The 69,577-nt window shown below is 35.5% G+C and overlaps 11 protein-coding genes across 14 annotated transcripts; 7 read left to right on the top strand and 4 right to left on the bottom strand.

Annotated features, from left to right (window-relative positions):
- Positions 1-3,256: 3,256 nt before the first annotated feature.
- LOC125593410 (endoglucanase 6-like) lies at positions 3,257-5,383 on the top strand. Its single transcript, XM_048770001.1, has 5 exons — positions 3,257-3,432; positions 3,520-3,684; positions 3,786-4,419; positions 4,519-4,590; positions 4,659-5,383. Exons 2-5 carry the CDS (start codon positions 3,607-3,609, stop codon positions 4,949-4,951), a joined length of 1,077 nt encoding a protein of 358 aa, XP_048625958.1. The 5' UTR covers positions 3,257-3,432; positions 3,520-3,606; the 3' UTR covers positions 4,952-5,383.
- Positions 5,384-17,916: 12,533 nt separating this feature from the next.
- On the top strand, positions 17,917-18,574 carry LOC106366472. The gene has a single exon (XM_013806071.3). The coding sequence runs from the start codon at positions 17,994-17,996 to the stop codon at positions 18,381-18,383; it is 390 nt and encodes a 129-aa protein (XP_013661525.2). The 5' UTR covers positions 17,917-17,993; the 3' UTR covers positions 18,384-18,574.
- Positions 18,575-18,841: 267 nt separating this feature from the next.
- BNAA09G12260D lies at positions 18,842-22,184 on the top strand. 4 transcript variants are annotated; one of them, XM_013806068.3, is made up of 13 exons: positions 18,843-19,370; positions 19,435-19,586; positions 19,690-19,767; positions 19,866-19,945; positions 20,104-20,188; positions 20,274-20,690; positions 20,782-20,889; positions 20,986-21,053; positions 21,151-21,238; positions 21,320-21,391; positions 21,477-21,530; positions 21,684-21,774; positions 22,044-22,184. In XM_013806068.3, exons 1-12 carry the CDS (start codon positions 18,947-18,949, stop codon positions 21,744-21,746), a joined length of 1,689 nt encoding a protein of 562 aa, XP_013661522.2. In that variant the 5' UTR covers positions 18,843-18,946; the 3' UTR covers positions 21,747-21,774; positions 22,044-22,184. The 4 variants fall into 4 exon arrangements, 3 of the variants coding, with proteins under 3 accessions (XP_048625955.1, XP_013661522.2, XP_048625956.1); XR_007329321.1 differs by having other exon boundaries at positions 18,842-19,370; positions 21,320-21,530; XM_048769999.1 differs by having other exon boundaries at positions 21,684-22,184.
- Positions 22,185-22,373: 189 nt separating this feature from the next.
- Positions 22,374-24,905, top strand: LOC106366470 (UDP-glucose 4-epimerase 4). The gene is made up of 9 exons (XM_013806070.3): positions 22,374-22,638; positions 22,787-22,836; positions 23,005-23,140; positions 23,226-23,327; positions 23,401-23,628; positions 23,916-23,994; positions 24,093-24,175; positions 24,295-24,386; positions 24,474-24,905. Exons 1-9 carry the CDS (start codon positions 22,456-22,458, stop codon positions 24,556-24,558), a joined length of 1,038 nt encoding a protein of 345 aa, XP_013661524.2. The 5' UTR covers positions 22,374-22,455; the 3' UTR covers positions 24,559-24,905.
- A 616-nt stretch (positions 24,906-25,521) lies between these two features.
- LOC125593409 (collagen alpha-5(IV) chain-like) lies at positions 25,522-26,944 on the bottom strand. The gene has a single exon (XM_048770000.1). The coding sequence runs from the start codon at positions 26,709-26,711 to the stop codon at positions 25,668-25,670; it is 1,044 nt and encodes a 347-aa protein (XP_048625957.1). The 5' UTR covers positions 26,712-26,944; the 3' UTR covers positions 25,522-25,667.
- A 343-nt stretch (positions 26,945-27,287) lies between these two features.
- Positions 27,288-29,419, bottom strand: LOC106366466 (phosphatidylinositol 4-kinase gamma 2-like). The gene is made up of 2 exons (XM_013806065.3): positions 27,921-29,419; positions 27,288-27,843 (listed from the first exon to the last, which is right to left on the bottom strand). The coding sequence occupies exons 1-2, from the start codon at positions 29,133-29,135 to the stop codon at positions 27,466-27,468; spliced, it is 1,593 nt and encodes a 530-aa protein (XP_013661519.2). The 5' UTR covers positions 29,136-29,419; the 3' UTR covers positions 27,288-27,465.
- A 27,109-nt stretch (positions 29,420-56,528) lies between these two features.
- LOC106349377 (lysine-rich arabinogalactan protein 19-like) lies at positions 56,529-57,799 on the bottom strand. Its single transcript, XM_048769997.1, has one exon. It carries the CDS (start codon positions 57,509-57,511, stop codon positions 57,026-57,028), a length of 486 nt encoding a protein of 161 aa, XP_048625954.1. The 5' UTR covers positions 57,512-57,799; the 3' UTR covers positions 56,529-57,025.
- A 1,547-nt stretch (positions 57,800-59,346) lies between these two features.
- On the top strand, positions 59,347-60,312 carry LOC106349374 (mediator-associated protein 3). The gene has a single exon (XM_013789328.3). The coding sequence runs from the start codon at positions 59,815-59,817 to the stop codon at positions 60,160-60,162; it is 348 nt and encodes a 115-aa protein (XP_013644782.1). The 5' UTR covers positions 59,347-59,814; the 3' UTR covers positions 60,163-60,312.
- Positions 60,313-60,541: 229 nt separating this feature from the next.
- Positions 60,542-61,829, top strand: LOC106349376 (uncharacterized protein At3g28850-like). Its single transcript, XM_048769996.1, has one exon. It carries the CDS (start codon positions 60,697-60,699, stop codon positions 61,777-61,779), a length of 1,083 nt encoding a protein of 360 aa, XP_048625953.1. The 5' UTR covers positions 60,542-60,696; the 3' UTR covers positions 61,780-61,829.
- A 1,123-nt stretch (positions 61,830-62,952) lies between these two features.
- LOC106349373 (30S ribosomal protein S6 alpha, chloroplastic) lies at positions 62,953-64,090 on the bottom strand. Its single transcript, XM_013789327.3, has 2 exons — positions 63,604-64,090; positions 62,953-63,318 (listed from the first exon to the last, which is right to left on the bottom strand). Exons 1-2 carry the CDS (start codon positions 63,988-63,990, stop codon positions 63,076-63,078), a joined length of 630 nt encoding a protein of 209 aa, XP_013644781.1. The 5' UTR covers positions 63,991-64,090; the 3' UTR covers positions 62,953-63,075.
- An 86-nt stretch (positions 64,091-64,176) lies between these two features.
- Positions 64,177-65,959, top strand: LOC106349372 (26S proteasome non-ATPase regulatory subunit 8 homolog A). The gene is made up of 5 exons (XM_013789326.3): positions 64,177-64,372; positions 64,598-64,676; positions 65,035-65,401; positions 65,481-65,592; positions 65,673-65,959. The coding sequence occupies exons 1-5, from the start codon at positions 64,268-64,270 to the stop codon at positions 65,811-65,813; spliced, it is 804 nt and encodes a 267-aa protein (XP_013644780.1). The 5' UTR covers positions 64,177-64,267; the 3' UTR covers positions 65,814-65,959.
- Positions 65,960-69,577: the final 3,618 nt, after the last annotated feature.

Below are 69,577 nucleotides of genomic sequence, written 5' to 3'. Positions count from 1 at the left end.
CGGATAAATAGAGAGAAAAAGACGAAAATAGCACTAAATCAAGTTTATGTTTCCAAACTAGCATTTAAGGTCAAAAGTCACAAAAATAGCACTTAATGTTTTATCAAAAGTCACAAACTTAGGTTTTAGAGTTAAAAGGTGGGGTTTAGGGTTTAGGGTTTAGGGTTTAGGATTTAGAGTTTAGGGTTTAGGGTTTAGATTTTAGGATTTAGGGTTTAGGGTTTAGGGTTTAGGGTTTAGGGTTTAGGGTTTAGAGTTGAGAAATAAAGTTTTGGGGATAAGATTTCAAATTTTGAAAAATAAAAAAATTAAAATTTTCAAAGGATAAACTTAGAAATGTGCTATTTTGGTCATTTCAGTTTTTGAGTGCTATTTTTGTGATATAAACTTAGAAATGTGCTATTTTGGAGATTTGCCCATAAATAGACAAAATAAATCAATATAGGTTATGTAATTGTTTTTTTTTCTTTCTCTAGGCCGGAAAATATCATGTGATGAAGTAGTGAACGTTGCCAGCGATTAATTCAACCTGAAACTACGGTATGCTGCCAAATTAATCAGAACCAGCTAGTACTGTGATAATATGAATAGCATTATGAATTATCATTGACAAGATTATTGATCCTTGTCCCGTGATCCATCGTCCATGTTATGATCAACTGTAGCTTATTATCGTTGTCTGATTTAGACTGCAAAATGAAAGGGATTAGCATGCAAAATTAGTCTACCATTCTACTAATTATGTCACACGTTGTCCAAGCTTTGTAGGTCAACGTATGATCAAAATTTACTGGTGCGGTTACCTGAGATTAACCAAAGTCAAACCATACATATTATATACTCCCTCCCGGTTTTTTTTAATGATGATTTAGAAGATATTTTTGTTTCAATTTGTATAATGATTTGAAACTTTCTATATAAAAACTATTAAATCAATTGATTAAAATATTAAAAGCTAATGTTTATTTTTGTCTTATTTGTTCAGAATAACAGTGATTAACTATTTTTAATTACTTTTTATTGTAATTAAATATTTTTAATAAAAATATAGTTTTTTTTAATTAGTGTGTTTATACTAAATATTATAAAAACGGAGGGGTATTACACAACAAAGTCAACCAAATACTCCTGTTAAAACCAAAAGCCAACAAAATACTACATGGCTAACATCAGTGCAATTACTATTTGGTATTTATTGTGTCAAAAGCTAATAAAGAGCAGTTTTTTCTTTAAATTACTTTATTATGGCACTGGCTACGAAATTCGATACGATTTTTATGTAATCTATGTAGTCCCCACATTTAGGCCTAAGACGGATCGAATATCCGGGCAATTTTAAAGTATCCGGATCCGAATCCTTATCCGGCGGATCCATAATTTTACTATTTTTATCCGGATTCAGGGTTCTCGGATATCTGGGTGTCGGATATCGTTCTAAAAATTGTAATATGTGACGGATATTCGGATCCGGATTTGGATCCTTAAAAAAAATTAAGAAAATATTAATATATAAAAAAATATTAACAATATTTAAAAATAAAAATATATATAATGTTTTTAATTATTTTATGTATAATATTACAAAATTTACATGAAATATATATATACTATTATAAAAATGAAAATACATGAAATAAAATTAATTTTTATATATAGATATTACTATTTTTGAAATAGATATTTATAAAACTTACGGATCCGGATATCCGGACTAAAAAAATCAAGATATCCGGATCCGGATCCGGCTTTGACGGATCCAACATTTTACTATCCGGATCCGGATTCGACCCCTCCGAATATCCGGATTTTCGGATCGGATCCGGATCGACTCTCGGATCGAATCCGGATCTCGGATAAAAGTCCCAGGCCTACCTACTTTGGATCCTGATTTGATATAATTTTAGGCCAAAGCATTTGTGGATGTCTTTATCACAAATACCAAAATGAATTATTTTTCAATTTTTAGTTGTTCAAAACCGTCAATGAAATCTTATACTCCATTCTATATCATTTTTTTTTTGTGCACTCCATTCCATATCATTCAATTTGGAAACTGTGGCATATCGGTTGCCGTAGATCTATAAATAGAGTTAATTAGCAATTTTTTGCCCATCCATTGACATTTCACTCTCATCCTATGCATAGAAGTGGCATTTACGCACGTATTATATATAATATATAATATTTGTTAACCAATTTAAATAGAATCGATTCATATTAATAGAATGCCAACAACCAATCACCAATGTATGAAAGAGAAAAAGTGACGGCCATGAAACAATCAGTAACGAAAGAAAGGATATGATGAGAAGAAGACATTATAGGAAGAAGAGGAGAGAAGTTTGCTATTGGTGGTACAAAAGGTTTTAGAGAAGAAACGACTGAAAAAAGGTGAAGAGGAAGAGAATGAGAATGAGAATGAAAAGAAAGAAATATTATTATTGGTGTACAAGGTGAAAAAGAAAAAAATACAATGGAAACAAGTAAGGAGACAACGGATGGCAACGAAAGTTGAGAATAATACGGTGAAGTTATAATAAGTTACTATGAAGCTATATTTATATTCTACGATCTTTTAATATGGTGAAGTTATAGATTCTGTTATTGTGAAATTACATTATGGAAAAGAAGAGATAGTTGGAAGAGGTGAGGAAGAGGAGAGGATGTTGTTGTTGGTAGGAGAGGTGGAAGAGAAGAAGCGATGGTAGGAAGAGGGAATGTTGTTGTTGCTACAAGGGGTGGAGGAAAAAAACAATGGGAGGAGGTAAAGACATTAAGACATATCCGCAAATGCTTTGGCCTACGATTATATCAAATTACATTTTCATTTTATGATTCTTTAATAGAATATAACACAACAAATTAACACATAATGTTTATTGTTCATGTTCTTCGATTGTTTTAGTAACTGCGCCTTTTTATGTTTAAGTAGAAGTGATATATATATAGTTTTTTTAACACCAAGTAATATATATAGTTAGATTGGTGAATTTAAACTTAAATAAAACACGTTTAGAAATCTTGGTAAGATAGAGTATGCTGGCATACTTTCAAGTTGTGACTGACTGACTGACTACAAATCTTTCCATTCTCTAAACGATCTCAGCCGTTTATCTAAAGTTTATATTTTTCTCTTTCTTTTTTTTTCTTCTAAAAAGAACAAAAATAGTTCGCACGTGTCTTGGGGCTGTCGGTGCCCCATGCTGTGTAACAACCTTTCACACTAAAACATTTACTCTCCAACGAACCTGCCACTCCCAACTGAAACTTCTAAACTAACCCTGTTTTATCTGTTTTATTACGGATTTTTGCCATCCTAACTCAATTTAATTTAATTTTCAGCTGTTTGATTTCGCGGACAAATACAGAGGAAAATACGACAGCAGCATCACCGTCGCTAGTAAATACTACGGATCCGTCAGTGGTTACAATGTAAGCCTACGGATAATTGAAAATCTGATAGATTAACGGTGGCTTTACACTGTTGTCTGAAATTGACCCCTTAATTTCAATGATCAGGACGAGTTACTTTGGGCTGCCGCGTGGCTATACCAAGCATCCAACAACCAGTTCTACTTGGACTACTTGGGTCGTAACGGTGACTCCATGGGTGGTACCGGTTGGTCCATGACCGAATTTGGCTGGGACGTTAAGTACGCTGGTGTTCAAACCCTTGTTGCCAAGGTTAGTTAATACTTGATAGTGCAGCACCAATTTTTGTTAACCGGTTTGATAATCTTGGTTTGTTTTTAAACCGGTTTATTTCTTCTTTTGTGGTGGGACAGTTTTTGATGCAAGGGAAAGCAGGACGTCACACGGCTGTGTTTCAGAAGTTTCAACAGAAAGCTGATTTCTTTATGTGTTCCTTGCTAGGTAAAGGCTCCCGAAACATTCAGAAGACACCCGGTGGTTTGATTTTCCGACAGCGTTGGAACAACATGCAGTTTGTCACCAGCGCTTCTTTCTTGACCACCGTTTACTCTGATTACTTAACTTCCTCTCGAAGCTACTTGAGATGCTCTGCTGGCAACGTCGCTCCTTCGCAACTTCTCTCCTTTGCTAAATCACAGGTTGATTATATTCTTGGAGATAACCCGAGAGCTACTAGCTATATGGTTGGTTACGGTAACAACTTCCCTCAGAGAGTTCACCACCGTGGCTCCTCCATCGTCTCTTACAAGGTTGACCGCTCTTTTGTCACTTGCCGTGGTGGTTACGCCACATGGTTCAGCCGTAAAGGCAGTGATCCCAACCTCCTCACTGGTGCTATCGTCGGCGGTCCTGATGCTTACGACAATTTCGCTGACAGGAGAGATAACTATGAGCAGACCGAGCCTGCTACTTACAACAATGCACCGCTCCTTGGTGTTCTTGCTCGTCTCAGCAGTGGTCATTCCGGTTACAGCCAGCTTCTTCCAGGTTTGTGTCTGAGATTCAACACATTCCAATTCCAATGTACCTTGGGAAGAGGTTTGGAACTCAAAGTTGTTTGCTTTGTTTTTTGTTATCTCTCTGCAGTGGTTCCTGCTCCTGTTGTAGTCCGAAGACCAATGCCTATTCGTAAACCGAGAGTGACTTCCCCGGTCCGAGGTATGCTCTTGTGTTCTTTTGTATATCTGTTGAACAGAGAGTTGACTGTGTGTTGATTAATTGTGCAGCTTCTGGTCCAGTGGCTATAGTTCAGAAGATGACAGGTTCATGGGTCTCAAAGGGAAGGACTTACTACAGATACTCAACAACTGTAACAAACAAATCACCAAGAGCTCTGAAAAGTCTTAACCTTTCGATCAAGAATCTCTACGGACCAATCTGGGGACTCTCTAGATCAGTAAACTCATTCGGTCTACCTTCCTGGATGCACTCATTGCAATCCGGAAAATCCCTAGAGTTCGTCTACATTCACTCAACAACGCCCGCCAATGTCGCGGTTTCAAGCTACACGTTGGCTTGACCAGACAACAAACTTCGAAAAGAATCACAGTGTGTATAGGGTCGTGAGAAGAAAGTGTTGGTTTTTCCCTATGGTTCATCAAGAACGTTTAAAGGTTTGGTCTTTTTATTTTCATTTTGATTTTTTTTTCGGGTGATTATAGAAGGGTTGAAGAAAGGTGGAAGTAAGGTGTGAAGAGACAGTCAAAGACTCTTCGGAAAATTTAAAAGAAGAGTGAAAGTGCTCATCCTCTTTCTACTCCTAGTTCAATGCTTTAAAAAAAATTATATATAGCGAGAGAGAGAGAGGAAGATAGGAAAAAAAAGATTAAAAAGGGTCTCTTGTGAGAATTTGCAAGGATTGTTTTTTCATTCCTTGTGTTTTTATCTTTCTTGGTGGTCAGTTGTAAAACTCAACAACAGTCCTTAATGAAATGTGATATGGTTATTAACTTGTGTTAAGTACTTGTCGTCCATAGACAAACTGAAGTTTAGCCATATTAATTAATGATAAATCCAAAAAATAAAACTTTCCCCAGATTGTTTATTTTTCTACACAACTAGGACTGATCTGCTTTACGGGTAGGATGAAAATTAAAAAATAATTTAAACAGTTAGAATGAATGTTTAATATAAAATTTTATCGTATAAAATTATACATATTAGTTAAATTTTATACATGTTATTGTATTTGAATACTAAATAAACCATGCTTTATGAAAAATTAGTTATTATTTGAGAAAAAAAATATTACCTGTTATTCTTAGATTTTTTTTTTGTTTGTTGAAAGATTTTAGATGATTTTCTTTTGTTAAGCAACCTATGTTTAAATTATACATTAAAAATTGAATTTGGCCTTACATCATTCTTTGTGACATTATGTAGTTGGATGACCGACCATAAAGTAAACCGTGACGACATAACAAACTTGGAAATATAGATTAGGAACATATAGATGTGAAAATTTCTTTATAAGACCGTTAACTATTAGCAATTTAAACAGAAAAACAATAAAACTAAATTATCGTATATCGACATGTTGGGTAGTTCAAATTTGATTTAAACCAATAAACTAAATTTCAATCTTTTAAAAACAATTATGAACTACTTAAATGATTATACTATTTAAATTTTATTAATATATATTTGTTTCCATTAGAATATGCGAATGATTGTTTTTACCTAACAATATTATGGATGTACAAATTAGTTACTTTATTTTGTAAAACAATTACTATTGCATTTAATTGTTTCTAATTATGCCAGAATAATTTCTCCTATATGAATTATATTTTATGAGGTTATGTTCATTTTGTGCTGATTTTTCTGAATATATTTATTTTATTTTCTGTATGAATAAGGTAGGTTGAAAACATAGCTAAATAGTTAAAAAAGCTACTAATGTATCTTTTGATGTTTTTTAAAAATCATGTCGACTGCATATATTGAAAAAAGACAACAGCGATGCGGAAGCATAAAAAGTACTAATGTCGATATTGCATACACCACCTTAGCGATGCGGGGTCTTCTTGGTCAACTTGGTAGATGCTGGGGCCAGAGTTTTTTTTTGTTGATGAGACCACTTGAAGTTGCTTCACGTTCCTAGCAAGAGATTATCTTGCTCCTTTCTACTAAGCTGCAGGATCTTATACTGGGATGAATATACATTAGGCATACTACTTAGAGCTTCAGGGATTTGTCCTCAGTTCCACCAACTCAATCTCGTGACTGTTATTTGGAATGTTTTCTTCTACTGTAGAACATGGCCGGCACTGCAACATTACGTTTCTCTGCCATAATAGCTAACAGTGGCTCCATCGAAGTAATGGTTCAGAGTTGTCGGGAGCCAAACCCTGCGGATTTGAAACAATCTTATTCATATGACAGAACAAAATGCCATGTGAAACAGTGAAGTTGCATGAGAGTAAGTACTTTCATAACAAATGAGTGTATATGCATGTCCGAACAAGAGCTATCAGAAGGACGGAGTAGTTTGATTTGGATGATGCGGAGAGAGCCGTCTAGAGCTACAGAGGAGGAGATGAGGAGAGATGATGACCAGGATGAGACTTAACAACCTCAGTGGCGCTTACTGTACAGTAGAATCTCTCCGACTTACCGTCTGGTCGCTCTAACACCATCGTTGCCGTCACCACCGCCTGACAGTACGTACCCCCATTTCACAGTGAAGAAAAGTAGGAGATAAAGGAGTGAGTGTAAGTTAAACAGAAGCTACTGAACCAAAGAACAAACGTAAGCTATTGGGGGAAAATTTGATAATCAAGACATGAACAAAGTGAAACAGAATCAACAAACCAAACAATAATAAGCTCCTGAATATTTAAAGATTTTTAAGCCGGAGCTACCTTTGGGTCGAGGAGGAGCATGTCAACCCAATAAGCTCGCCATAGTGCTTCATATTCCTTGTTTCTCAAAAGCTTAGGAGGCGGACCCGGATGGACAGCCAGCCTTCAAATAGGCGAAGAGTACAGAGGAGATGACATCGACGGTTGGCTGGCATAAATATTGACTAAAACACATGCGTAAAAAATCCAAATCAACAAACAGGTTCAAGACTTATAATTCAAAGTAGTTTGCATAAATATCTAATTACAGAGCCTTGAATAATTATGAGTTTAAAGGCCAGAAATAGTTTCGAAGATCCGAAAGTATCTATATATATATACATATCGAGATTCAGAATAATTATCAGAAAAATGCAAAGATACATAAATCAAGATTTTCACCTCCTACCATCAACCTTGAGATTACATGGAAGAGAGCTTAAACAATTTCCTGATGCAGACATAGAAGTAATTAGAGATCAAAGAAAAAAATGTTTACTTTTTTGCATATAAGAAAGAGCTTAGAAACTGAGATAATACCGCTGCTGCGACTTAAATCTGCCAAGGATCCAACAGTGCGAATAAGTGTTGTTTAGATTGAAGCGGCCATATACTTTGAACCAACTGAAGAAACCCCAACTGCTCATCTAAAACACCAACTCGAATTTCTCAATCTAGCGTAAAACACAATCTATTCGAAACAAAATCTCTGTATATTAGTATATTATAAGAGATATGAAGACATGATGATTCCATGAAGAGAAATACTGACCTATATATACCCGAGAACACACCACCTTGTAGATCTAAACACACATTGAATTACTCATCGTGGGTGAGTCAATGAATGGAATTAAACATGAAAAGCCATCAATCGGACCTTTCAGCGACTGAGATGAAGCTCGAGCGTCACTGCCCGCCATAGAAGGAAGAGGGAATCAGAACTCCATGGCTTCGCGTCTGTAGAATTAGGGTTAGAGACAAAATCCATTTGTCCGGGCCGTACACACAATTTCACGATTAAAGCCCACGACAGAGCCCATCACAATACAGAATTAATGAAACGATGAGTTTCATTCCCTTCCGACACGTGTCACGCGTACAGAAACATAATTTTTAACTTGGAATCCTAGGTGTCCACACCAGGAAAGAAATAACTTTATTTTATATATAAAGATGTGATGAATCTTGTTAGATAACTACTCTGTCCAAATTATACATTTAAGGTTATACAGATAATTTTATTACAACATAAAACCCCGAAGCATCATCATGCTTAAAGATAATTGTAAAATTTCATTATGTAGCCTGAATGTGTTGTTGTTGATGTAAACAAAATAAAATTGAATAAGACTATTAATTGACCTGATAGTAATTGAGATGCTGAGGCCTTTGCTTCTTATAAGAAGGTGCGACAAGCCAGTTACAAGAAAAAAAGAAGAAGGTGTAATGAGATCTCTTTCCATGTCGAATGATACTGTGTCCAAGTGAACACCTTTTATCAGCTCAAATCCCTCCAGCTATAAATATAAATTAAAAACACCCCATTGTGTAGTAAAAAAATTACCGTAAGATACCAATGTATTTTGCTATTTTTTTAAAATAAAAAAATTATCTAATAGAAATAAATATATGTTCCAATGTATTTTTTTTTAAGATAGCAATCTCCAATATATAGTAAAATATAGAGAAAAGCTATTTCTTTTTCTATAAATGCAACACATGTTTCTAACACCCTATTTATGAGTCAATTTGAATAATTCGAAGTAGTTAAGTTTATGGTCAAATATCATGGTTAATATCTTGTTTCCTATTTTTTTTTTCACTTACATATAATACTTTTCAAAATTTGAAATTTGGAAAGGAACAACCAGGGATTTTTATGATTGAATTGTGGCGAAAATATATTCATTTCACTGAAATAAAATGTGCCTAAACCTCATATCTTGTGACTGTATATATGATACTAAGCTAAGAGCTTAGGCATCACAATGGACAATGTGTGTTAAACTGTTTAGTTAAAGAGCTCGATCTATTGCCATTAGTTTAATTATATTTGTTTAAACCGGATAGTCCAGTTAATCACAATGGACAATGTGTGTTAAACTGTTCATTGATATGTATATCAAACGTTACAGCATTGTGTAACATGTATTATTTGTTACTATGACTTATTATCTTTTAAATATTTACTAATTTTCAACTTGTTTTAGTCTATTCATTTCGTGCAAGACGTGGATCACCACATAGTATATAGTAAAATATAGAAAAATGTTATTTTTTTTTTATTAGTGCAAGACTATGTACATTGGTTACATGTTTCTAACACCTTATTTTTACTTCACATCATGTTCTCTTTTTTCCACATCATAATTTAACACCCACTCAATTTTTATTCTCAACAATGATTTGTTTTTTAGAAAATTACAACAGCCAACCCCACTAATTTTGTTTATATTTTTATATTACTTTATGTTTTTTGTGATTACATATTATTAATAAAAAATATAATTTCAAATTAAATTAAATAATTAAGAACTAAATAAATTTATAACATAATTTATCTTTTTCGCTTTTATTTTATATATTAATTTTTTTAAAAACAATTAGTAGGAGCTAATAGCAAAAATATAGTAAAAAAGATGAGTTTTATTCTGTGTCCAAATGAAATTAAACAAGTCTCTATTTATAAAGTATGAAAATGATGAATTTTGATATAGAACTTATGTATAATTATAATTATATTAAATAATTGGTATTAAATAATGGAGATGAAAAAAGTTAAAAAAAAATAAGAGTATCCAATCAGTTTTTACACCTGTTTTCATCCACTTATTTACGTCGCAATTAAAATTTAAGAGACAAACTTAATATTTTGGTATAATCAATATTTGCCACGTCATACAAGAAGGACCTATATTTTTTTATCAACGCTGTTGATAGCGTTGATAAGTTTCAACACTGAATTTGCCACATCATATATTTTACTCTTATAACAAACCATTGTAAACTTATCAACAGTTGAAATATTTATCTACAGTTGATAAATCTTCTATGGTAAGTAATCTAAGAAAATATAGCAATCTATATATTAAAAGAATAAATAAAGTAGGGCTAGAACAATTTTTAGCTCTAAATATTATTATAAAAGTAAATATAGTGGTGAACTGAAAATGCTACGAGAAAAAACAACAAGAACTAAGAACACGGATGAACAAATTATAACTTTTTTTGTCTTTGGCTACTCTACTGAATTCTTCAAGGATAACTCTTTGGTTTGTGTTTGATCAAAAAAATAAAAAAGAAACTCTTCAGTCTGTTGGTTGTATTAAGTATTCCTCTAAATTATTTCAATTTGGTAGAACTAAAATTCCTTTTAAAATTCTACATTTGAACTGTACCAAAGTGTAGAAAAATAACTGTAATAATAACGTGAAAATTAGAAAAAAAATCAAAGGAAAGTATTTCTCTACTTTATTACAGAAGACCAAAGGGATAAATTAGACTAATTTATTTATGGGAAAATTCCATAAAATACTCCAACTAAATTTTGTTAAGCCTTTTAATACCCAATTTTTTTATACCCAGTTTAATACCTGAACTAATTATTTTGCTCATTTTAACACATTTATTTATAAAAATGTGTTCATTTAGATATCCAAAGTATGCTCATTTTAATAATAACTTTCAAAGAAAATTTCTAAAATTTCTAAATTTAAAAATAAATATTAAAAGTTTCAAATTTATTTTAGATTTAAACAATAAATTAAATATATTTTGGATGATACAATATTTTTATAATATTAGTTTTAGTCTCAATTCCAAATTTAGTTTGTTTTCTAAAATTTAAAAGTAATTTACTTATTTTAATCATAATTATTTTTTTCTAAATTTTAAATAAAATAAAAAATATTTACTTTTATTCTTAAAACTTTAAATAAAATTTTAATTTTTTAAAACACAATTTGAATTTTAGAGATTTTTTAAAATTTCATTTGAAACTTATTAATATTTTTAACTAAAATTAGGATAGTTTGGATATTGAATAAACATAGTTTTAAAAGTTAGTGTACTAAAATAAGCAAAATAATTATTTTAGATATTAAACTGGATAACAAAAAGTTTGGGTATCAAAAAATTTAATGAAATTTAGTTAGGATATTTTTATGGAATTTCTCTTTATTTATTTTATTTATTTATTTATTCTACTAATTCCATTCTGCTCATATTTATTCCATTAAGGGTGGACACAAGCGAGTACGAAACTCGAGTTATTTTGTACAAGTAGTAAAATTTTGATTTTGTACTTAGTTTATTAAAAATATTATTCGAGTTTTAAGTACTTAGTAAAAATGACAGATTTATCAGGTATTTGCCATATTTTATTACTTGTACGTTACCTGATAATTATGATAAGTTATTTGATAATTCCTATGTCGCATGAAATCGGAAGTGGATACGCGGAAGCAGAACCGTAAAGAAGCGAATAAGCGAGATATTCTAGAAAACTAGGAAGCGGGTACGTGACAGAAGTGTATATCAATATATATATATATTAAAATATAAGAAAATTTACGACTAAAAATTATATGATTTAAATTCAAATTATAGTAATTATTCATTTATAATAATTTTAAATGATTTTATTAAAACTGTGAAAATGCATATAAATTAAGTTTATAAAATTTTATTATATTAATTATTTTTAATATTTCATAAATATTTGACATAATATATTTGAATATATATATATTTGAATATATATATATATATATATATATATATATATTATATCTGTAATAAAAACCTCAATGAAAGATAATTTATAGTACTAGTTTTAATATTTGTATATATTTGTATTCTCTCTATTTCATTACTATTAAATTTTATATTTTATATAAAAACAAAAAACACGATTAATTTTATTTATTTATTTATGACATTTTGTGAACGGAATCGTAAGCTTCCAACGTGTTTTTAAATACGATATTTTGGAAGCGAGATTCCGCAAGCTTTCACAAAGTTCTGATTCTGATTTCGGTTCCGAATCGGGAAGCGGACGTCTGATGAAGCTTCCTTGCTTTTTAACGAATATCTCATTGATTTTTTCTATGTTTTTGTCAGTTCAGGAAACATAATATATAAGAAAAAGAAAACTCTAAAACGCTTATATAAGTATATTATGTTTGATTGACTTATGGAGATATAAAATTATACGAGATATTTTACTATAACATAAAAATGTATATGTGTTCATTAGCAGGAACGAGTAACTAGCCAAAAACACCAAATACTTATTTTTATTTAATACTAGGGGTGTTCCGGCGCGTGGTTTGAACGTTGTTTTGTCTTTTGAATTCAATTTGTTTCATTTTCATTTGTTAGTTGTTAGTCCAATCGACATAGAATTATTAATTTTTGACAATTAAAAATTGAGAATCCTGGCCTAATAATAGATTTTATGAGTGCATGTTAGAATATTTCAGGCCTTGAGTCCTTAGCTTTCGAAGTTATGTCAATGCAGTTTTGACTCCTGCTAAGTGAAAATGTTAAAAGTTTTTAGTAATGTGGGTGATACATCTTATTGGTTTAGGATTGTTTTTTTATAGGGGATGTGTTTTTTTTTAAAGTTTATTGGCTTATCCTAAACGGAAAGTTGATCGTAGGAGTGATAATAAATTTCAAAAGTATAGCAAACAATAATTTAAAAAAATATATCATGATAGAAGAAATGTAAATTCAAATTTTGTCTTTAAAAAGTCAAGTAAACAATGACATATTTTTTTATTGAATAATGTAGTCGGCAAATTTCTCAACTCTTGTGAAGTAGTAACAATCCAGATAAATCTCTATTTATACAGGGGATGGTACACTCATAAAGTTTTCTTTCAGTGTATTTGATTTGAGAATTGTAACAACACTTTATATCATTTGATCATCTATAAACACATTAATCATCACAAAATTATTTAATAATCAAACCAACAGGACTTAGTTATGTACCTTTAGTCCGAAGTAGCGAGCCTTACCAAATGAGACAAAAAATCTTCAAGACACGAAAACTGATTCAATAAAATCTTTTGAAACTCTTCACTATCATCTTATTATTTAAAATTGATTTGTGTACAAATCAATGTGGTTGCTTAACCAATTGAAGAGAATGAGGTCAATGTGTCTTAATTTTAGTACGTCAATAGAAGTGACTATAATTTCAATTTAAATATCAATTACGGTGGAGAACTTTTATGGTACGAGTCTGGTTTCTTCGTTTCTGTGAGTGTCTCATGTTTGGGTCCGGCTTGTGGGCCAACGCATGTGTTGGTTTGATGTCACATAACGGGTTGTAAGACAAAATTTGAATTTGGATTTGAATTCCATGTGTTGGTTTGAAAGTCATCCATATGCAAATGTTAGAAGGTTGTAAATTTGTAATACATAAAGCAGTCGAATTGTTTGGATTTACCAAGCGGTGTTGCACCATTGTAATTTGGGGTTGATCTTGTCGACATAACTTTACGACTTTGTGTGGGTTTGGTAAGTGCTTATTCCTTCATTGATTTGGGTATATCGTAAACTGTATTTCATATTGATCTCATAACTGGGAACTGTATTTCATATTGATCTCATAACTGGGTACTTTGTTATATCAAATTAGATGTGTTTTTTTTTTAATATCAAAGTTTTGCTTGGATCATGCAGTCAAGTTGAATTTAGTAATTATAATAAATATTGTTTACAGAAACATGAATTCATATAAAAGTTAGAAGAAGACACTATTATTATTAATTTTTCTAATTATTAATTTTCTTTTTACTGCAAAAAAAACAATTTTTTTACTAAAATAATAATTATCTTTATTTTGATCCGGCAAATTAATTATTATTTTGTATATGATTTACGAATTGTGATAGTTATTAATATAAGCACATTTTCATATTATTCAAATTTTAAAAAACTACATTTTATTTTGAATCAAATTTAACATTTTATTCAAAAAAATAATAATATAAGCACAATTACGTATTATTATACACATACATAGAAGATAAACACATATCTATAATTGACTTGAGGATGATTGTAGAAACATTTCTGAGACCATCACTTGTGCCCACATATCCCGCCGCTATTATTTGTATTGGAAATTTTATAGGAAACAAATAACTGTTTATAGGTCCCATCAGGTCAAACAATTACGTACTAAGAAATTAAAACCTACCTTACCACAACTTCAATAAGATGAGACCTTCAGGATTTAAGAACTAAAGGAAGTTCAGACTGAAGATTACGGAGGATGAAACCACATTCCGTGCATGTTCGCCAGGTTCTAGAAGATACACTACATGTGGAAGTATAACCATTTATCCTATAATCCAATTGATCAAATCAAGAGATAACAAAATCCTGATGAACCAGCATCAATGAAGAGGATGATGAATACAGAGATGGAACGAATGAAATATTGGTAAAGTTGATCATCAAAATCAGGAAGAGTAGCTTCTTCTTGTATAGATTATTGGAGTCGATGTAAAACTCCACTTGGTTGCTGGAAAAAGGAGCAAAGGCAGAGGTACCAACAGCTTCAGTAATGACAACATTTGCTGCTTGTTGGAGATAAGTTATGTTGTTGGCATTTTCACTGTGAAACAGAGCTTGTCTCTCCTGACTTCCATCAAAGTTTTTTTGCAATCCTAGCATTTGCAGGTTCACTGCAACGTTGTTGAAACAATTGACACAGTTACAACCATCACAATATGTTCCGGACACAAAGCATTCACAGTAAATGAAAAGATACATCAGAATGCAAGTTTACAGAGTTTTAAAAGTTACCAGAATTTGTAGGAACGGCAGGAGATAAAAGGAAATTATGACCGTAGAGATGATAGGGAAGACTTACAGTTTCAAGCAGCGTGAGTGTTTACAATTGCAATGTTTTTTTCTTTTGAGAGGTTTCAATGTTTCAACTTTCATCTCTACCTTTCACAATAGGCGTTGTTGTACATTTTGGAGATTTCAGCTTTCTGACCAAAAAGAAAACAAAGGCAAAATTAATGAAAAAGAGTTCAAATTCAAAAATCTTTGAGGTGATAGTAATATCAAAGTGAATAAGAGATTCTAAGAAGCATTAGTCTTTGGACATAAACTAACAAAACTTAGTTTCAAGAAATAGTTTTAAAAGGTTGAAGATTCAACTATTTCGATCATCTTTAATCAAACATCTGCAAATCCAATTGCTAAAAATTGATTTTTCTTCATAACAATTTAAACATGTCTGGAAGAGGCAAGAACGTTGCAGTGATGAGGGTAATGGGGATATTCATTCCTACTTATACGAGTTCGATTTCAAGAGCGAAGAAAAGATGTGGTGTATTAAATGTTACTTAATGGGAGGGATGCGCCTTAAGCTTTAAAGTGTGCTCTTTAAGAGAAAACGTTAATTCTAAGGGAGGCGTTACAGTGGAAGCTTCTGGAAAGGAGGGGGATGCAAGGGACGCGAGAAGAAGAAGAGGATGGATGGGTGCTAGAGTTGAGTTGGACCACGGTACAGTATATCATCATAAAGTCCAAATTCTTCTTCAAAAACATTGCTTTCAGTACAATTAAGTGGGTCCATCAATAGATTTCATAGAAATGAAAGCAGCGTGTTTTGTTCAGAAAGAGATGCTGATGTGTCAACATTTGCCTCTACCTCCCTAATGACGTGGACGCATGAGAAAAAACTCAAAGCTAACTTTATTGTATAAGATTTGTTTTATATTTGCAAGTAATTTAAATATATTACTTAGTACCAGTCAAAGCAAATACCCGACTATATGGATCAGCTACATACCAAATAGGGAATTCGAGACAAGTTACAAGTAATCATGCCCACTCCTACAAGTAGGCTACTACTATCACTAAATCTTGGACAATAGTATATGCTACTTTCATTTCACGTGAAAATAGAGGCTTCAGTTTCGGCCTAATAAATTACATTATAGCCCATTTTTGTTAATTTATTTCTCTGGAGTTTACTATGCAGTCTACACGTATGACATCAGGCTATTTAATTATTAGATCATGGCCTGAAAGTCATACCTAAAATCTTGAACTTGTCTCCCTACATTTCATTAATTTTCGGTGTGGTCTATGAGATATGTACATTAGTATATTTGTAATCGAGTGAAAGCTTGAAAGAACATCCAAATATTAAATTTACTAGAAACAATATATCAGGGAGATGGGCATCATAAATTTCAACTTGTACATAGTAAAACACTTAAAATTCAAATTTTATTTTCTTTTAATGTTCAGTGCTTCTGCATGTAAATTTCGGAGGGTATATCAGTGTTCACATTTGGTCCAAGCATGTGATCGGGTTTTCACATTGACGGAAAAGTCATCAAAAAAGTCTTTGGGTTTGAATTACATTCATTCTTGCTCTTTAAACACTTTTGGGTTAAAATTAAAACAAAAGCATTAAACCTATATTACAAGCTGCGTCTCAAAAGTCTTTGCATAGTGTCCGTGACACTGTCGGGCAACAGGTTCCGAACGGTTGATATTGACGTTAACCTAACGGTTGTCTTTTTGTGACGGTTGTCTTCGTTTGTGTGAATTATTCAATAAAAAACGACTTATTCTTGGGTTCACTTTTATCTTCGTTTGTGTGAATTATTCAATAAAAAACCCTTTATTCTAGGTTTACCAACCAATAGGATTGTGTTATTTTATATTCGATATCTTTTAAAAAATGAAACAAAATATTGTCAAATTATATTATGTTTTTAAAATTAAAAGATAAAAAGAAATAATAAAAAAATAATAGTAATTACAAAAAAAATATTTTTAACGTCGTCAGCAAAACATTAAACGCTAAATCCTAATCCCTAAACCCTAAATCCTAAACCCTAAACCCTTGGGTAAACCCTGAACTCTAAGATAAATCCTAAACTCTAAATCAAAATCACTAAACACTAAAACACTCAAGGGTTTAGGGTTTTACTGTTTAGTGTTTTTATTTAAAGTTTATGATTTATCCAAGGGTTTACCCAAAGGTTTAGGGTTTACCCAAGGGTTTAGGGTTCACGATTTAGGGTTTAGGGATTAGGATTTAGCGTTTAGTGTTTTGCTGACGACGTTTAAAAATAATTTTTTTAATTCTTTTTTTCTGTAACTACCATTTTTTTATCTTTTTTATTTTAAAAACATAATATAATTTGGTAATATTTTGTTTCCTTTTTTAAAAGATATCGAATTTGAAATAATGAAATCCTATTGGTTGATGAACCTCTAGGCTCACCTAAGGGGGTGAACCCAAAGAATAAGTCACAAAAAACGGTCTAAAGTTTCATATTTATTTATCATTCTATGACCCAGTTGATTGATCAACATGTCGATACGTTAAATGCAGTGTTTATTTGGATTTTTATATATAACATTAAATAGATTTATAATTGAAAGAAACAAATATGTTGTATCCTTACGATATAAATAATTGAGTTTTTAAAATGTACGTGTTCTTGATTATATATTTTAAGTTTTGAATTCTTTAATATGTCATTGTCGCCAAGAGTAATTATGAGAGTTGTTGGGAAAATTTTAAAGGCTTTTTTGAAGACAAATCAGTAAGAAGATTTGATGGTATTAAATTATTTGGCCCCCTATATATAACAGGTGTTTTCACACTCATGGCAATCACTTATTGTCAAAGAAAAAGAGAAATAAGTCCGTTTGTTTATGACCTTGAGATTTGTCTTTTTTTTTTTTTTGGTAATAATGGGGAACTGCATGGAGCGGTGGATGCAAGGAGAAGGAGAAGGAGAAGAAGGAAAGATGGAGGCAAAAGAGTCATTCAAACTTGATGGTGATGATGATGACCAAGATGGACGTCAAGGTGGAACGAAGGTGAAGATAGTGCTTACAAGACATGAATTGGATATGTTTTTGCTTCAGATGAATAGGAATCATGATGGAAACTTGATGATGACAAAGGATGTTATGGTAGAGCTAGAGAAGAGAATCATAAAACCGACATCATATTTATCATCATCACCATCATCGATGGCGTGGGAACCGTCTTTAGAGAGCATCTTCGAGTGCCCCGAAGTTCAAGAGATGGATAGATGAAGATGCTATGACGATCTAAATTGCATTGTGTTAAATCACGGTGATCGGAAATTATATAATTAACATTTTTGCATCATTCTATGTTTTTAGATAGATATTTTTTGTTAGACTAGACTCGAGGTCGATATCGTACCATATATATTAAGATCTTTAATCTATCAAGAAATATAAAATTAATGTGGTTGCTTTCATTATTACGTTAGCTACAGTACGTTTGGATAATATACGAAAATTGGGGGTGTAGCTCATATGGTAGAGCGCTCGCTTTGCATGCGAGAGGCACGGTGTTCGATTATCGCACCTCCAAATATTTTAATCGGTTAATTAATTTTTGATTTAACAAAGCATTTCCCATGCTGAACCGTCGGATTCTTCCTTATTGCCTCTATCGAAAAATCAACGGCGCAGAATCAAACTAAGAAACAGATTGAGATATAAAATAAAAGAATCATATGAGACCGTTGGTCTCTCTCCTTCCCTCTTTCTCAGCCTCTCGTTCCTCATCTAAGTGTAGAAGTGAACCGCCGGTGACTTTCGCTTTCTTTTAATTCCCGATTAAAACAATGAGCAGTCAGTTAGTTTCTTCCGTATTCTCCGGAATACATCGCATACCTAACCGTCACGAGACTCATTCTCTCCTTCGCTCAATTCTCTTCATCCACGGGAACAAACCGGCCTGTTTTGATCGTCGACGACCGATTCTGCATTCTTCCTACGGATATCGGAACGGATACAGAGTCGGCGCCGCGGCTGATGTTTCGGAAACGCCTTCGTCGTCTCTTCTCGACGACGAGCTAGTGAGCAGTGTATCCGCCGTTAGGGATGCGGACGAAGCGCTCGAGATGATTAGTGATCGGTTCGGAACGAATCGCGGCGGAGTAGTTGAAATCGAAGATTGCCGCTCGATAATCTCGGCTGCTGTGAGCCGCGGCAATGTCGAGCTTGCCTTGTCGATTTTCTACGCCATGCGAGCGAGTTTCGATTTAGGTAAGGAGTTTCTGTGATTGTTTGATTAAGCAAGTTTATGAGTGGTTGTGTGTGTGTTTCGCAGGTGGGAGTGAAGTTGATCGATGGAGATGGTCAAGGCCTGATGTAGTGGTCTACACGATGTTGGTCAATGGACTTGCTGCTTCCTTGAGGGTTTCTGATTCTCTAAAGATCATTAGAGATATTTGCCGCGTTGGAATCTCCCCTGCTGAGGAGGTAACGTACTCTAGTTTCTGCAATAGTTATGATTCCATTAGGTAGGGGTTAATGGATTATGTTTAAGCATGATATAATCGAATATACATTGGTATTGATATAGGTTCCCTTTGGTAAAGTTGTGAGATGTCCAAGCTGTTTGATTGCCATTGCTGTTGCACAACCCCAGCATGGAGTTCAGGTAATCATTGATCTCTATCTGATCTATTCCTCAGTGTTTAACCTATCTTTTTAAGAATAATAATAATAATACGAGTTTTTCTCTGATTATGTTTCTAGATTGTCTCCTGTGCTAAATGCCGATACCAATACGAGCTTTTCTCTGGTGACATTACCAGCATAGAATCAGAAGAGCTCGGGTTAGTTCTCTTTCAATATGTTTCTCTTTTCTGTTACATAGCTCTAGCGCTTGTTTTGGTTCAAGAGGCGGGTTGTGACCGGAAAAAAGATTGAAATGTGTGTGGTGATGATGCTGAGATATTCACTTTTTCTAAGGAGCTCAATCTGCCGAACGCAGCAAAGACATTCCTCTGTGGGAAAAGGGGCTCAGACTCATCCAGATAAAGAAGAACAAAATCTCATCTTCTGTGCACTCTATTGTGGTAAAATCCCCATCAGTTTGTTTTTCAAAAGAATAAAAAATAATTGGATACAGCAGATAAGGTAACCGTTGCATTGAATTTTCAGGTACAAACTCCTTCAGGTACAGCACGAACGCACAGGTTTGCCACTGAGACAGCCGAGCTCCCTGCGCAAGAAGGAGAAAGAGTGACAATTGCATCTGCTGCTCCATCAGATGTTTACAGACAAGTGGGACCTTTCAAGTTTACCCCCAAATCTCCAAACCTTTACCCTGGAGAACCCATGAGCCTCACAAACCACAAGGACGGGCGAGAATCGCTTTTGCTAAGACCTCCCAGTAAAGAAGGAGATAAATCCTTGCAGCCCTCGTTTCTTATTCCTCTTCTTGCTGTTTTGGCTACCGGAGATGCTGCTTCTGGGATTATTGATCCCAGTTTGCCTCAGTTACTCTCAGTTGCTGCTGTTACGTCACTGGCAGTAGGAGCAACCCTTAATTCTTTCGTCCTTCCTCAGCTAAATCAGGTATCTGTTTGCTGTTGCATGGTTTGCGTTAAGAGAACATGTGTGTTGGCGTCTTGGGAATGAATTTTCATGATTCGTTTAACGGTTTCAGCTCGCTGAAAGGACAGTGGATGTGGTCGGTATAAAACAGCAACTTTTATCTCAGTATGATGTCCTCCAGCATCGCATTGGAGATCTAAAAGAAGCAACTGAGAAAGAGGTATTTAGTTCATGAGACAGACTTGTCAACCTTTTGAAACCCACACTATGTAACTAAAAATATATATATAACGAAACTTGTGCGTGTCCATTTTAGGTGTGGATGTTGGCTCGAATGTGCCAGCTCGAAAACAAAATATTAGCAGTGGGAGAGCCAGCGTACCGGTAAGGCCCATCTCAGATCATTCTAAGCTCATCATCTGGGAATTGTGAAACTAAGAAACATAAGTGGCATAACGTGTGTTATCATACTGAAATTTAGAACTCGAAGAGCAAGAGTAAAGAAAGTACGAGAAAGTCTGGAAAACTCCATAAAGGGAAGGATTGAGCTGATCGATAGCTATGCTAGAGTAAGTAAACGAAACAGCAACTTTTGTGTAAGTTCGTGTTCTGGTTGATTTTGTTTTCATTTTCGATTGACTTGTGTTTAGATATCATCAATGATTGAGATTGAGGTGGAAATGGACAGTGATGTTCTTGCAGCTGAGGCAGTGAACAATACTGTGAGTTACATCTATCAGTTAACTGTGAATATGGTGATTGTGATAGAATCTGAGGCTCAAGTAAAGGCTCCATTATTTTGCACAGGAAAACATTGCTCAACAGATAGAGCAGATCATGGAACTCGAAAACCTTGAAGAGGTAGATAGATACATAGTTCCAAAGTCACTTTACATCGGAATCAACTTATATAAATTAACTGCAATCTTCTAGTTTCATTTGGGACAAAACAGAGAATACTTGACTTGGTTGTTTAATGTGTTAACTTTGGTGTATATATGTTTAAAAATGCAGAAATGGAAATTACAGGCGGAGGCAAACGATGAAGCAGAGAGACTTCTCAGCTCTCAACCTTAAAACCTCTATGTATCAATAAGCAAAACGGGTGAGTAAATCATCAATCATGATCTTCACATGATAATCATCAATCATCACCATCACAACATACCTCATACTCATGGAAAGTAATCATCTTTCGGCGGCATATGTATGAGAATATGACATTAATAATGTCGTGGATTCGTCAATGATATGGAAATGTGGACGAATGTTGTGGCAATGTACACTTTCAATTACAAAATGTTAATAATTGGAATATTTTCACTATAAAATATGTTTAATATTTAATGTTTGAGCATCACATGGATGATACAGGTCAAAACTTCTGGAGCATCGCTAAAAGTTAAAAAGTTTCTTGTGTCGGTCGCTACAAGTTAATTTCTCTTTGCTAATTATAGATGTGTTATGTAATAAATATACTGTATAGTTTAATAATCACCGAATTATTTTTTTTCCCTTGTGCTCTTTTTTTTTATGTTCATGTTTATGCAAAGCTTTCTGGGTAATTAGTTGCCAAGCACGCAAAGCGCGACTTTCTCAAGAAATCGTGACATTTCATTAAAATATGTTTCCTATTAAAAGGGAAAAGGAAAAAGCCACGTGGCATCTCTTCTCTCAAGTCCTCTTTTTATACACAAACAAAAGAGGTTACTAGAGAAGCTTCTCTTTTGATTCTCTCTACTCTCTCTCTCTCTCTCTCTCTCTCTTCATCGCGTCTTGGAGCTCGATGGTGAAGAATATTCTGGTTACCGGCGGTGCTGGTTACATCGGAAGTCACGCGGTGCTTCAGCTTCTTCTCCGGGGTTATACAGCTGTCGTAATCGACAACCTGGACAATTCATCTTTGGTTTCGATCCAACGCGTCAAGGAGCTCGCCGGAGATCGTGGAGATAATCTCACATTCCACCAGGTTTGTCCATTTCTCCGTCTTGATGATTGAATTTGGGTGTGATCATGACCGAGAGAGTTTCTTTGTATCTCGATTTGCTTAGATTCCGGTTTGAATTGATTGATTGAAAATGTGTTATTTGTAATCTGAGAAATTTTGCAATCTGCAGGTGGACCTTTGCGATAAACCCGCGCTTGAGAGACTTTTCTCCCAATCCAAGTGAGTTCTTATAGCATTTCCACCCAATCAAATCTTCAAATCTTACGGATCTTTTAGTTTGATCAGAAAAGTTGAAAAAGAGAGAATCTCGTTGCCAGATCACAGATGTAGATTAAGATCTGATCTACATCGAATGATGATTCATCGCTCTTTGTGCGTGTAATGTAGGTTTGATGCAGTGATGCATTTTGCTGGATTGAAAGCAGTCGGGGAGAGCGTAGCCAAACCGCTTCTCTATTATAACAATAACTTGATTGGCACTATCACTCTCTTGGAAGTCATGGCCGCACACGGTTGTAAAAAAGTATGCCCCTTTTTTGTGGACTTGTGTTACTCCTGTGATGTGAAACATTGTATGTAACAACTCTATAACATGTTACTTGTATCAGCTTGTATTTTCATCGTCGGCTACTGTGTATGGCTGGCCAAAGGAGGTTCCTTGTACTGAAGAGTCCCCACTCTCCGGAATGAGCCCTTACGCTAGAACTAAGGTACTTTTCAAATGAACGCTTATTATTTTGTTGGTGTTTAATATCTGAAATGTTTGGTTCACTTTTCTCTCAGCTCTTCATTGAGGACATATGCCGTGATGTACAACGTGGTGATCCTGAATGGAGAATCATTATGCTCAGATACTTTAACCCTGTCGGTGCTCACCCTAGCGGTCGCATTGGTGAGGATCCTTGTGGCACTCCCAATAACCTCATGCCTTATGTCCAGCAAGTCGTTGTTGGCAGGCTTCCTAACCTCAAGATTTATGGAACCGACTATACCACTAAAGACGGCACCGGTGTAAGGCTTTTACGATAACATTTCTTTTAAATCCCTGCATCACTCTTATTATATATTAGACCTTATGGTTCTCCCACATGGATCATGTAATTTTGAATTTTTTTGTCCACTGATTGAGAATCCAAAGACATATTGGTAGTGTAATGGTGGCACTAGATGAGTTGGGTCGTCACTAGACTATTAAGCTTCATCATTGTCTTTGCTTCAGTACATAAAATGAGAATTGACCGTACACTTCACTTTGACTAATATCTTTGTGATGTAATAATCTTTGTTTCCAACTTCAGGTACGAGACTATATTCATGTTGTTGATCTAGCAGATGGCCATATATCTGCGCTTCAAAAGCTAGAAGATTCTGAAATAGGTAATGTTTGCTCAAAGTAGCTCAATGTCTCGACCAATACATATCTCTGCTTATATATATATATAAGTTCGGATGTTTTGACTTGGATCTTGTGGTAGGTTGCGAGGTATACAACCTAGGAACCGGAAAAGGAACAACGGTGTTGGAGATGGTTGATGCATTTGAAAAAGCTTCGGGAATGGTAACATCACTCCTCTCCTCTCTCTCTCTCTCTCTCTGACTACACACACAAAAAAACTTTTAGAGTGATTTAATCTATTACATTGCTTGGACTTGATAATGTGAAATCCTGTGGTACAGAAAATCCCAGTGGTGAAGGTTGGAAGAAGACCAGGTGATGCAGAGACGGTGTACGCATCAACCGAAAAAGCTGAACATGAACTTAACTGGAAGTAAGTAAAAGACCTTAGAATATGTTTTTAAATTTTTTTTTGGCAAAGCCCTCTTGTGGAAGAAACTAAAAATGTTTGTGTGGACAGGCCAAAGTATGGAATAGACGAGATGTGTAGGGACCAATGGAACTGGGCAAGCAATAATCCTCTCGGTTACGGTTCTTCACCATAAGACACAACTTAACTGAAAATGCTAAATCCAACACAGACTCCATTCTTTTTCTTGGTTATTTATGTTACACACCGCTCGGATCCATATTCAATGCTCAGGTTTATTAAGCTTTTATAGGCAAAAAGACAGTGAGTAAGCTGCTTACTTGTCTATTCATATATGCTTTGCTTTCTCCTCTTGTAATTTTTATATATTTACAATCGCACGCTTAGGCTTAACTTAAGTGGATTCTTTTTTTTTATATTGGATTTGTATCATCTTCCTTAGGAAATTATTTGTTTTCGTGTTATTTATGGGATTATTATTTGTATTAAACAGGAACTGGATTAAGTATTTTTATTCGATTATGGGTTTCGTTTGTTTTGGATTATGTATACAGAATCTCTTGACTTTGTCATTTTCTTCCTTCATACAATAAATGCTATAAAGAGGACAGTGACCAAATGAGGCCCACAAATTGTCTTTTTATTTTGAATGAATTGTGGAAGCCCTATTAAAATGAAGAAAATTTATGAAAACAGTACAAAAAGATATATTGAAAAAATTACACAAATCTCAAGGATAGTGGGAGCTCTACAATGATGTGATTTCACTGTTCAAATGACTTTTTTCTTTATTTCTTTATCCTTTCTTTGACTTCTTGATATTACAAATTCAAAATCAAAAGATCTACTCAAATAAAAAAAGACAACACTATAAAGAACAAAACAAATTCAAAAGTTGGTTACTTAATTTTTGGTATATTCTCCTGCTTTATGAACACTAAACACTCTTAGATGAGAAGATATGCAAAATGAAATTTCACTTTTTCAAATATTCAAAGTTATGTGCAGAACCCACTTCACCCACTCACCCTCGAACATCAAATTAAAAAGAAATCCAGCCTTGCTCCCAGAATACCCAGCTTTTTGGGATCATTACAAGGCGATAGAATTCTTACCATATTTGCATGAACAACACTAATACACTATGAACTTACTCGTTTAAATAGGAAAATTACGTTTTTTACAATTTCTAATTAATTTTCTCAAACGTAGCAGAAACCAAATTAGGGACAAAAAAAAACTAAAAAAGAGAGAAAAAGAAAATAATAATAATAGGGAAATTAATCAGCAATGGAAGCCCAAGACGGAGCCATCGACTATAGAGACGGTAACCCGACAATCTGATTTAGCAACCACGTGATGTGTAAGCACGTTCAGTACTTTGACCCGACCCGCTAACTCCATCCTCGACTCTATCTCCATCGTTGGTCCGACCCGGCTCGCATACCCGTAACCTGGATTCGCATATCCATCCCCCACTGTTGGCCCCGTCACTCCTCCGAATCCCACCGGCGTACCTGGCGGAGCTCCGGTTCCCGGAAATCCCGGAGGAGCTCCGATCCCTGGAAATCCTGGAGGAGCTCCGACGCCTGGAAAACCCGGTGGACCCATATTCCTCGGAAAACCCGACCCGGGATTCCCTGGAACCACCGGAGAGCCTGGAGATATCGGAGGATTCCCTGGAAACTCCGGCGAGCCTGGATTTCTCGGCGTAATCGGAGATCCTGGGTCTCTGGGGAAATCCGGAGAACCGGGCTTACTCGGAGGACCCGGATTCCCTGGAAACTCCGGCGTTTCTGGATCTCCGGGAAAGTCCGGCGAATCTGGTATCCTCGGAGAACCCGGAGTTACAGTGAAATCCGGAGAACCGGGCATTGCGGGAGAATCTGGAACCACGGCAGCAGAGACGGTTGCTATGGCTGAGGAGGAGGAAGAAGGAGAAATGGGGAAAGACTGAACGGTGAAAGTGGCGGCCATGTACTGAGTCCTCCCAGACTCAATTTTACCGGCGGGTATAAACATAAACCCGACTCGGTTACCCGAGTAAAGGAGCTGAATGGAGCTGTCGTAGTGAGAGAAAGCGGCGCGGTTAGGGTTTCTAATGGCGACGTACTGAGAGAATGTGAAGTTAGCAGTGTTGTTGGAGACGGCGAAGGACGGGAGCTGGACGGCGTTGACGAAGATCTTGGGGTCTTTTGGCTTGAAGACGGTGAAGTAAACGATGAGGAAGACGGCGAGTAGGAATAGCAAGAAGACGGTGGCGACAGCGCAAGAAGCTAGATTTGTTCGGTTTGAAGGACGACGATGACCACCGTGAGGCTTGGCCATTGCTCGAGATCGGAGAGTGTTTGGAGATGAAGATAGAGAGTGATAGTGAGACGGAGTAGTGTGAGGGTTTGTTATTATTAATGCAGAGCGAACTAAAAGCTATGGACTTTTTATTATCATCATGCTTTAAAGACAACAGACAACACACATTTAAGACTTCATTTACATATTTTCATATCGCTTATTACATTAATCAAGAATGTTTTTAATTTTATGTTATACAAAGATTCCAAAGTCACATGATCTTTTCTTGTTTATATATTTTTTCCACGTTGGAGTGGGTGAGAGACGCTCTAAAATTAAATTTTCAGTGAGATTTGATTTTATGGTTCACCACTTGTGTAATTTTGTGTTTTTCCTTTGTCATCAATAAGCACACTCGGTGAAATTATGTTACTTTAGTAGTTCAGTTGCATCCAGCTTGCAAAAATAATTACCTTTAAACAGAAATGACAGAAAAGCCCCTAATACTAGTTACTGGGTCCCTAATCTTGTCCAGGCCCATAGGACAAAATAGCCCATTGTTTGAATCTACATTTTCATTTCACTTATTTAGTATCCTTTACAGATCAATAATAATACACTCAAACGGTTTTATTTATTAAGCTTTAGGATAGCCAACACAAAAGCTTAAAAGGCTTCGTTCATGGAAGAAAAAAATTATCCATGAAGAGCCTATCAACGTTTTTCTCAACCATAAACATACATAGATTACATACAAGAACACCATACTTTACTATGTACTTTGAAAAGTTTACTTAATTAGCTCATCCAGACGACGTTCCATGGCCATAGAGACAGCTTCAAGGAACGTAGCCTCGCTTGAAGCAGGTAACACCGAGTTATGAGCTTCTCTCACTATCTCTTCAATAGCAGAGTCTTTGTTCACCGTTTCTCTGCACATCATGCTTCCAATTTGATACGGCGTTAGGTTTCTCTCAACGCCTTTCTTAAGAAGCATCGTGGAGATACGCAGCGTGCGTGCGACAGCTTCAGGGACGTCCCAACCGTTGAGTTGCAAAAGCGTAATGTCTTGTTCAGTGTCTAGCGAGTCTATGTAGTCAAGAGTGTCTTCAGAAAAGGGGACTTTTGCTTGCGGCCAGTAAAGCCACTCGAACGTGCAATCTTCAAACTGCAGAGACCCATTTCAATAACTAACTTATTTCCACTTCTAAAATACTTGGAAGGTCAGTGATGAAGATTACTTACATTCTCAGGCAAGCAGTAGCCATGATCAATTGGGATTAGAACGGTTCTGCTGTCTTCGCCTTTCCCGGTCAATATGTTTCCGGCATGTCGGTCAGCGTTTGCCATTCTGATGTCAAAGACGCTTATCTTATGCACTTGTTCCACAGGAAAAGATCCAGGGCCAATGTCTTCGCAGCTCCCATCGTTCTTCATGAACATTTGCAAAGAACCAACTTTGGCATCTTTTGTACAACAACTGCCGACTCCCTTTGGGTTATTATACACTTTGTGAAAGCTTCTTACCATAGCGGTTGGTGGCACTCCAGCAAAACCCTTAACTTGTGAACGGGGTCCGCTTTTAGGATGATCTAACAAGTAAGCTGCAACTTCTCTAATAGCCCCTTCTCCCACTCTAGTACCTCTCTTCAGTCCCTGACCGTCAGATGACAAAGGAAGCTGCTGAGGATTGTTGACAGCCATAGGTTCCTCGTCCATGGGCTTGAAGACAGACACGTAGCTCAGACCGGTAGAATCTTGCATCAAGTAGGTCCCTCCCGTTCCCTCAGCTGATCTCACAGGTGGATTACCTTTGTTTAACCCATCAACCGTCCGGCCAATCATATCATCGATAGCCTGAGGCAACTTCACAGCGGGATTGAGAAGCAGAGGTTCTAACAAGAAGTCTTTCACCGTCTTCTTAAGCAGCAAGTGGATAACAGAGTTTCCATCTCCGCAAATCCCACCTAAGACTCTGTTGTCGTCAAGCCTCTCCCCTCTAAAGAAGATCTCTTGATCATCAACATCAAGAAACCCTTTGTTACCTTCTTTGGAGATCCGCTTCTTGAGATACCCAACGTCCCTACGGCGATCCACATGGAAGTCAAAGGCTTTACCGCAGGCAGTGACGACAGTGACGAGGAGAGGGTCACAGAGCTTCTTAAGCAGCAAATGCAAGACGCTATTATCTGTGACGCCGTAGTCCCTGGCACGAGACGCGTTTCTGGCGAGCTCTCTGCCGCAGAAGACGAGTCTCTGCCTGGTAACGCGAAACTCATTGCATACGGTCTGGATCTTGAGTTTGAGATCGGCGATTGAATCGGAGTCGAGGATGAGCATAGGCATGGTGGTAGAATCAGAAATACGAAGGAACACCAAAATCGATTTGACTGAGTAGTGAGCAAACGAAAACCCTAATCCTCTTTGAATTGGGGTTAATGCAACATCAGCAACAGACATTTCCTAAAAAAAAAAAGCTAGCTCTCTAATCTAAACATAAGGATCTTCTCGAACGGGCATCGATGAGAGACACCCCTCCCTGTGAATCAATCGTACGACCCAAACCCCCAACTAACAAAAAAAGAACTAACAGAGAGACTTAAACAAGGACAAATCCTACAGATTCTATAGGAAAATGGAGAATCGATGGAGTTGCAAACCACGAATTTAAAGAAGTGATCTTCGGAGATTATTAACTTTTTTTTTTTTTTTTTTTTGTCTACCAAAGAAGGGGAAGATGGAAGCCGTTGTTTCTTTTAATAGACGCCCGCTCCTTAGCCTTTTCCGGATTGGCTTCTCTTTTTTTTCTTCTAATTTAACGCCGTTAGTCTTACATCCCCACGACCGTTTGTTCCCTATCATACAAAAGAATTATTAATAGCATTAAATTTACCTTCCAAGTTTCCTTTTTTTCTTACGTGGAGTTGATAACCTTTTTCTAACTTCTTCGGACATTTTTTATTTCATTTTCTCATTAAAAAAATTAGCCCTTGCGGTGTATTAACGTGTTAATCTTACCGTCATTCGACTAACAGAAACAATAAAGTGGCTTTTGTCTTGCCGGCCAACCACGGTATTCTGAGTCATTCATACGATGATATCTTGCCACGTGTGATTCTCTTCTAAGAAATACAGTAAAAATTAATTAAAATGGTAATTATTTTATTTGGAGATGAGGAGATTACACGAACCTAATGACTGGAGCATTTAACTTTTTTTTCTGAAACTTGAACAGGTCTTAAACCGAGAATATTGCCGTTGCACATGGATTGGGGGGTCCCCTTTTCACTTAACCCAAAAAAACATATCTCAAAAGCCTCAACTATCATTGCACTATATTTTAAAATAAAGCGTATACTGTTACGAAAGTAAAAAAAAAAAAAAAGAACCGTAATGATTGAAAATATAAAAAGATGTGGACCCGTTGTACTATTTACACAGTAAATTTCTTTCTATATATACACGAACGTTTTTCGTTCATTGTAATGCATCTCTCAACTTTCTCTTCTTTCTATAATAAACTCTTTCTATTTTTTTTTTTTTTGTCAGCAATAAACCAGACTCATATAGACTATGTAAACCAAACTGGTAGTTCTGCATCCATATGGACTACAAGCGAGGGTTGCCTTCTTGCACTACGTGCTAGACTATCCGCCCTTGAATTATGCGTCCTTGGTATATGAATGAGCTCTGAGGTGTGGAAACTTCCTTTCAGGATCTCTATATCTTCCAGATAACTTGCAAATGCGGGCCATTCTTCGGGTTCAGAAACCATCTTCACCAACTGAGAACAATCCGTCGCAAAAGTGACAGTAAACTGTCTTAAGTTCCTCATACATTCCATTGCCCAAATGAGCGCCTCTATCTCCGAATGAAGTGGTGATTGACTCACTCTAGTGTTCCTTGCTCCCATTAAACTATCAAAATCTTCCAGAGTGCTGCACCATCCTTGTCCTGAAAATCTATCATTTTCTTTCCAAGATCCATCCGTAAAGCACCACCGACCAGGGATAATTGGAACCGTCTCGTTCACTACCGATCGGGCCTGATCAGTTCTCTGTGCATGATTAATTTGCGCCTCGGCCCATAGAGCGGACTCTGTTTCAGCCAACTTAAGAGTATCTCGAGGGTCAATATCCAAATTGCTAAAAACCTTATTATTTCTCCCTTTCCATATATACCATAGAATCCATGCGAAATGGTGATCCTCCATTGCCGGAACCACCCTCCAAAATAAGTGGTCCATGTTTGCAAAAAGTGATTGAAGGGGAAAAATATACGGGTTAGACGGAATCCGTGAGAGAGCCCAGACCTGGATTGCTGGGGGACATTCAAAGAAGACATGATTTATGGATTCCTCAGGTGCTCCACACCGTACACATATAGTATCCCCTTGGATTCCTCTTGAACGTAGATTATTCTTTACTGCTATGCAGCCTGTTACTAGCTGCCAAAGAAAGTGTTTTAACTTAGGTGGGCATCGCACTTTCCAGCAGTGTGCTTTCAATAAAGAAACTGATGGACCAAACTCTGGAAGTGTCCTAACTTTATCTGGGTACACCCGCTCCACCTCATAACCTGATTTAACCGTATATCTTCCATTATGTGTGAAATGCCATCCGTCCCGATCTGCTATCCGAAACCGGCTTAGAGGTATACTCTCAATTAACTGGACATCGTTCGGGTCCACCAAAGCCCTAAGAACCTGTGAGTTCCATGTTCTTGATGTTTCATCAATAAGTGAATCCACTGTAAGATCCGGGTAAAGATTGTGTTGATTTTTGTTTGCTGGTCTCGGGCGGGTGGATGGGAGCCAAGGATCATTCCATACTGAGATAGAAGATCCTGATCCCACCCTTTTGATTAGTCCTTTGCTAACCAGAGATCTAGCTGAGATAATACTACGCCAGCCATAAGATGACGAGTAAGATCTAATTGGTTCCAGGGGTGATGCATTCCTGAAATACCGTCCCTTGAAAACTCGGGCAAATAAAGTGTCCGGTTTCTCAATTAATCTCCATAATTGTTTCCCAAGCATAGCCGTGTTAAAGTCTGTCAGGTCTTTAAAGCCCAAACCTCCTTCAGCCTTAGGCAAACACAGCTTGTCCCATGATTTCCAATGCATTCCTCTAGTACTACCCCCAGGACTCCACCAAAACCGTGCCACTGCGCTTGTCAGTTTTTTCATCACCGTTTTCGGGATACGATAGCATCCCATTACATGATTTGGCAGGGCTGTTACCACTGATTTTATAATCACCTCTTTACCCCCTTTAGTAAAAAATTTGAAAGTCCATCCGTTGACCATGTTATTCAATCTCTCTTGAACAAAACCAAAGACTTGTACTTTTGACCCTCCCAAACTTTCAGGAATACCCAAGTATGAACCCATGCCACCTAAGTTCTGTATACCCAACATATCTCTTAATTCCTGCCTTAAGCCTTCCTCAACCTTATGTCCAAACTGGATCGAAGATTTATCAAAATTTATTTGCTGGCCTGATACCACTTCATAATCCTTCAGAATCCGAAGAATAGTCTGACATTCTTCACTTTTTGCTTTACAGAAGAAAAGACTATCATCTGCAAAGAGTAGATGGGATATCGGAGGGCAAGCCCTGGCGACTTTTACACCCGTAAGAAGTTTTTCCCTCTCCGCCTTTTTAATATTCGCAACTAGCGCTTCCGTACACATAATAAATAGATAAAGAGAGAGAGGATCCCCCTAACGAAAACCCCGCTGTGGAATTATATTTCCCTTCGGTTGCCCATTAAGTAAAACTCTATACTGTACCGAGGAAATACATTTCATCATCAATTTTATCCAATGGTGATCAAATCCCATTTTGGATAGAAGTTGTTCAATGAAAATCCATATACTCTTTCTATCAGTGTTAAAAATTCTACGGGTATAAATTTTGCTCTTATTCAAATTCCCGCGATACAATAAAATTCCAGTTCTTTTTATAACACGTTATCAGCACGATCACTCTGCGATTCGGTAAAATTTATTTGTATCATTTATACCATGTTATAATGGTCGGTATATCGTCTCTACTATTATTTATATCATGTTATAATGGCCGGAATACCGTCTATATTATTTACTAGTAATTTAATTTATTTATTGGTCTGCCGAGCCGCCTTATATTCTGTTTATTATTTATTGGTCGGCCGAGCCGCCTTATATCCTATTTATTATTTATTGGTCGGCTGAGCCGCCTTATATTCTGTTTATTATTAATTGGTCGGTCGAGCCGCCGAATAATTTATTTATTACTCTGCATTGATCGGCTGAGCTGTTGCATGATTTGTTGTCATAACATAAATATTTCATTGTCATAATTTTTTACTTTTATGAAATTTTATAGATTTGATTGACCGTTTAATACGATATTTTCAGACTAATTTTTGGTGCACTCGATTTAACCCCAACGGTCACAAAGAAAATTTTTCAAAAATTTCCCTTTTCTCCAACGGTCATGAACAGTGATTTTCATCTATAAATACAACTCATTTTCACTCCATTTCATCATCCAAAACATTTCATCTTCTCTCAAAAATTTCAAATCGCTCTCCTCCGATTTTTCATTTCAAGAAAGATGATTCGCGCACTTTTGTTTTAATGTGCCATTTTTATTTGTGTTTCTATTTATGGTTTATTCGTTGGAGAATTTACTCCGAGTGAATTTAAGATGAATATCGGTTTAATTTTCTTTACATCGCTTCTCCTTGTAATTGCTTGCATGATTAATGTAAACGGTTCATTTTAATATGAATAATATTCTAATAATTTTTATTTATGTGCTTTAGAAATACAAATGGCAAACATCGAGAAACTCTAGTTCCCGGCTCTGAAAGTAACCGGCGAAAACTATGTCAGATGGGTCACAAATGTGAAACCTTATCTTGTAATAAAAAAGATAAACGAAGCGATAAAAGTCGGTAACAAATCGCCACCCGAGCATATAGCCGAAGCGATAATCTTCCTGAAGAAGCACTTAGATGATAATCTAACTCACGACTATGGAGACGTTGAGGACCCAGCCGTACTATGGCAAGCCTTGAAAGACAGATTCGATAATCAAAAGGAAATCAATTTCCCTCACTCTCTTGAAGAGTGGAAAACCCTGAGGTTTCAGGATTTCCAAAGGGTTAGAGATTACAATTCCACTATCTTGAGGATAGTTGCACAATTAAAATATTGTGGTAACCCTGTCACCGAAGCAGAAATGCTTGCAAGACATACAATACTTTCCACAAAGAACACAACGTCTTATCCCGAATTTACTGAAAATGTGGGTACACCAAATTTTCTGAATTGATGGTAACACTCATGTTGGCTGAAAAGAATGATGAGTTACTAATCAAAAACCATAATTCCCGACCTACGGGAACCAAGGCATTTCCCAAAGTGAATGCTACGGCGGTAGAATATTCGGGAAGGAGAAACCAAACCAACCGAGGTCGTGGTCGGCGTTTCAACAACAAACGTGGAAAGCCTTACTATCCTAAAAGTATTAGATCTAACAAAAGGGTTAGATCTGAACAACCTCCTAAAGGCAAAGAAACCGAAGAGGATACCACAAAGAAAAGTGAGACTGTATGTTACAGATGTGGATGTAAAGGACATTGGTCCCGTACCTGTCGTACGCCCCCACTTTTGTGCAAGTTATATCAAGAGTCCATAAAAGGAAAGGCTAAAGAGGTGAATCTCACGGAAAACGTTGAAGGGACCTCATACCTTGAATCCTCTGATTTCGTAAATGAGCTGGACTAGAATACTCTTGAAGAGTACGGAAATGTTTCTAATAAGACTACTGAATAGTCCTCATTTGTAATGTATAATAATTATGTTTTTCAAAGAATAATGTTGTTTAACAACAATATATGTATAATTATTGTGTGTTTTCTTTACATAATCAATGAATAAATTTCACGTTTCACTGTTGTTTAATGTTTATGATAATTTCAGAAATGGATCAAAACGCAAATGGAACAAAATCTAAGAAAGAGATTCAAAAGATATGTATACTAGATAGTGGAACAACGCACACTATCTTGAGAAAAAAATATATATTTCTCAGATATAAAACCAAAAAGAATTATTGTCAATACAATATCAGGTCCTGCAGACGTGATTGAAGGAAATGGTAAAGCAAACTTTACATTGCCAAATGGAACAAAAATTTCCATAAATAATGCACTATATGCTCCAAATTCCGGAAGAAATTTGTTGAGTTTTAAAGACATATATCGTCAAGGATATGATACTCAGTCTGTAACTGAAAATGGAAAGAAGTGTATATATATAACTTCTGATAAATTTGGCAAAATACACATATTGGAAAAGTTTCCAGAACTTCCTTCGGGATTACACCATACTTATATCAATGCAATCGAATCAAATTTTATATTAAAACAAAATCCAGAAGATTTTAATTTATGGCATGATCGCCTTGGTCACCCGGGCACCACAATGATGCGTAGAATCATAGAGAGCTCACATGGTCATTCACTGAAAATCCAGGAGATTTCTCAAGGGAATAAAATGACATGTGTTGCATGTTCTCTAGGAAAATTGATCGTAAGGCTATCGCCAACCAAAATCGATAAAGAATCACCAAAGTTCCTTGAAAGAATTCAAGGTGATATATGTGGACCGATACATCCACCATGTGGACTATTCCACTATTTTATGGTATTAATTGATGCATCCAGTAGATGGTCACACGTTTGTCTATTATCATCTCGAAACATGGCATTTGCGAGATTTCTAACTCAGATAATCAAACTGCGGACACAGTTTCCTGATTATAATATTAAAAAAGTTAGATTAGACAACGCTAGTGAATTCACATCCCAAGCATTCAATGATTATTGTATGGTAATGGGAATTTAAGTTGAACATTATGTGGCTCATGTTCATACGCAAAATGGTTTGGCTGAATCTTTAATTAAGCGTCTGCAACTGATTGCAAGACCATTGATCATGAGATCAAAACTTCCAACCTCTGTATGGGGACATGATATTTTGCACGCATAAACACTCATTCGAATCAGACCGAGTGCATACCACAAGTATTCTCCACTACAATTAGCGTTTGGTCGAGAACCAAATATTTCCCATTTAAGAATCTTTGGTTGTGCAGTATATGTGCATGTAGCACCACCACAACGAACAAATATGGGACCACAAAGAAGGTTGGGAATATATGTTGGTTGTGACTCTCCATCAATTATAAGATACCTAGAACCACAGACTGGTGACGTCTTTACAGCACGTTTTGCTGATTGTCATTTTGACGAAAATGTATTCCCAGTTCTAGGGGGAGAAAACAAAAATGTTGGAAGTGATATAAAATGGAGTGTACCATCATTGTTATATCTTGATCCTCCTACTAAAGAGTCAGAACTAGAAGTTCGACGAATTATGCATTTACAGAGTATAGCTAACCAGCTACCTGATGCATTTGCAGATACCAAGACGGTAACTAAATCTCATATACCAGCTGCAAATGCTCCTGCTCGTATCAAAATGCCAAATGAACAAGAAAAGGAGGATGACACACGAGAGCCAAAAACACGCCTGAAGCGTGGTAGACCTGTTGGTTCTAAGGATAAGAATCCTAGGAAACAGAAGAAAGCTGAAATATATGATGCACCCAAAATAGCAGAAAATATTTTGGAAGAAATAAATGATAAGGACTCTGATGAATCAGAGCATCATGAATCGAAAGATAATCATGAGATTTCTATTAATTATATCCATAATAAAAATATATGGAAAAGGAATGAAAATGATGACATTGGTGATGTTTTCTCATATCATATGTCAAATGAGGTAAATGAATATACCGATGATCCAGAACCGAAATCCATATATGAATGTCAAAAGAGACATGATTGGAATAAATGGAAAGAAGCAATACAAATCGAACTTGATTCGCTTAACAAACGAAAAGTGTTTGGATCTATTGTACTCACACCTGAAGATGTGAGACCAGTTGGGTACAGATGGATTTTCGTTCGCAAACGAAATGAGAATAATGAGATTACAAGGTATAAAGCTCGCCTTGTAGCCCAAGAATTTTCTCAAAGACCTGGTATTGATTATGAGGAAACATATTCTCCTGTAATGGATGCGATCACATTTAGATTCCTGATGAGTCGCTGATAAAAATCTTGAGATGCGTCTCATGGATGTTGTTACAGCTTATCTATATGAATCATTAGATACTGATATCTACATGAAAGTTCCTGATGTATTTAAAATGCCAGAAGCATTAAGTTCCAAACCTAAAGAGTTATGTGCAATAAAATTGCAAAGATCATTATATGGGTTAAAGCAATGTGGACGTATGTGGTATAATCGTCTCAGTGATCATTTAATAAAAGAAGAATATGTGAATGATCATATATGCCCATGTGTTTTCATCAAGAAAACAATATCCGGATTTGTAATAATCGCGGTATATGTTGATGATTTTAACATCATCGGAACTCAAAAGGAAATACAAAAGGCATCAGACTATCTCAAAGGAGAATTTGAGATGAAAGACCTAGGACAGACACAATATTGTCTTGGCCTACAAATAGAACATTCACAAAATGGTATATTTGTGCATCAATCCACATACACTAAAAGAGTGTTGAAACGATTTAACGTGGATAAATCAACTCTTCTTAGCACCCCGATGGTCGTTAGGTCACTTAATATTGAAAGTGATCCATTTCGACCACCTGAGGAGAAAGAAGAGATACTTGGTCCGGAAGTACCATATCTAAGTGCAATTGGAGCGCTGATGTACCTTGCAAATTGTACACGGCCTGATATATCATTTGCTGTGAATCTTTTGGCAAGATTCAGCTCATCTCCAACTCAAAAACATTGAAATGGGATTAAACATGTTTTTCGTTACCTCCAAGGGACCATTGATTTAGGCTTGTTTTATGCTAAAAGTTCAAAAGGTTAAATGGTTGGTTTTGCAGATGCAGGATATCTTTCAGATCCACACAAAGCCCGATCGCAAACAGGATACGTTTTTACGATCGGAGGCACTGCTATATCTTGGCGTTCCCAGAAACAAACGCTCGTGGTTACTTCTTCAAATCATGCTGAGATCATTGCACTCCATGAAGCAAGTAGAGAATGTGTATGGCTGAGATCAATGAACCGACACATCTGTTCAAGCAGCGGGATTGACAAAAATACAGAGCCAACTATTCTATATGAAGATAACGCGGCATGTGTTGCTCAAACGAAGGAAGGATATATCAAAAGCGATAGAACCAAACATATACCTCCGAAGTTCTTCTCATACACTCAAGAGCTCGAGAAGAATAAAGAGATCGAAGTAAAATATGTTCGATCATGCGACAATGCAGCCGATCTCTTCACAAAATCACTACCTACCTTGGTATTCAGAAAACACATCCATAACATTGGAATGCGTCATCATAAGGATCTATGACTGCTTATTCGAGGGGGAGCTTACGTGGTTGTACTCTTTTTACCTTACTATGGTTTTTCCCATTGGGTTTTTCGAGAAAAGTTTTTAACGAGGCAACAAAGACGTTGAGCGAGAACGGATAGTGACACCGGCCCCCAAGGGGGAGTGTTACGAAAGTCAAAAAAAAGGAGGAGCTGTAATGTTTGAAAATATAAAAAAATGTGGGGCCCGTTGCACTATTTGCACAGTAAATTTCTTTATATATATACGAACGTTTTTCGTTCATTGTGATGCATCTCTCAACCTTCTCTTCTTTCTATAATAAACTCTTTCTATCAATATTAAAAATTCTACGGGTATAAATTTTGCTCTTATTCAAATTCCCGCGATACAATAAAATTCCAGTTCTTTTTATAACATATACGAAGTATATATAAATACATCATGGATAATGATGAATTACGCAGGTTCGTAGAATCGTCTCCCTATGTTAATGTATTTCATGACAAGGTGTCGAGGTTATTTTAATTCCTTTAAAATACACTAATAACAATGTCTATTAAAAAAAAAACAATGTGTATATATTTCAAATATGAGGTTAAGTGTTACACCCCTTCCCTTGTGTAAAATCGTTCTGAATGGTAACATATGGGACAACTGCGAAATAATTGCGATGTTTTCAATTTTATATATTTGTTTTTCAATGTAGGATGTTTCAACAAAATTTGATGTTCCAATATATAAAATGTTTTCAATTTTCTAGGTAACTTTTACTTTATTAAAAATTGTGTAACCAATCATATTTAATAATCTATTTTGTAATTAGTTGAATACAATTATTTTATAGTTTTAATAATACTTTGTAGGCAAAAAAATAATTTTCTTAATATGTGTGTTTTTCCTAAACATCTTATATTTAGAAACAGAGCGAGTAAAAACTAGACGATAACCCGCACACATGCACAAAGTGAGTTTTAAAAATAATGTTTGTTTATTAAATAGTTTTAACATTTTGCAACACTATAATCTTTAACGATTGCAAACTGACGAATACAAATGTTGGTATTTAAATGTTTCATCGTTGTAGAAAAGTTAACGTATTATATCTCATTTTAATTATTTTAAGACTTCATATGCATAAAAGGAAATTAAGTTTTGTGGTTGACAAAAATCACCCCAAATAGACAACATCGATTGTATAATGACGAAAAAAGTTTAGGTTTTCTGCTCTCGATTTGTTTACTATTGACTCTCCATAAGTGATTTCATTTTCTACCTCTATAAAATTGTGCTTCCGTTCTCGTCTATGTTTCATTGATATGAATTTAGTTATTTTTTAACTTCTTTTATGAATTCGGTGAATTACATAAGTGTCAATTTAAAAGGTGGACATCTGTAAAAATTAATTTCGATTTAGATACATATCTAGAATCAAAATTTAAAAGAGTATCACCGGCAAACTCTATTAACATGTTGGTTAGTGTTCAAATCTAATATATCAAGCTGCTATAGAATATAAGTGCATACTCAAAATATAAATGTATGTCAAGTATATATTCATCAGTTCAGTCTAAAAATAACAACAAAATAAATAACTTATTTTATTAGTCTACACTTTTGAAGTTTAGTTACTTAAGAGTATACATATAAAATATATATATATATATAATACTTTACCGTTCTAGTATATGTAAACTATGTATAAACTAAGAATTGTTTGATTTATTAAATGATAAACCATAAAACTTATAATAAATAGTTCAGATCTTTCATTCTTACAATTATAATAGCTAGATACAGTATTAGAAAGAAACAAATATTAGACGAATGATCAAATCTCTCATTCTTCGAACATACTAAAAAAAAGTGATTGAAATCTTTTCATGATATTTCATTAAAAAAAATTAGGAACAAAAATCAAAACTAAATTATTTAATTCGAAATAATATATATATATTGTGACGGACTAGAAATATTTACAGATGTCCACCTTTTAAAGTTATACAGTGGATCAAAAACTAGAAATATTTTAATAATATGTTCTTTCATAAAGTTATATAGTGGATCAAAAAATTATATTGTGACGGACTAAAAACAAACTAAATAAATTTGTTTTCTATTTCAGAAAACAAACTAAATTCAATATTCAATATTTAAAACTTAAAACTTTTATTACAAAATTTAAGTTTATACACAATTTAGTTACTTTTATTTCTGAAAGAGAAAATAAAATTAGAATTTTCTGAGATTTGCTTTGTAAATTTTATAGATTTTTTTTTATTTTGAAATCTATAAATATTTTTAATTAAAATGAAAAATTCTGGATATAAAAATGTGCCAAGTTTTATAAGATTGTATATTAAAATGAGATAAATAATTAGTTGGAGTATTAAAAAAAAGTTTGTGTATTAAAAAGTTTAATAAAATTTAGTTGGAGTATTTTTATGGAATTTTCTCGTTTACTGTAATAATAATATGTAAATGAGATAAGTGCAGTCTTTTTTTTTTGAAAGGTGCAATCTTATATAAATTTAACTATATATTAACATAACAATCAATATGACAATTTTCTAATTTTGGACGGTTCTGTAAAAAAAAAATTTCTTAGCGAAAATTTGCTTTATCAAAATAATAAAACAATCAATATGACCATTTTTATATTATTGTAGTATATTTTGTATGATTTATCAGTTAATACTACGAAACTGACTGGATGAGAATGATCCGAGTTTAGAATACTTTTCGACTAATTAAATATATGAACTACAATAATTTGAACGTTTTTTTGAGGATCCGAGGTGTAGTACCGTGTATCACGAAGGAAGGTCCAAAGGAAAGTGTGTCATGGGATGATAACACGGAACACTAAAGATTTGTTGTTTCTTTCGAAAAATTCCATGACCAGTTCATGCATCATCATGCATATAAATCCTACTTAGTTTTCTTTTATTTGTCGACCGTTAAAAAGGACACTCTTAAGCAGTACCGGTCCTGGTTTATAACGGGGTGGAAGCAAAAAAACAATTTTGGGCCGGTATGTATATGTTTAATAAAAAACTAATACCATGATTCTCGCAAGAGATCCTTAAGTTTTTTTTTTTTTTGTGTTTTCTAAAAAAATAAAAATAAATAAATAAACCAATCGTGGACTGCCACGTGTCGGTGGAGTCCGCAAATAGTACCAAAACCCTCCAATTACCGATCTTTATTTGGTGATTTTGGGGAGTGGTTTTTAAATTTTTGTAGGATCCACGCATCAGTGGGATCCACATTTTGTCAAAAAACTTCCCTAAGAATTTTGGGATGTTCATGCTCTTACCGTCTAAGGCTTCAATTGGTGATCACGTCTTATGAACAAAATAATGGTAAAATTTTTATTTTTCAATTTTTATACTAATTATGTTGATTTTTTGTCAAATTAGAGACACATGTTCCTCTCATTTCCTCAAAGATGAAAAAAGTGAAGAAGAAAAAAATCTTCCTCCAATTTGGATGTGGAATGAATTGAACATAAATACCTATATTTCTGTTTATTCATTTCTTCAACTGATTTTTTGTACATTATTTTATTCATTTTTCTATTCAGCTAACGGTCACCAGCTGAAGCATAAGACTAATATGGTGTTTTTCAATAATGTATTTTAATAAAATTTAAATCTAAACATAATTCATTGTTATCCGAATGTTGATTATAAACTATATTTTAAAATCTAGTGTTATTCAATGAATGATTTAAATTCAGTTTTTAAAATCTAGTGTTATTCAACTTTTAAATATTTTAAAATTATTTTTTGTTGATTTCAAATTATTTTTTATAGAATCTCATGAATAAATGATTAAACTCAAAATCCAATGCATACTGCATCGATTTTAAAATCCATCAACTTAAACTATCTAAAATTTTAAAATTTGATAGATTACAAAACATTAATATTGATTTTAAATAACTAATTGAATAACACCCCATAATATAAAACTGCACTTAAGAGGATTTAAGCCATCATCTTAAAGTGACGAGGGAAGAGTTGTTTCCAACAGACTTAAAGTGATACTTCCTCCGTTTCTTAATAATTCATGTTCTAGAAAAAAAATTTATTTTAAAAAAATCCATATTGTACATTTTCAATGCATGTAATAATGATAAATTGCAAACTTCAAAAACATTAATCGTGTTTACTGAATTTTGATTGATTAAAAATCATAGATAAATACTAAACACAGAAAATAATACATTTATTAGTAAAATTTTGCGTGTTTATTTAATATGTGTGAAAACTCTAGAATATGAATCTTTTAGGAACAGAGAGTATTTGGCAAAACAAAAATGCCAAGAATATTGATAAATATTTAACGGCCCGAAGCATATACTCCCTCTGCTATCTACAAGGACCCGGACTGCTCTTAATCAGCTTAATGTTTAATCACGTTAACTATATCAACAAAATTCTTTAAAAAAAAGTCAGATATGCTATTTTGAATAAAAATATCAAATCGTGGAATGAATGGGGGAGATGGAGTTAATTGTAAATTTAATGACAATGAATGGATGCAGTGGAGTTACGTAACTGTGCGAGTTCTCAGAAGAAGATGAGAAGAGTTGCTAGCTAATCGACGCAGAAGAAGACGGACACCACCAAAGAAGGAGCTCCATTGTCGGACTTTCCTGTGAAAGAGAAAAAGAGGTACGATAACTTACTGGTCTCAGACAAAATCTATGTTAGCAGCCCATGAAACAAATCTATACTAATAAAAGGAACCTTCTCAGGTTCCATAGAGCGTCCACATCAGCGAAAAAAATTATCCTGAAAGATGACACGTGACATTATTATTTAAAAAATAGAAAATAAATAATAAGTAAATTTGTAATATAAGAAAAATAAATAATATGTAAGTAAATAAACAGAAACATTGTATTAAACTAATAAGTAAATATACAATATAAGAAAAATAAATTATAAGTAAATATACAATTAAGAAATAAAAAAACTAAATTAAACATATATATGAAAAATGTGTAGTAGAATAAATAATAACTAAATACACAATATAAGAAATACAAATATTATATTAAATATTTATCGTAATATACTAATAAAAAGAACCTTTTGAGGCTCCATAGAGCGTCCACATCAGCGAAAAAATTCTCCCGAAAGATGACACGTGGCATTATTATTTAAAAAATAGAAAATAAATAATAAATAAATTTGTAATATAAGAAAAATAAATAATATGTAAGTAAATAAACAGAAACATTGTATTAAACTAATAAGTAAATATACAATATAAGAAAAATAAATTATAAGTAAATATACAATTAAGAAATAAAAAAACTAAATTAAACATATATATGAAAAATGTGTAGTAGAATAAATAATAACTAAATACACAATATAAGAAATACTAATATTATATTAAATATTTATCGTTATATTAGAATAAATAAATATAAAATATAAGAAAAAATAAATAATAAGTAAATATAGTATATAAGAAATAAAAATATTACATTAGATATATATCGTAATATTATCGGTGTAAAAAAAAGCAAGAAATTTAGAATAAAAAAATATAAAAAATAAGAAAAGATAAACAGTAAGTAAATATACAATATAAAAAATGGAAAAAACTAAATTAAACATATATCTGAAAAATGTATAGTTAAATAAATAATAAGTAAATATACAATATAAAAATATGACATTAAACATTAATTATAATATTACAATAAGTAAATACAAAACATAAAAAAAATAAAGAATAAGTAAATATACAATATAAAAAATATAAAAAATACATTAAACATCTATCTGAAAAGTATATTACAATAAAAAGTTGGATTAGTAAATATCCATTATAAGTAATAGAAATATTACATCAAACATCTATCGTAATATTACAATTTGATATAAAAGCAAAACATTTAGATAAGTAAATATACAATAAAAAAGTAAATATACAATATAAGAAATAAAAAAACTACATTAAAAATCTATCTAAAAAATTTATAGTTTTACATTTTTATTATTTCCAGATATTTTATAAGTAAATATAAAATATAAGTCAAACAAGCATACAATATAAGAAATATAAATATTACTTCAAACCTCTTTCATAATATTATCATTTGATACAAAAGGAAGAAAATTAAAATAAATAAATATACGATATAACAAAAAATAAACAATAGGTAAAATAAAATTAAGTAATTAAAACTAAATTAAACATTTGTGTGAAAAAAATGTTTAGAAAAATAAATAATAAGTAAATATACAATTTTAAAAAATAGAAATATTTTATTAAACATCTATCATAATATTAGAATAAGTAAATATACAATATAAGAAAAAAAATACACAATAAGTAAATATACATTAGTAGAAATAGATACTAATAAAAGAGACATTTTGAGGTTCCATATAGGGTTCACATCAGCGAAAAAAACTTCTCCCATGAGACGAAGCATTATTATTTAAAAAATAGAAAATAAATAATAAGTAAATAAACAATATAAGAAATAGAGACATTATATTAAACAATAATAATTAAATATACAATATAAGAAAAAATAAATAATTAGTAAATATACAATATAATAAATAGAAATATTACATTAAACATATATCATAATATTATCATTTGATATAAAAGCAAGAAAATTAGAATAAGTAAATATACAATATATAAAATGGAAAAAGTAAATTAAACATATATATGAAAATGTATAGTTAAATAAATAATAAGTGAATATACAATATAAAAATATTACACTAAACATTTATTATAATATTACAATAAGTAAATATAAAACATAAAAAAATAATAAGTAAATATACAATATAAGAAATACAAAAAATACATTAAACATATATCTGAAAAATATATTATAAAATAAATAATAAGTAAATATATAATATAAGAAATAGAAAAATTACTTTAAACATCTATCGTAATATTACAATTTGATATAAAAGAAAAACAATTAGATAAGTAAATATACAAAATAGCCTTAATAAGAAAATGACCAAAAGAAGTTTTATTAAAGAGTAAAAATACTTTTATACCGTAGGGTTAACTAATCTAGATTTAGGGTTTAGAGTTAAGGGTGGGGTTTTGAGGATGGGATTTCAAATTAAAAAAAAATTTTAAATTAAAATTTTCAGAATAAAAAGTGGCTATTTTGGTCATTTTACTTATTCAATGTTATTTTTGTGACAAAAACTTTAAAAAAAATTTGAGAGAGATGTCCTACAATATAAGAAAAACTAAATAATAAGTAAATATACAATATAAGAAATGAAAAACTATATTAAACATCTATCTGAAATATATATATATAATATATGAAAAGGTAAATAGTAAGTAAATATGCAATATAAGAGATAGAAATGTTACATATTATAATAAGTAAAAATATAAGAAAAAATAAAAAAATTAGTAAATATAGTATATAAAAAATAAAAATATTACATTAAATATATATCATAATATTATCATTGATATAAAAGCAAGAAATTTAGAAAAAGTAAATATACAAGATAATAAAAGATAAATAGTAAGTAAATATACAATATAAAAAAAATTATACATCTATCTCAAAAATGTATAGTTAAATGGAAAATGTATAGTTAAATAAATAATAAGCAAATATACAATATAAGACATAGAAATATTACATTAAATATCTATTGTAATTTTACCATTTGATATAAAAGCACGAAAATAAGAATAAATAAATATACAATACAGAGAAATTCCTTAAGATTGTTAGTTTAAGTTTTTGTCACAAAATAGCCTTAATAAGAAAAATGACCAAAAGAAGTTTTATTAAAGAGTAAAAATATTTTTATACCGTAGGGTTAACTAATCCAGATTTAGGGTTTAGAGTTAAGGGTGGGGTTTTGAGGATAGGATTTCAAATTAAAACTAAAATTTTCAAAATAAAAAGTGGCTATTTTGGTTATTTTACTTATTCAATGTTATTTTTGTGACAAAAACTTTTTAAAAAATTTGAGAGAGATGTCCTGCAATATAAGAATTACTAAATAATAAGTAAATATATAATATAAAAAATAAAAAACTATATTAAACATCTATCGTAATATTACAATTTGATATAAAAGAAAAATAATTAGATAAGTAAATATACAATATAAGAAATAGAAACACTACATTAAACATCTATCTTAAAAATGTATAGTTTTACATTTTTATTATTTTCAAATATTTTATAAGTAAATATACAATATAAGTAAAACAAGCATACAATATATGTAAAAGAAACGTACAATATAAGAAATATAAATATCACATTAAACCTCTATCATAATACTATTATTTGGTATAAAAGGAAGAAAATTAAAATAAATAAATATACAATAAAAAATAAACAATAGGTAAAATACAATTAAAAAATTAAAAAACTAAATTAAACATCTCTCTGAAAAAAATCTTTAGTAAAATGAATAATAAGTAAATATACAATTTAACAAATAGAAATATTATATTAAACATCTATCGTAATATTAGAATTAATAAATATACAATATAAGAAAAAATACACAATAAGTAAATATACAATATTATAACTGAAAAAACTAAATTAAAAATCAATCTGAAAAATGTATAGTAAAATAAATAATAATTAAATATATTTATTTTGACAACAATAATGAAGTATAAGAAATAAAAATATTACATTAAGCATCTATCATAACATTAGAATAAAAAAAAATTAAATATACAATATAAGAAAAAATAAATAATAAGTAAATATACAATATAAGAAATAAAAACTAACATCTAACATCTATCTGAAAATGTATTTTTTTTTACATTTTTATTATTTACAAATATTTTTATAAGTAAATATATATACAATATATGAAGAAGTAAATCGTAAGTAAATATGCAATATAAGAGATAGAAATGTTACATATTATAATAAGTAAAAATATAAGAAAAAAATAAATAATCAGTAAATATAGTATATAAAAAATAAAAATATTACATTAAATATATATCATAATATTATCATTGATATAAAAGTAAGAAATTTAGAAAAAGTAAATATACAAAACAATAAAAGATAAATAGTAAGTAAATATATAATATAAAAAAAATTATACATCTATCTCAAAAATGTATTATTAAATGGAAATGTATAGTTAAATAAATAATAAGCAAATATACAATATAAGACATTGAAATATTACATTAAATATCTATTGTAATTTTACCATTTGATATAAAAGCACGAAAATTGGAATAAATAAATATACAATACAGAGAAATTCTTTAAGATGGTCGGTTTAAGTTTTTGTCACAAAATAGCCTTAATAAGAAAAATGACCAAAATAAGTTTTATTAAAGAGTAAAAATACTTTTATACCGTAGGGTTAATTAATATAGATTTAGGGTTTAGAGTTAAGGGTGGGGTTTTGAGGATATGATTTCAAATTAAAAAAAAATTTAAAATTAAAATTTTGAAATTAAAAAATGGCTATTTTAGTCATTTTAGTTATTCAATGTTATTTTTGTGACAAAAACTTTTAAAAAATTTTGAGAGAGATGTCCTACAATATAAGAAAAACTAAATAATAAGTAAATATACAATATAAGAAATGAAAAAATATATTAAACATCTATCTTAAAAATGTATAGTTTTCAGTTTTTTCCTAAGGAAATATATATTCACACAAACATACATTTCAGAATTTTGTTGTTCTTCGTAATACAATGTAAAAAAAAACTATATAGTTAACATTTGAAAATTAAAATAGCTCAGCGCGTAGCGCGGATTAACTCCTAGTCTATATTATAATGATACAGTTTCGAGACTCCTTAAGCTATCCGCAAGCATGTGGGACCCACTTCTATTATTTTTTTTAAATGTCAAGTTATCAGATTGTCGCGTTATGGGTTTGATCCGGCCCGCTACCGTCCTCCTATGCATCACCTTTGATTAGGGTTGCCGTCTCCTTCGAGATCCTTCGTCTGAGGGCGCTTCCTCTTCCACTAGAGTTCAGTTTTCTTACGAACTCCAATAATTTATTGTCTCGAAAAAATAGAAGTCGATCGAGTATCTTCCCTGCAAAGTAGTGTCAACAAGTGATGGATGAGCAAGGTTCTTCCAGAGGTAATCATGAGATATGTTTCCTCTTTGTCGATTTAATGAGTTCATGCTTCTGTTACGTAAAATATCTGTGCTGATATACACATGAGTGCTTGAATTTAGTTACTTGATCTCTGGATTTTGACGGATTCACTCTAGATTTGTCAATTGGGATTTATTTTTCTGAATGATGTTTGTTAATCAAAAGACTGAGTTGATTTTCACTATTGTTTGATTCTTTTGAAATGTCTTTGATGTTGAGAAGTTTGGTTAATTTTTCATCTCCTTTTCAGGTTAAGATCCTTCACTGGCTAAATCATCTCCTTAAATCTTCCATGGTAAATACTTAAGCGATTATCTAAACAATTATTTGGCTATCTCTTTTATCTTTTTGAATAAATGTTAGATTAATTCAAGACGAAACCTGATTTACAAGATATGTGACTCTGTTTTGAGTACTATCAACGTCTCGTCGTGAAAATAAAGAAAAAGTGAAGCGTGTATAGGGAAAACAAATTTGAGAAATTTTAATGCTGAAACTCCATGGCTGTCGCAAGCTGGAGGAAAACCACATCTCCATGGCTTTCTCAAGCCTTTTATTTCCCATTCCTCGAACAGAAGAGACTCTTTTTTGAATCTGTTAATTTGGCTCTTTTTATATTTAATTGTTTCTGATTATCATCTTTTTATTGTCTCACGTAGAAGATGATAATCAGAGCTTAGCTCTTTCCTACATCGGCTCTTCAACACAGGTCTCAAAGCTTAGCTCTTTCCTTTCATGGGTCAACAAAAGTCTCATACTTTTGCTGTTTCTCCAGGTCAAGAACTGTTTATGTGATAGAAGAGGGACCACGCGAGCAAAGGAATCAGTTGTTTTCTGTTTTAGGGTCTCTCACTGATCCAGAAGAAGAAGAATCAAAGGAATCCTCAGAGGTTAACTCAATGAGTAGTTTGCTCTTTGATGTTGGTGTTTTGTGTCTTTCTCTCTTTCTCTCGCTGATGATTTTTTTTTTGGTTAATTTCATGCAGGACAGGTTGCTTCTGTAGATATTAAACTACCAAGAAGAAGAAGTTTGCAAGTGGAGTTCAGTTGCAACTCATGCGGAGAGAGAAGAACTAAACGGCTTATCAACCGTTTGGCTTATGAACGTGGCCTTGTCTTTGTCCAGGTGCACAAGTCTTTGGTTTGCTTAATTGTCCTGAAGAGACATGTTATATGATAGTCTTTAAAAGAATTTTTTTTAATTTGTTTTGGCAGTGTGGTGGATGTCTTAAGCATCATAAGCTGGTTGAAAATCTTGGTCATTGTTGAGTATGACTTCCGCAAAGAAACCTCCAAGGATTCAAGTAGTGATCAAATTTGATATGATTTTATTTTCTGCAAAGAATAGAGAAGAAAAAATGTATTATTTTTTAATCAAATGTGTTTGGTATACAATGGGGAAAATGTAGCTTTTGGAATTGATACATAGGTGATATAGTGAGAAGAAAGCTAGAGACTTTAGGCTGTGATAACCATCAGGAGGAGAGTTCCCAGTACGGTGCTGAGCCACATTGCTACTCTTCCTTCTAGCTGGTTGTTGCAGTACCCACAACTGAGGTTCCCATCATCCGCAAAGGTCCTACCACAAGGTCCGGTTCAAGGGTTATAAGAGTTGGATTTGCCAAAGCTGTCCAGGAGCTGCTTGCACAGGAACAAACCGGATTCAAGCAACTATTGATCCAGGAGTTGGCCGACTTAAAGCTTGAAGACACCAGCGAACCATTAGAGGTCCCAGACTCCTTTCATTCAAGCCAGTTCTCCTCCATTGACCAGAATGAAGCCGACCTGACCATTTCCACCTTCATCCTCAATCCATCCAACCAACTTGCTTCCGGTTCAGAGATATAGCCGCCATCAGAAGGAGTACTATGTTGTTGTACTCTTTTTCCTTATCAGGTTTTGTCCCACTGGGTTTTCCCGAAAGGTTTTAACGAGGCAACATGCAAGCATACTATGAGTTCTGATCCGGACATCTCAAACCGCGACCGGTCTATTGTTTTTCTTTAATTTATTTCAGTTAAGACTTTGGCCATTTGTCTAGGCCTTTTTATCTTTAGAGTCCATTAAAGAACAACTATTTAAACCCTTGTATTTGCCAAATTTTCGGCCAAGTCTTTTTATGATATTGTTTTGCCTTAGCAAAGAGACCCTAAGTCTTTCAGTTGTGTGAAACCATTGAGAGCAGCCGCCTGACATATCAAAGAACCGATCCATTGTTCTTTGTGGAGTCATTCGATCCAGTTCATCCCCTGTCCGATCTTGAGAGAGACATACGTCCAGCAAGAACCGGATCCATATCTATCCTTCAAACCATCCCCTGTTCTTGTTGAGAGAGACACACGTCCAGCAACTTGAATCCATCAGCCATCTCTATCTTTATCTTGTTTTTGTTTCATTGCATCTTTTGTTTCAGATCGGCCATTAAAATAAAAATCCATAAAAATTCATATTTGTTTATGTTCTTTATTTCTCAGTTAACATACTCTCTATTATTCATTTTAATCCATAAAACTCATAAAAATCACTCCCTCTTGTTTCAGGTACAAACCGGCCGATCCTCCCCTTATCGCACTCGTCTAGCCGCTCCCGTGGCCATCCGTTCGGATCCGTTCGTCCTGTCCAGTCCGAACTCTTGAACCTCAGTCAAGCCTTTGAGTAGTATGGATCTCTGCCTACAACATTTGGTATCAAAGCTGAAGTTCCTAAACCTTCAGTTCTTCTTCTTAGTTGTTTATCTTGTTTTGAACTTTCAAAAAAAAAAATTTAGTTTGATTCTTCAAAATTCGAAAATTCCAAAAGGCAAAGTGTTCTTTCCTTAATTGGCTGATTCGATTTTAATTGGCATTTAGTGTTAGAATTGTTCACCAAGTTTTCTATTTTCAAAAAAAAAAAAATTGGAATTGTTCACCAAGTTTTCTATTTAAAAAAAAAAAAATTCACTTTCCTTTTTGAAACAAAATCGATTTGCATTTTTTTAATTTTTGCATTTACTTCTTTGCTTGGTCGATACTCTTGTATCCAATCCAAGTTCCTTATTTAAACTACCCATACCCCTTTGCCTTTGATCTTTTCCTCGAGTTTTTCTTTTTCAGAAAATATGGGAGATGTAGGTCAAGACCAAGCTGCCATAAACGCTCAACTCCTAGCCGCCAATGAAGAGCTGAGGGCGAGTCTTAGGGCTATCACCGCCGAGCTTACTCAGCTAAGGCAGGGAGGCCGTCCCAACGGACCTCGACCACCCGGAAGGAACCAGCCGGATCCGCATGACACTGACTTGGACGCGGACAGTACTGATGATACGCGCAGTCAGGACGAGGACATGCCTAACCAGGGAGGAAGGAGGAACGCGCAAGGATGCCGGGTCCAAGTAGGAGGAGGCCGCGACTATAGAGGGGGGCGAGATCGAGAGGATGAAGAGCCATGGCTAGGAGGCAAGGCGCTTAAGCTGAATCCCCCAACGTTTGCCGGCAAGGTTGATCCGGATGCTTATATCGTGTGGGAGACGCATGGAATACATCTTCGACTATTACCAGTATAGCGAGGCCAAGAAGGTCGCCCTAGCAGCAGCCCAGCTGACGGACAATGCTCTTTCGTGGTGGGATCGAGACGTCGCCAAGTCCGGACCAGTGTGGAGAGCGCGTAATTGGACCGAGATGCGGACCAAGCTTCGCGCGAGGTACATTCCATCATACTACCAGCGTGATGTGCTAAAACATTTTCGTAAACTTACGCAGGGAACTAAGACCGTGGAGGAATACTATGAGGAGTTCGAGGCACTTAGGAATAAGCTAGATACCGACGAACCCGAAGAGACGATGATGTCCCAATTCCTGGAAGGACTGCAAGATCGCATTGCCTACAAAGTGGAGAGACAACATTATGAAGACTTCAACGACCTACTGCACTTTGCTACGCAAGCCAAGCAGCACATCAAGCGCAAGACGGCCAGTACCAGTCGCAGCAAACCCGCGTGGACTCAACCGGGTGCAAAACAAGGCGACAAGGGCAAGGCGATTGAGGTCGAGAGCCGATTCAAGACGAACCAGGCTGACTCGTCCAATGCGCCCAAACCAGAGCAGGGTAAGACTCAAGCCCAAACTTTGCGTACTCGTGACATTGTTTGTTATAAGTGTCAGGGCAAGGGACACTACGCCCGGGATTGCCCAAACAAATGAGTAATGGTCCTAAAGGGAGATGGCGAGTATGAATCCCAAGATGAGGCAGAGACCGCAGCCGTGATCTCGGATGAGGAAGTGACCGACTACCCGGAGACTGGCGAGCTACTAGTGACCCGGAGAGCTCTTAGCACCCTCTTTGATCTAGAAACCATCCCGCGGGAGAAGATCTTTCACACAAGATGTAGTATTGATCACAAGGTATGTAGCTTGATCATTGATGGTGGTTCTTGTACTAACGTGGCTAGAAAGTATCTTGTTGATAAGTTGGGGTTAGTCAAAACTGCCCATCCTCGGCCATACCGTCTCAAATGGCTCAATGATGAGACTGAGCTTAAGATTGTCGAACAAGTTGTTGTATCCTTCGGTATTGGCAAGTATCATGACCAGGTCAAGTGTGATGTTGTACCCATGCAAGCCGGCCATATACTTCTAGGAAGGCCATGGCAGTTTGACAAGGAGACTCTTCACCATGGACGTACCAACATCTATAGCTTCACCCACAACAACAAGAAGCACAGCCTAGCACCTCTCAGCTCCCAAGAAGTTCATGACATGCAGAAGGCAATGGCACAGTCCAGCCAGGTAAGTAATACTAACCTTTACATGACTTCCGGACAAGTGTTTAAGTCATTGCAACGTGAGACACAGGTGCTACTAATGATCTTTAAGGAAGGATGTTTTGCAGGCTTTGAGGCTCCTGAAGTACCAGATGTAGTACAAGACCTCATGGGACGTTACAAGGATGTCTTTCCTGATGAGATCCCAGCCGGCTTACCCCCTGTCTTGGCATAGATCATCAGATCGACCTTGTACCCGGCGCACCCCTACCAAACCGAGCTGCTTACCGTGTCAACCCCGAGGAGGCTAAGGAGTTGGAGCGGCAGGTCCAAGACCTCATGGACAAAGGCTACATCCACGAGAGCCTTAGCCTCTGTGCCCGGTTCTACTAGTGCCTAAGAAGGATGGGACGTGGCGTATGTGTGTGCACTGTCGAGCCATCAACAACATAACCATCAAATATCGGTACCCTATACCTAGATTAGATGATATGTTGGATGAACTGAGTGGGTCTGTTGTGTTTTCTAAGATTGATCTCAGGAGTGGATACCATCAAGTCCGCATGAAGGAATGAGATGAATGGAAAACCGCCTTCAAGACCAAACAAGGACTGTACGAGTGGCTGGTGATGCCATTTGGCCTTACCAACGCCCCTAGCACATTCATGAGGCTTATGAACGAGGTCCTCCGACCTTACATTGGTAAATTCGTGGTTGTGTATTTTGATGACATCCTGATTTACAGCAGGTCTGAACACCTTGGACATCTAGAACAGGTTTTGAAAGCCTTGAGGCAAGAAGGCCTTTATGCTAACCTTAAGAAATGCGTTTTCTGCACTGATCAGTTGGTATTTTTAGGCTTTGTTGTGAGTTCACAGGGCCTGAAGGTTGATGAGGAGAAGATCAAGGCGATACAAGACTGGCTGACCCCGACCACGATCGGACATGTCCGCAGCTTCCATGGACTGGCCAGTTTCTATCGACGATTTGTGAAGGATTTCAGTACGCTCGTCGCCCCAATGACCTCTGTGATCAAGAATAATGTATCCTTTACTTGGGGTCCTGCCCAAGAGGAGTTTTTCAACCGGCTTAAATATAGTTTGACACACGCACCGGTCCTAACTCTTCCTGATTTTGATAAACCTTTTGAGATTGAGTGTGATGCTTCAGGGACATGAATAGGAGCCGTACTGACCCAAGGAGGCCGGCCAGTGGCTTTCTTCAGTGAGAAATTGAGTGGAGCCGCCCTCAATTATCCCACCTATGATAAAGAGCTATATGCTCTAGTAAGGTCACTTGAAACTTGGCAACATTATCTTCTGTCTAAAGAGTTTATTATTCATACAGATCACGAAACTCTTAAGCATTTGAGGGGCCAGACCACACTCAAGAAGAGGCATGCTAGGTGGCTGGAATTCGTGGAGACTTTTCCCTATGTGATCAAGTACAAGAAGGGAAAGGACAACATAGTGGCCGATGCTCTATCCCGGCGCCACACCCTCATTACCACCATGGAGGCTAAGATCTTGGGTTTTGAACAACTTAAAATGTCTTATGAAACTGACCCTGATTTTTCTGAGCTTTACAGTAACACGGTTAAGGGAGCCATGGGTCCATTCTATCAGCAGGACAGGTTTCTTTTCAAGGAGAAACGCATGTGCATTCCTCATGGTTCCATGCGAGACTTACTAACCCGAGAAGCTCATGGGGGCGGGTTGATGGGGCATTTTGGTCTAGACAAAACCCTGAGCGTCCTGTCCGACCACTTCTATTGGCCCCGGATGAGGCGCTACGTCGAGAGCCTTTGCGCCAAGTGCACTGTCTGTCTCAAAACCAAATCCAGGTCGCATCCTTATGGTTTACACATGCCTTTACCTATTCCTATTGCACCATGGGTCGATCTGTCTATGGACTTTGTGCTGGGCTTGCCCAAGATAGAACACAAGGATTCTATTTTTGTTGTAGTGGACAGGTTCTCCAAGATGGCACATTTCATTCCGTGTTCCAAGACCAATGATGCAAGCCAAACCGCCGATCTCTTCTTCAAGGAAGTGGTGCGCTTACATGGAGTGCCTCGTACCATTGTGTCCGACCGAGACAAAAAATTTCTCAGCCACTTCTGGAGGACCTTGTGGAAAAAGCTTGGAACCAAGCTCCTTTTCTCGACCACTTGCCACCCACAGACTGATGGTCAGACCGAGGTAGTAAACCGTACACTCTTTTAGTTGTTGAGGGCTACGGTGGGTAAGAATCTTAGAAATTGGTTGAGTTGTTTGCCTTTCATTGAGTTTGCATATAACCATGCAAGGCACTCTATTACTAATCTCTCCCCTTTTGAGATCGTGTATGGCTTTAGACCAGAGACGCCCATGGACCTATCCACACTGCCCCCAGCCATGCAAGTTAGCCAGAGTGGTGACAAAAGGGCTGAGTATGTGAAGAACTTGCACCGGCAAGTCAAGGAGACTTTGGAGAAGAAGGCTGAACGGAACCGGATCAAGCTCAACAAGGGGCGCACAGAAGTTATCTTCCAACCAGGCGACTGGGTGTGGCTCCATATGAGGCCAGAGCGGTTCCCGAAAGAGAGGAAGAGCAAACTATCCCCACGAGGGGACGGACCATTCCGAGTGCTCGATTGGATCAATGACAATGCCTACCGGCTAGAGCTGCCAGGTAAGTTCCAAGTTTCCCGAACGTTCAATGTGTCTGATCTGTCTCCTTATATTGCAGATGACAGAGATGTTCTGAGGACAGAACTTGTTCAAGAGGGAGGGGATGTTGCAGTACCCACAACTGAGGTTCCCATCATCCGCAAAGGTCCTACCACAAGGTACGGTTCAAGGGTTATAAGAGCTGGATTTGCCAAAGTTGTCCAGGAGCTGCTTGCACAGGAACAAACCGGATTCAAGCAACTATTGATCCATGAGTTGGCCGACTTAAAGCTTGAAGACACCAGCGAACCATTAGAGGTCCCAGACTCCTTTCATTCAAGCCAGTTCTCCTCCATTGACCAGAATGAAGCCGGCCTGACCATTTCCACCTTCATCCTCAATCCATCCAACCAACTTGCTTCCGGTTCAGACATATAGCCGCCATCAGAAGGAGTAGTATGCTGTTGTACTCTTTTTCCTTATCGGGTTTTGTCCCACTGGGTTTTCCCGAAAGGTTTTAACGAGGCAACATGCAAGCATACTATGAGTTCTGATCCGGACATCTCAAACCACGACCGGTCTATTGTTTTTCTTTAATTTATTTCAGTTAAGACTTTGGCCATTTGTCTAGGCCTTTTTATCTTTAGAGTCCATTAAGGAACAACTATTTAAGCCCTTGTATTTGCCAAATTTTCGGCCAAGTCTTTTTATGATATTGTTTTGCCTTAGCAAAGAAACCCTAAGTCTTTCAGTTGTGTGAAACCATTGAGAGCAGCCGCCTGACATATCAAAGAAACGATCCATTGTTCTTTGTGGAGTCCTTCGATCCAGTTCATCCCCTGTCCGATCTTGAGAGAGACATACGTCCAGCAAGAACCGGATCCATATCTATCCTTCAAACCATCCCCTGTTCTTGTTGAGAGAGACACACGTCCAGCAACTTGAATCCATCATCCATCTCTATCTTTCTCTTGTTTTTGTTTCATTGCATCTATTGTTTCAGATCGGCCATTAAAATAAAAATCCATAAAAATTCATATTGTTTATGTTCTTTATTTCTCAGTTAACATACTCTCTGTTATTCATTTTAATCCATAAAACTCATAAAAATCACTCCCTCTTGTTTCAGGTACAAACCGACCGATCCTCCCCTTATCGCACTCGTCTAGCCGCTCCCGTGGCCATCCGTTCGTCCTGTCCAGTCCGAACTCTTGAACCTCAGTCAAGCCTTTGAGTAGTCTGGATCTCTGCCTACAACACTGGTTAAAGGCATTTCCTCCTTTCTGTAAAACCAGAAATTAAAGATTGTTAGATAATTCAGTTTGGTGAGAGTGCGTTTCTTTTTAAAGATTGTAGTTTAGTAAGAGAGTGTTACCGCGTTCTGAAATGGTGATGGTGCTGGAGACATGTCCTGGGAATCTGTTAGAACTAGAGGAGATGGAGGGCTTGGAGGAGTTGGTGCTGGAGCTGGGGCATGGTGATGCCTCTTGTGTTTGTGCTTTTTCTTGTGCTTGGGAGGAGCTGGTGCTGGTGGTAGAGTTATTGGTGTAAGCGCTAGAGGCGGTGAAGCTGGTGGTGGAGAAGTTGCTGGTGGTGGTGATGCCGGTTGGGGAGAGGATGGTGCAAGCGGTGGTGAGACGGTTGGAGCTGGCACACGCGGGCTTTGTGGTGGTTGTGGAGGCGGAGCTACTGGGCTGATAACTGGTGCAACCTTTGGAGCTGGTGGTGGTGAGACGTTTGGTGTAACTGCTGGTGGAGGTGTAGTCAGAGATGCTGGTGGCAGAGTAGCTGAAACGGGTGGAACAACTGTTGTTGGAGGCGTAGCATAGCTCTTTCCTTTCATGGGTCAACGAAAGTCTCATATTATATTATAGATTCGGATTTCGCGGTGATATTTACAGCATGTACTGATTGTCAACTTTCTTATTGATAGTAGGTAACATGTTTTCTAAAATTCACTTATTGTGCATGATTGTAAGCTGGCAAAAGATTCAGTCTATGGTCTTGCCTATGACGTTGTTATTCCCTTACTTCAGCATCCTAGCAATTATCAGCATCCTAGCAATTATGTACTAAATTCAGAACAACGGAAGCAAAATTTTAAATGAAAAATATTTTATTTTATTTTTCGTATAAACAAATGTTTGAAATATTTTTATTTCTATATTTAGCAGATGTATGAAGTCATGCAGAGAAAGGAGAGCAAAAGGAGTATAAAACTTAGAAGAAGAATGAAAATGGTGAACAAAACACTCAAACACCATCAATGATCATAATAGAGAAATGTTTAAAAAGTGGGAGAGGGTTGGAAATGGAACCTTCAGAAGAAGATACCAAATTTCTTTTCACTATGAAGACGCTTCATCCCAAACCTCTCAGAGAATCAAGAAATGCATAAACATAGAATTTAAATAGGTGGTGCGGTGACACGAAGAGACTGTCAAATTTTACCATTCACACGTTCACTTTGTTATATGCAAAACCAATGGCCATGGCAGATGAATGCGTCTTCGAGCTTGGGGTCTTTCGTTATATTACTTTCGTTTTACGCAAAATCAACATGTTTGATAGACTAATTTTTATAAATAAATGATAAAAATCGATTTAAAAAAGGAGATGGATAGTGCTGACTAACCAAATCGAAACAAAAAGCAAAAGCTCACCGCGCTTGCGCGGGGTTGAAGATCCCTAGTGTTTCTAAGCCCAAAGTCATTAGAACACATTACCGAAACAGTCGAAGAAAATTTATGGCATGACACGTGGTGATTCCTGCTTCTCCGTGACGTGGCTCGATGAGAAGAGAGTAAAACTCTTTTTTATAGTATAAGATATTTAAGAGCATCAGCAATGCCACTACTTTCTCTCGATAACCAAGGTAAGTTTTTAAATTATTTTATTTTTTTTTATTTTTTATTCAGTTAAAAGAAAAAGGAACCAATCGCGGGTTTCTACGTGGCGATGAGATCCGCGCACAGTAAGTGGAAGATTAGTCCTTAGCTAAAAATTAATTTGACACATATTTTTAAATTTAAAGGGTCTCACAGATTAGTATAATAAGTTTAATGCTAAAAATTTTGTTAAAAATCAGCATTGGAGGTGGTATAACGGCTGGAAGCATATGCTCCCTCTGCTATCTACCAGGATCCGGACTGCTCTTAAACAGTTTAATGTTTAATCACGTTAACTATATCAACAAAATTCTTAAAAAAAAGCCAGATATGCTATTTTGAATAAAAATATCAAATAGCTTACGTTTCAAAAAATTATATATTGCCAACTTTTTGTGGAAATATAACATTGCCTGAGATATAGTAATAAATCATAATGGCCAATTTGGTGTGGGGGTATAGTCATGTACTGGGAGATAGTCAATTAGTCGTAAACGTTACCCTTGTGTGGAGACATAGTCAGCTATAATTATAACCTTCTGTGGTGATATGGAAATAGTCAGATACACTAACTTTGTGTCAAGATATAGCTATATGGACTGATTTTGTGTAGAGATAAAGTCACATAGGCTTATTTGGCGTGGGTATGCAAACTACTAGTATAGATTTTAAGGTGAAGATTATGTGTGTACAAGTTAGACTATCCTTCATTGTTTTATGTTTTGTTAAAAAATTATATTTGGTCTATTTTTAAGGTTTCTAGTTTGGCAGTGACTTATAAGTTCTTTTTGTGTTGTGTTTTTTGCTCTTTTCAGATATCTTTAACTTCTAGGTCTTATGGTAGTTTGTTTGCATAGTTTGTTGTTTGGAGTATTTCACTTGGACTAGAAAACCTGAACTGAAACTGATCAGTAGAAATATAAAACCAAAACTGAATTGAAATTACACATATATATATGGATCTAAATTTTTATTTTGCCAAATTTATGCCTTTTTGATATTTAGAAGTAATATGAATGTTAGATGCATGTTAGATTTGGAGTTTAAGACAACTTTTTTTTGTATATTTCAGCTTCATATAAGTGATGTTATCTGCATAGAGAGAAAACGGTTTGGGCTGGAACATTTGCGGCCCATCCTATAAATTAATTGGCACATTTAAAAGATTAGTTAGATTTATGAAATTTAAGGCTTTGAGACTTGAGAGACACCAAAACCCTAACGAGGCCGTCTGGAAGCTAGCTCCGCCACCAAATCAATGGAGGAAGAAGCGAGAGAAGTGGCGGTGATCGATAAAGATCTGAAGAAGAAGATAAAGGACACGGTGAATAAGATATTGAAACGATCGAGTTTGTATCAGATAACAGAGGTCAAGGCGCGAGAAGAAGCTTCCTCTGAGCTGGATCTCGATCTTTCCAAAGATCCGTACAAACTCATCGTGAGAGAGGCAGTGGAGAGGTTCGTCGAGAAGGCGGTGATGACGATCGAGAGTGAGATGGGAAAGCACCATGCTCAGATTGTGCAAGACGTTGAAGGAGGAAGCGAGAAATCGACTAAGAAGAAGAAGAAGAAGAACAAAACGAAGAAGGAAGTGTCGGCTGCTTAGATTCCGACACTTTCATTTCATCTATGCTGCTGTGGTTTTAGCGTTTTAATTTGTGTCTTTGTTTGATTCCAACGATGAAGGCTGTTCATTGTTGTAACTCAAGTCGAGCTTTTTAAAAAGCTTATTAATTAGTATATTATTATTCATCTATTTTCCAGTGTTAGGTTTTTATGACAGTATATGCTTCAAATGATTATGACATTTTTGCATTTGTTTCTTGTTCGAGACATTTGCATGTACGAGAGACAACTGGATGATGTGAAGAAATGTGATGGACTCACCACGTTGATTACACTGGAGCCACATAAACACTTTTGTGGTCATTAGCAGAGAGTCTCATTATTCATTCATGGACCCAAATAAATCTACAAATTACTTAATATGAGTTGTTATAAATCTATGCATAACTAACTATTTGGATAAGGGAATGGTCTCACACCACATAAAAAATTCTACCCCCATCATGTTTCTTGTTTTCTTCATATAATCAACAAACACACACACTCATTCAAATAAAATACAAATTCTACTGAAATGGGTTGTGCATCGTCTAAGCAGGTGAAAGCCAACGTCGTCTCTGACGTTTACAAACCACCGCCGTCTAGCTTCGCCGTGTTTAATATCAACTCCATCGAGGAGCCGTGGCTGAAATTCGAACACGATGATGACGAAAAACCCACAAGCGCCGCCGCGCCAATCGCCGTGGAGGAAGGTGATGATGACGCTCCCAAAACATGGGACGAGGTCAGCAAGTCTCTCGAAACCCACCTTAAACCAGCCGATGTCAAACCGACTGAAGTCGTCTCCGTTGAGCCTCCGGCGACTCCTCCGCGACGGCTTCCTCGGAAGAGCGCATCGTTCCACACGCTGGACGAGCTAGAAACGAAGGCGAGGAAGCAAATCGCCGCGCAGAACCCTGCGACGACTGTCAAGCTTAAAAAAACAGAGTCGATGTCGGAGTTAAGACCCGAGTTCAATCGGACGGAGTCGACTCAGTCCAACTCGGGGCCCCGGTCGGTGAAGGAGAACATATTCGTGCTGAGAGACAGAGAGCGGAGGGAGAAAGAAGGGAACAAGAAACCGGTGATGAACTGGGACCCACTCAGGGAGTTCCCGGAGAAGTGTCCTCCCGGAGGAGGCGACGGGTTGGTGGTGTACACGACGTCGCTGCAGGGAGTGCGTCGGACGTACGAGGACTGCATGCGCGTGAGAGCCATCATGGAGCAGCAAGGGGTGGTGGTGGACGAGAGGGACGTGTCTCTAGACGCCGGAGTGCTGAGCGAGCTCAAGTCGCTTCTCCAAGAAGAAGCGACGGTGGCGCCGCCGAGATTGTTCGTGAAAGGGAGGTATTTGGGAGGAGCGGCGGAGGTGACGGCGATGAACGATAACGGGAAGTTGGGGAGAGTGTTGAGGTGGGCACGTGTGGAGAGAGTAGGGGAGGAAGGGAGGCAGACGTGTGAAGGGTGTGGAGGAGCAAGGTGGGTTCCTTGTTTGGAGTGCGGGGGGAGTTGTAAAGTTGCGGCGGCGATTGTGGCGGCAAAGGAAGAAGGATGGGAGAGGTGTGTCAAGTGTAATGAGAATGGATTGATACGTTGCCCTGTTTGTTTTGTTAATTAAAGAAGATGAACACACAAGACGAATAATAAAATACAACTCCTATTTTGTAATGTGACAGGCTTTGATGATTTCTTAGAGTGGTTTTAAACACCTACGCTATACATGCACTCGCATGAGATGTAGAAGCAGGATAACCGGACTCAACTAACGATAAGAAATCGTATTCGCTAATGAACATAGAGTCGAGATATAATATCTTTTCTTAACTCTAAATATTCGTTTCGTTAGTGAGACAGAACTGTACGAATATCGAGTCCCAGGATACAACCATGGCAGACAAATTACGCAAAGGAAATTTTTGTTGTTGGTTTCGATGTGAAAAGTTCAGAAATGAAGGAAGAAGAGAGAAGATATTTAAAGAGATAGAGAAGACCCACTTCCCGCAACAGCTGCTGCCCGTGGACGAAAATCTCGCGGAGATCGAGGGAAGTTGAGTTCCGAAACTTCTTCATAAAAACTAAAATGCATGACGTTTTCTTATTTTCTAGATAAACTGCTGTTTAAATAAAATTGCATGCTGTTTTTTTTTTTTTTTTTCCAAAACAATATTATTGTTCCCGAACCGGTCGGCAGCACGCGCGAGAATCTTTTCTCTTTCATCAAGCCGTTTACACCCATGTAGCACATGAGTATATTTATACTGCTTGACAATTAGTCACACAAGCCATGTGGGACTCTACTACTTCTCCTTCATTTAACAAAGAGGCCTCTGAATGGCCATTTATATTCACACGTTTTTTCAATTAATTTGGAAGCCCATTGGCTTTAATTAAATTTATCCAACATGAGAAACATTAGAGTGCTAGCTTGCAAGGTCTCACATTTGTTTTTTATACATCATATATGTTTATGTTTAGGGTAAAATGGAAGTTTGAGAGAGCTGAAACAGATGAAGCGTTTATTGGAGAAGCTAAACTGTCTCCAAATTGTGAAAGTAGCACAGCGAAAACCGTAAACACTTGCGAGATAATCTAACATCTGATCTTTCTCCCTCTATAAGTTTTTGGCTGAGATTTGATGACATGAGTATGGATTATACTTAATTAAGTTATATAGTGGTATTATGGTATAGAGTTTTAATAAGTTGTTTTTTTGCAAAAGCATATATTATAATGCATGTTTCTCAAAGTTTGCATCAGAGTTTCTCACTCTATAACACAAGAATACAGAGCATTTCACAAAAAATATTATAACACTGATAAAGATGGGTAGATTTAGTTTTGGTCAAAAGAAACATAGAGGGTGGAAAATAATCTAACTTGGTCACATACAAAGACATAATGTTGATGGTTTCTTTTAGTTGTACTTCCTCTTCTTGATCTTGAAGGAAGAAGATCGGATAACGTCGTCATCGGCAGTGAGAACGGACTCGAGGGGAGTGATGGATTCAGGTTTGGTAAAGTAAGTGAAGAGAAGGTAGATGCCATCCAAGTAAGTGTTAGTCTCTCCAGCTTTGTTCTTCTTTCGGATGCTGTAAGCCAATGGAATCACTCCTCTGTTGAAAACTTCCACATACATTCCACCCCCAGCCACAAGCAACTGCCATAACAAAACCAGCATCAAACTAATATCTCCAAGCCTACACATACATTTAGGAACCGTGATCTGATTTATAATGTGATGTAATAGCCTAGAGAATCCCGCGAACGAGAAGTGTGTATTTTAATGAATGTGCAAGAAGTCAAGAACACACACAGGATACTGTTAAACAACGTTTCCACATTTGATTCTGGAAAACTGCATATATGATCAAACAGTCATTGAAATCCCAAAACCTCATCCTCTTTCTACTTTCCCTACGATAAAGATTTGGTGAATGCTTACCTCTTCGTACTTCTGGGTGAGACCAAGGCGCTCATCTTCAGACATGTCGGGTCTCAAGACGGCCATAGTTTCGTACTGTCGGAGGCCAGGTGGGCACTGAGGCTCGGGTTTGTCCTCAAGGGCAGTAGAGACGGAAGGAGAAGTGGGGTCATCGTCGGAGCCGAATCCACCTTCAAAGAAAGTGCCTGAGAAGTCAAGAGCCTGTGATTTCACCACCACGACTAGTCCGGAGTTGTCTCTCTTCTTCTCCTGCGAGGCCAAAGGTTTGGACTTGGAAACGAATGGCCTGAGGGAACGGGAGAAAGAGAGGAGTGGCTGCGACGAGACGTTAGGAAGAGAGTGAGGGCAAACAGGAGAGTTCAATAGGCATAGCGAAGACGCCACCATCGTTGTTATATGAGATGAGAGCTTGTTCGAGAAAGCAAAGAGAAGGCGATGAAGGTAATTGGATAAGAGATGAAGATGATGATCCACAGTGTGTACACGTTAGTCGGAATTGCTAATGTAAACCGTGGGCCTTTTCAGATCAAGTCGGCCCGTGAAAGGCCCATATTATGTGAAGCCATATTTTTTTACTGTGTCCATCTCTCTCTCTATCATTCTCTTTCTTTGCAAACAAGCCAAATCGAAGAAAGAAAAGAATCGTCGCCGGGGAAAAAGAAGAATGGATCCGCAGCTAACGGAAGTATCGCAGCAGTTGGAGAGATTCAAGGCGGCGTTTGTGAGGAAAGATTACAATACCTGCAGTGACCTACTGTCTCGACTTAAGGTATGTACTACTCTTTCAACCCTAATTCGATTCGATTTGATTTCACCTTTGTATATATTGTTAGATGAGGGAAAACTATCTGATTGGTAATGTTCGTCTTATTAAATAGATAGTTTATAGATTATCAGGATCTTTTAGACGAGCTAAGTGCTGCCGAGTTTAGATCGAGAATTTTTTTCTGGTGAGAGTTTCTGATGATTGGCTCTTTGTTATGGTATCTTTCAGGTTCTTCTGACGAAATTCACAAGTCTTCCTCCCTTGTTTGAGAATACTCCAAATGCAGCTCAGGAGCTCGCTATTGCTAGTACGTTTCTCCCTCCTCCGATATATATTGCAAGTCAAGTATATCATTTTGCTTTGCCAATCAATTTTGCCTGGATTGGTATTTTGAATTCGTCTCTTTTCATGACCACACCACACGGCCTTATTTAGTTAGTTTTGCTGGTTTATTATACCTCTCAAAGGTCACAAAACCTGAGGGATTGTGTTAGTTTTTTTCTTTCTTTTCTTTAGTTTCTCTGACTGTCCATCTAGATACGTCTCTAAGGCAACTTCAAGTGGAGTTATGCATGTTTCTTTTTTCCTTTCTGAAATAGTTTGGATTGAGTAACTAGCGGATTATTAGCTTCTAAAGAAAAATTGACGATTGTAAAACTTTCTAGGGGACATTTATGAGCACGCTGTTGTTCTCAGTGTAAAAACTGAGGATCAAGATGCTTTTGAGAGAGATTTCTTCCAGCTCAAACCCTACTATGTCGATGCCAGGGATCGTCTTCCACCGTCTCCACAGGAGAATCTTATCCTGGGTCTCAACCTCCTCAGGCTGCTCGTGCAAAACAGAATTGCTGAATTCCACACCGAGCTCGAGTTGCTCTCCTCTGCTACACTTGAGAATCCTTGCATCAAGCATGCCGTTGAGCTTGAGCAGTCCTTCATGGAAGGTGCCTATAACCGTGTCCTCAGTGCTAGACAGACCGCACCTGATGCTACTTACGTCTATTTCATGGACCTTTTGGCAAAGACCATTAGGTATAGTCCGTCCTTCTCTGAGTTATTAGTTCAGTCTCATATAGCGTATTAGCTGATCCTTTTTCATTGGTATTATCAGAGACGAAATAGCTGGATGCAGCGAGAAAGCTTATGATTATGTCTCTATCAGCGATGCCCGGCAGATGTTGCTCTTCTCTTCTGATCAAGAACTCTTGACCTATGTCAATGAGGTAATACAACAAACATTTTGGATTTTTTTTTTTTTTTTAATTTCTTTCATGAACCCTTGATGCGATTTGGTATCTTATAGGAGCACCCTGAGTGGGAAGTGAAGGACGGGTTTGTTGTGTTTCAGAAAGCCAAAGAAACCGCACCCTGCAAAGAGATTCCGTCTCTTCAGCTCATCAACCAGACTCTAAGCTATGCCAGAGAGCTGGAGCGTATCGTGTAAGATCGCCATCACTCGCCTCTTCCATTTTGTTTCTGGAAAGACAATCTTCAGGTCATAAAACTTTGTTATCATGTAATGACTCAGTATTTCTCAAAGAAGTGATTCGGATAATTGGATTTGGCAAATGACATTGGCTCTTTACGTTATTCTGTTGTTCAATGTTCACTCCTTATCATTTTTGGTTCTTTCTCCACGGCTTTACCTCTCTCTGATTCTCTAATTTGGTTTAAGCCTAAGATTGAGCATATAAGAGAGTAGGGTGGAGAGAGTTGCCCAGTACAAGGACAAAGGATTGTCCATTGCCAAACACTCGTCAACTTGGTGACACAACTGGAAACAAGTGGAGGTTACGTTGCAAGCATTTCGTCTGTTTTGGGGTTAACAATTGATTAACAAGTTAATAATTTTATAATTAGAAGAGGAAAGAAAAACTCGCGATTCCATATCTTCCTCTTTAAAATAATATGAGATTTAGTAAACCCTCCTCCCCACTACACATGGGAAATAAAATACTAGTAATAATTAGAATATGTTATTATTTTTTATTGACTAATCGTGTATTGCAAAAAGAGGCTTAAGTAATGAAACACTTTGGGTAAGCAGTTGAAAGTGGCTGAGTGGTTTCTATCTTTTTACTATCGATGATTCCATTTAAATGTTGTTTGTCCATCCAAGTTCCAAGTGTCATTGATTTCCTTGATTTTTACTGGTCAATTATTGGTTTGTTTATAATAATTAATTGCTAAGAACATCATTATTATGTGAGTCGTTGTTATTCTACTCACCAGCAACAAGCACTTAGTGCCTAATTGCGTCGTCTTAATTTAATATTGTTTTGTAACCTTTTTTAGACTCTTAAAAAATGCTATGATATGACAACTTATTGTGGTGGTGGACATGTAAGAAACTTTTAAACCATATCTTATACGATAAAGTAGACAATAGTTTCTTCTTAGAGTTGCCACATCACCAGGGAGAAGGGTGCAAATTAGGGCAGATGTCCTTTCCAATTTCTTCATCTCACCAAAATTTTCGTACCAAATCTATAGGCCAGTTGCTGGGTCTTATTTTTGAATGTTTTGTATAGTTAGGTCCATATGTATTTAGAGTTACATTATTATCCTGCTTAAGTTTACAGAGCATCGAGGTTTTCACCATACAGCTAGAATTCCGATCGACACTATGTAACGTCTGCCATTTACATTTTTTTGGTGTTTAAATCCTAGCATTTATGTCACTTATACCACCTTCCCACTCTCTGGCTTTTAATGGAGCTTATCATATTCTAAGATAACCGCTGGAAGCTCCATCTATAAATGTGGTTGCTCCCGACGATGAACAGCATTAAATCTGCAAAAACTAAAAGCACGATCCCTGCAAAGCATCAACTCAACAATGGAAAAATCCTCCATCATGCTTGCCGATTTGAAAGCTTGCCGGTTCTGGCGGTGGTGAGATTCAACACCGACACATTCCTCACACCACTGCGACAAGAGCAATTCATAAGCTGCATCTGGTATTTGGTTGTATTTGTTTCCTTCATCATTTGTCGGTTAAGTGAATTATAGCTTGAGGAGTAGCAAAGATGTTGCAAGTCTAAAAAGTGAAATACATTCTGCTAGAATGTTTGTAATAGAATCAATAATTTTGACTCTTCAGGATGTTTTTTTGTTTGTTTCTTAAACAGGGAATTGCAGCGGAGGATCGTTCCAAACAGAAGCTGATCTCACATAACGATTCATCAGGTTTTGTTTGTTTGGTCTCTTTTTAGATTGTTCAGTCGAGGATAGGTTTGCTAACGAGATTTTATTGCATCTATCATCCTATTTTTCTCTTATAGATACAATGTTTTTGTGTGTGTCTTCTTTCAGGTTGCAGAGTTTTAGGTCCCCATCAGTGTTAAAACAACACAACAAAACAAGTTTAGCAAGTTCTATGTTAGGTGACCGACTCCACCGTCACCATCCCGCTTCAATGAGATGACTAACTTTGTTTGAAATAACTGTTATTAGTGTTCATTTTCTTCTTCTTATTTTGATTTAAGGGAACTTCAGTAATCATGAGGGAGATGATAGAGACGGATTTTTCTTTATTCTTTTTAGATTGGGAATGCATAGAAGAAGAAAATGCAACCATTGGCACAAAAGAAACTGGACTTTGAAAAGTTATGTGCGGCTGGGGTCAGCGTTTACCAACTGGAGGCTCTTGAAGAATGGGAACAGATTGCAACTTCAGCATTTGAGAACTTCGAGCAGGAAGGGCATAAATCATATCCGTCCAAGAACTAGCCGGGGTATGGTCCTATATTCAACCTTGTATGTGATTGAGTAAGCATCATCTATCTTGTAAGATCTAAAACATATTTAATGATTGGGGCGTGGTATAAAGCAGGAGATGACTCTGGCACCAAATGCATATCCTCTGCTCAAGGATTGGATCTGGAGTTTGGATGGAAAGCTTAGTTTCTTGGGCTACGCTAAGTTCTTGCATGGTGTGATCGTACGAAGCTCGAGCTCAAGACCTAGGTGACACATCGGCATGGGAAAATTCTTCTAACGTGTGAGTCAATTCTTGATAAGCATCGAAAACGACTTAGTCGTCATCAAGATATTGGGTTTAAATGTACAACATATACTGGAAGAAAAAAAAATATATAGTGGAAATGGAAGGTTGGTGCGTCATTTGTAAATAATTCTTTGAGCAGTTTGTCTTCAGAAGAACCAAACCCCTAAAAGAAAAAGAAACAAACAGGGAAAATATATCATACATGAGATGACTAACTTTGTTTGAAATAACTGTTAGATTTATTATTATAAATATGCAAAAACTCTTTCAGTCTCCACTACTGAAAAAAACGATTCAAGGAAACAATAGTGGCTCATATATAATTGTGGCTTAAAGCAAAACAAAAAACTGTGGTCTTAAATATTTTGATAAAAATTTAGAATTCCATGTAATTATAGTTCTACTATTATTATATTTTACTTTAGAAAAACTCAAAATATTTTTAAATTTTTGCTTTTTTTTTGGTCATTTTTTTGAAATATGCTTAGAACTATTTATGTCATATTTTTTTGTGGTTAACCAAATAAATAAAATAGTAAAATGTCACTATCAATAGTATGTAATAAACAATTAGAATAAATTAAAAGATAAAAACCAATTAAAAAAAGATAAATTGTTGATCTAAGTTTTTTTAAAAAAGTGAGACACTCAAGGTTTCCATAATACTACCCTAGAATAACTTTGAAACCGTAGATAATTAAATAAGCCCAATGCTTTAGATGCCTTGAAGAAGGACCGAGTATATATGGAAAAAAAATTGTGGTCTTAATTATATTGATAAAAATTTAGAATTCCATGTAATTAGAGGTGAGCATTCGAGTACCCATTCAAATTCGGTTCGGATCTATTCGGGTTTCTGTTGTTCGGGTTCAAAGATTTCAGCCCCATTCAGATATTTCTAAATTTCGGTTCGAGTTCGTTTCGGATCTTCGCGGGTTCGGTTCAGGTTCGGATAATCCATTTAAATTATTTTATAAAATTTTAAATTTATTATATACTTAAAATTTTTCAAAATCTATAAACAAAATTATATATTACATATAAATTTGAATAACATATGTCAAAATACATAAAATTAACATATAAATTGGTTTGATTTAAATATTTGGATAGTCTTTCAAGTATTTGTAGTGTTTTGAATATATTTTAGCTATTTTAGACATTTAATTTTGATTATTTGTGTATATTTTCAAGTATTT

This window comes from Brassica napus, chromosome C9 (genome assembly GCF_020379485.1).
Source record: "Brassica napus cultivar Da-Ae chromosome C9, Da-Ae, whole genome shotgun sequence".
NCBI lineage: Eukaryota > Viridiplantae > Streptophyta > Magnoliopsida > Brassicales > Brassicaceae > Brassica > Brassica napus.
Note: the sequence above shows the minus strand (reverse complement) of the source record. Positions and strands in the feature narration are given on the sequence as shown.

Excerpts from the sequence above, each read along its gene's own strand:
- LOC125593410 (XM_048770001.1), top strand. The coding sequence starts at position 3,607 with ATGGGTGGTACCGGTTGGTCCATGACCGAATTTGGCTGGGACGTTAAG. Across the intron at positions 4,420-4,518 it reads TTACAGCCAGCTTCTTCCAG|TGGTTCCTGCTCCTGTTGTA; the intron begins GTTTGTGTCTGA and ends ATCTCTCTGCAG. Across the intron at positions 4,591-4,658 it reads AGTGACTTCCCCGGTCCGAG|CTTCTGGTCCAGTGGCTATA; the intron begins GTATGCTCTTGT and ends TTAATTGTGCAG.
- LOC106366472 (XM_013806071.3), top strand. The coding sequence starts at position 17,994 with ATGACCTTGAGATTTGTCTTTTTTTTTTTTTTGGTAATAATGGGGAAC.
- BNAA09G12260D (XM_048769998.1), top strand. The coding sequence starts at position 18,947 with ATGAGCAGTCAGTTAGTTTCTTCCGTATTCTCCGGAATACATCGCATA. Across the intron at positions 19,371-19,434 it reads GCGAGCGAGTTTCGATTTAG|GTGGGAGTGAAGTTGATCGA; the intron begins GTAAGGAGTTTC and ends TGTGTTTCGCAG. Across the intron at positions 19,946-20,103 it reads ATAGAATCAGAAGAGCTCGG|CAAAGACATTCCTCTGTGGG; the intron begins GTTAGTTCTCTT and ends TGCCGAACGCAG.
- LOC106366470 (XM_013806070.3), top strand. The coding sequence starts at position 22,456 with ATGGTGAAGAATATTCTGGTTACCGGCGGTGCTGGTTACATCGGAAGT. Across the intron at positions 22,837-23,004 it reads AGACTTTTCTCCCAATCCAA|GTTTGATGCAGTGATGCATT; the intron begins GTGAGTTCTTAT and ends CGTGTAATGTAG. Across the intron at positions 23,141-23,225 it reads CCGCACACGGTTGTAAAAAA|CTTGTATTTTCATCGTCGGC; the intron begins GTATGCCCCTTT and ends TACTTGTATCAG.
- LOC125593409 (XM_048770000.1), bottom strand. The coding sequence starts at position 26,711 with ATGGCCAAGCCTCACGGTGGTCATCGTCGTCCTTCAAACCGAACAAAT.
- LOC106366466 (XM_013806065.3), bottom strand. The coding sequence starts at position 29,135 with ATGTCTGTTGCTGATGTTGCATTAACCCCAATTCAAAGAGGATTAGGG. Across the intron at positions 27,844-27,920 it reads GCTACTGCTTGCCTGAGAAT|TTTGAAGATTGCACGTTCGA; the intron begins GTAAGTAATCTT and ends GGGTCTCTGCAG.
- LOC106349377 (XM_048769997.1), bottom strand. The coding sequence starts at position 57,511 with ATGAAAGGAAAGAGCTATGCTACGCCTCCAACAACAGTTGTTCCACCC.
- LOC106349374 (XM_013789328.3), top strand. The coding sequence starts at position 59,815 with ATGGAGGAAGAAGCGAGAGAAGTGGCGGTGATCGATAAAGATCTGAAG.
- LOC106349376 (XM_048769996.1), top strand. The coding sequence starts at position 60,697 with ATGGGTTGTGCATCGTCTAAGCAGGTGAAAGCCAACGTCGTCTCTGAC.
- LOC106349373 (XM_013789327.3), bottom strand. The coding sequence starts at position 63,990 with ATGGTGGCGTCTTCGCTATGCCTATTGAACTCTCCTGTTTGCCCTCAC. Across the intron at positions 63,319-63,603 it reads TCACCCAGAAGTACGAAGAG|TTGCTTGTGGCTGGGGGTGG; the intron begins GTAAGCATTCAC and ends TTGTTATGGCAG.
- LOC106349372 (XM_013789326.3), top strand. The coding sequence starts at position 64,268 with ATGGATCCGCAGCTAACGGAAGTATCGCAGCAGTTGGAGAGATTCAAG. Across the intron at positions 64,373-64,597 it reads ACCTACTGTCTCGACTTAAG|GTTCTTCTGACGAAATTCAC; the intron begins GTATGTACTACT and ends GGTATCTTTCAG. Across the intron at positions 64,677-65,034 it reads TCAGGAGCTCGCTATTGCTA|GGGACATTTATGAGCACGCT; the intron begins GTACGTTTCTCC and ends AAAACTTTCTAG.